Source organism: Rhinatrema bivittatum, chromosome 8 (genome assembly GCF_901001135.1).
Source record: "Rhinatrema bivittatum chromosome 8, aRhiBiv1.1, whole genome shotgun sequence".
Lineage (NCBI taxonomy): Eukaryota > Metazoa > Chordata > Amphibia > Gymnophiona > Rhinatrematidae > Rhinatrema > Rhinatrema bivittatum.
The window spans coordinates 124,288,293-124,360,381 of record NC_042622.1 but is presented as its reverse complement, the minus strand read 5'-3'; the positions used below and the strand labels follow the sequence as shown (position 1 = coordinate 124,360,381).

Genomic DNA, 72,089 nt, shown 5'->3' with positions numbered 1-72,089 from the left:
GGGGGGAAGTGAGAGGGAGGGAGAATAGAGGGAGGGAGGGAGTAGGAAGGAAATGGACCGAAATTTTTTTTTTTAAATGTAGCCCGTTGTTACGGGCTTAACGGCTAGTTGCTTATAAAATAGCAACTTATGGACGTAAATGTTGGCCTGCCACTTGTTTACATGTGTAAATTTACTGACTGACCCTTCTGCATGAATTTTGAGGTTTATAAAAGTGCATATATGTGAGTGTATGCTATCTACACGCGTATATGCTGATTTTTATGCGCACAACCTTTTGAAAATTTGCACAGGCCTTGGGATATTTGGTGGGAGAGGGCTTGGACCCTGACCAGTAGCTCTGTGGGCTGCAGATGTCCTTCGATTCTCAGATAGAAGGCAGAGGCCTGGAGCTTGCTGTGAGACATGGACGTCCTGGCTGCCTTACCCCGAGGACGCTGGCAGCTCCTGGAACGCTGCTTTCTCCTGCAGCTCTTCTTCGCAGCGGTCTCTTTCCTTCATTGTTTTCTGTGCAACCGTAAACGATTGTTGCCCCCTTTCTTCCTGTTTCTGCACCTCCTCCTGGCGATTTGGCAATGTTTGGTTCTGGGATCTGCAGATCAAGCATTGCTACTTAAAAGCAAATTATCTTTCACGTCTTTCTCACCCCTTTACTTTGGAAAGTTTTTTTGCCTGGTTATGTGCAAAAATGAGCATTTTGGTAAATTATTTTGTTTTTCAAGTGCTGGCACTTCACTGTGGTTTTTTTCTCCTTCCCTGTTGTAAAGACAAATGTTTTAATAAAGATGATAATTATAAAGTTTCCCTTCCAATTGCTTTCTCTGTCTTCTTCTGTGTATCAATGTCTCTCTGTTTTCCAGCATCTCTCTGTCCACAGGTCTCTCATGGGCTGATGCAGTAATTTGAGCGTTAAAAAACTATGTGCTGGTTTCCAGCCCACCTTTTTGACCCTCCGTTTAATTTTTTTTTAACTCCAGATGCAGGAAGCCAATGATATGCTAAAACATTGGGAATTAAAAACGCACAAAAACTGTAAAATGTGTGTTTGGCACAGGCCTTATGCACATTTTAACACAAGGAAGGGGGACCCTTCTCTGGCAACAAGGTGGCGGCAATCGTTGCCACCACCTAGTCAGATAAATACCAATTTATCCGGCTATCTGGCAGCGGGAAGCAGCGGGAAGCAGCTGCCAGAAAGCCGGATAAATTGGTACTTAATACACTTTCTGGCACAGGTCACCACTACTTAGTTGCCTAGCAATGACAGAAGTGATCCCAGAAGCACCGGGCCCGGATGGCGGTAACAGGCTACCATGATCCTGCCCATCAACTTTAAATAAAGGGAGGGTGGGTGGGCGGGAGAAGGGAAACGTTTGGGGTAGGCATTGGGAGGGTGATTCAAAAAGCCACTAAATTTAAAATCTGCGCATTTAAGGGGAAGTTGGAACAGTGGGTTATCCATCCAAAAGGCTTTTAAATAGGGATGTGCTAGTATAGAAAGGAAAACTGCTTCAGTTCTGATGCAGAGTGTTGAATGTCCCAAAACTGTACAAAAAAAAGTGCCCCCCGGTCCTACACAGTAATTTCCAGGATGCCTGATGAGTACCCTGAAGCAGACAACTGTGGCTTGAATCAGTTTCTTCTTACACTATACTTTCTTCAGCCTAAGACACTCTTGCTCCTCCTCTTAACCATCCTGTAAGACGCAATAAACCCCAGGCTTGGCTCACCCCCAGAATTCGCTCTTTTCCTGCACCCGCTCTGGAGAACGTCTCTGGCTAAACTCCCGTGCCCATGTAGATTCATACACTTCAAATTCATGCTGATAACTTTCCAGTATGTATTGCACTACTATGTCCATCTCACAAACTCTCTTATATCCAGTCCTCTCCATCTCTTTGCCACGCTCAATTCCCTCCTGAAACTTCCATTGCTTCCCTCTTCCCCTTCTCTCTCTGCCCAGACTATGGCTGACTACTACTTCCATACAAGATTCACAAAATTAGTCTTGAGTTCTCAACTATTTCACCTTTACCTGCCTCTCCCCCACTTCTTTCTCTACCCTTCCCCCAGCCTCCACCACTCTCTCCTCTCTTCCTGAAGTCTCAGTAGAGAAAACTGCTCATCTTCTCTCTTCCTTCAAACTCACTACTTGTTCCTCTGACCCTGTCCCCACCCGATTTCTCAGCTCCATCTCCACTGCAATCATTCCTTCTGTCACATCCTCAGTCTATCTCTCTCCACTGCTACTGAACCTGCAGCCTTCAAATGTGCTGTAATCATACCACTCCTTAAAAAACCCTCACTGGATCCTACCTGTCCTGCCAAATATCATCCCATCTCCCTTCTCCCTTCTCCCTTCTCCCATTTGCTTACAACCTACTTGAATGTGCTGTTCACTACCGCTGTCTTGACTTTCTTACATCTCAAGCCATTCTTGATCCACTTCTGTCTGGTTTTCGCCTTCTACATTCAACTGAAACAGCCCTTTCCAAACTTGCCAATGTCCTGTTTATGGCTAAACCAAAGGTCTTTACTCTGTCCTTATCCTCTTTAACCTGACTGCTGATTTTGATACTGTTGATCACCACCTACTCCTTGATACTCTTTCCTCATTTGGATTTCGAGACTCTGTCCTGTCTAGGTTCTCTTCTTACCTCTCACATCGCACTTTTAGCATTTCCTCTGGTGTTTCCTCCTCTATTGCCATTCTGCTATCAGTTTGTATGCCTCAGGGTTCTGTCCTGGGCCCTCTTCTCTTCTCACTTTATACTAATTCCCTTGGTGCTCTGATTTCTTCTCATGGCTTTCAATACCATTTGTATGCTGATGACTCCCAGATCTACCTTTTTACACCAGAAATTTCACCAGAAATCCAGTCCCGGATCTCGGCCTGCTTATCTGACATTCCTGCCTGGATGTCCCACCGTTACCTTAAACTCAACATGGCCAAAACAGAGCTCTATCTTTTCCCCCAAGCCCAACTCCCCTCTTCTTCCTTTCTCTGTTTCTATAGATAGCATGATCATCATCCTGGTCCCATCAGCCCATAACCTTGGAGTCCTCTTTGACACCTCGCTCCTTCTCTACACATATCCAAAACACTAACATGTCGTTTCTTTCTTTATAACATTGCCAAAATCCATCCTTTCCTTTCTCAACACACTATCAGAACCCTTATCCAATCTGTCATCTCCTCCCACTTAGTCTATTGCAACCTGCTCCTCACAGGTCTCCTGACAAGCCACATTTCTCCACTGCAATCTGTCCTAAATTCAGCTGCATGACTTATCTTTCACCAAAGTCATTATGCTCACATAACCCCTCTTCTGAAGTCACTGCATTGGCTCCTTATCCGCTTCTGCATACAGTTAAAGCTCCTCTTTCTCACCTACATATGCCTTCAGTCTACAGCACCTTACTTCCTCTCCTCACTTATCTCTCTCTACACCCCACCTTGTATACTCTGCTCATCAGAAAAGACACTCCTATCCGTGCCCTTCTCTTCTAATGCTAATTCCCAACTCCGTGCTTTCCACCTGGCTGCGCTGAATGCTTGGAATAGTCTTCCTGAACTGGTGCGTCATGTTCCCTCTCTTGCCATGTTTAAATCCCATCTAAAGACCCACCTTTTTGGAAACCACTTTTAAATCATTTGCCTGATTATCTGTCTTTATTCTTGTTAACTAAATGGTTAAAAAGAAAAGAAAGTTATGAAAGTCTCTTGTGTGTTTGTCTTATGAGATTGTAAGCTCTATTGATGTTATGAGCGTGTCCTCCACGCTGCTAACAAACCGAGGGCTTGAAGGCCTTCCGGATTCTGTTGCGGGCGCAAGGAGTGCGGTCGCCTCTAGAGCAGTTGTAGTGAGCCCTTGGGCCACGGCGAGACTCAGGGAGGAGCCCCAAGCCACACTGTGGGAGGTGAGCCGATGCAAGCATGGAGAGTTAGATGAGGCATAGCTAGAACAAGGACGAGAGAACAAGGTCTGACCCTCAGCCGGACCTGCACGCCCATGGCAACCAACAACGCAATGTTGATTGATTAACGGTCCTCCGACTGTTCCAAGCCCTTTCAGACCTGCCGCTGGGTAACGGCATTGGGCAGCAGGCCGGACAGAGGACGAGGGCAGACAGAGTCCTTTGAACACTGAAGACATCACAGACGAGGGCTGAAGTGAAGACATCACAGACGAGGGCTGAAGCGAAGACATGGGCACTGTCCCTCAGGGCGCCCTACTCAGCCCACCGACATGGGCGGACCCAATGGGCTGGTCGCGGACCACCCTGTTCTACAGCCGCAGGAGTGGGATGAGCACAGGGAAGAGGAAGCGAAGACATCATAGACAAGGGCTGAAGCAAGGACATTATAGACGAGGGCTGAAGCAAAGACATCATGGTCGAGGGCTAGGAAGGAAGACAGTGGCGCTGTCCCTCAGGGCGCCCTACTCAGCCCACCGACACGGGCGGACCCAATGGGCTGGTCGCAGACCACCCTATCCTACAGCCGCAGGAGCAGGACGAGCACACGGAAGGGGTGGGTAGCTGCACTCCTGGCAGTCTAAGGCAGGTTGCTGCACTCCTGGCAGCCTAAAGCAGGTTGAAATATTAGGAACTGGATCAGGAACAAACATCTAGGAACATCTGGAACCAACATCAAGGGAACAAGCAGAGACACAGGACAGGGAGCCGTCAAGACAAGCGAGACCACGGAGGACCTGGACTGGTCTGAAGACACAGACAACTGTGGAACCCAATCTGAAGGCAAACAGGAACTGGAGAGAAAGTCCTTTTATACTGCTGTATGCAGGCAACTCCCTGGGAGGAGTTTACCTGGACCGCCCCTCACTGGCCCTATAACTGAGGTGGAGAGCTGCGGGCCAGCCCCTAGGGAGAAGGGCGTGGCCGAACCGGGAAGTCCAAACAGAGCCAAGCAAGCACCCCCCCTTCCCTCCCTCTGTCCCAATTGTTACTTGTCTCCAGCGCCTTCGCTAGGGGGCGCTGGAGTAATGCGAATACTCCTTCCCTTTCTTTAGTTGTCCTTTTTCTCCCCTTTTTCTTTAAGGGGGTGGGGCGGCCTTTGGCCACCCCTGCCTCCTCCCTGCCCACAATAGTAGAGCCAAGCAAGCCACAGGCAGGTCCCAAGAACAGCGAGGCCTCCCAGGCCCTGGAGCAAGTCCTGGATAGAGTGCAGGCGAGGCCCTGGCCTCGGAGCGGCCTCCGGAAGAGAAGGTAAGATGCCTCCTGTGGCGCAGCACAGGAGGGATTGCAACAATTGAGCAGGGACTGTCTTTTTGTATGTTTGTACAGCATTGCAAATGTCGTGCTATAGAAATGTTAAGTAGTAGTAGCTGTCGAAACACTAACATTGGGTATTGTTTTACAACAGTTAGAGTCACTTTTTGGGAAGGTGTCATTTAGAACTGAGCAAGTTAATAAAGAACATTTGGATATGCAAATACAGCTTCCCTTGAATACTTGAAGATCATCTGATTTCCTGCTGGCTGTTAAATAAGTCTTGCTAACTTTGAATTTATCTAGAGAAAGTAACACAAGCTTTTTTTGCATATAAAATTTTCTAAAAAACTATTTGAGGTGAATGATTACATTCATACTGCCAAAACACCAAATACATGGCATATTGCGCACAGTATATGACACTTGCTTTAGCAATTACTGAATACATTTTGCACATCCCATTTTTTTTGTTAGCATCCATAGAAACATAGACCATTATGGCAGATAAATCCATAAGGCCCAGCTTTATAGCTCCTTCCTATATCTCAGATAGCCTATGTGCTTTTTCCATTTTTTCTTGAATTCTGATACAGTCCTCATCTTTACCTCCTCTATAGAGAGGCTGTTCCATGTGTCTACCACCCTTTCTGTAAAGAAATATTTCCTTAGATTACTCCTGAGTCTACCCCCTTTCACCCTCATCCAATGATCCCTCATTCCAGAGTCTCCTTTCCATTACATAGTAATATAGTAACAACACAGTGAATAACGGCAGATAAAGTTCAAAATGGTCCATCCTATCCACCCAGCAAGTTTTTTAGGTAGTAGCAACTGCCGCTTATATACAGCAACACTGGTATATTTGAAGCATCAGTTCAGCAAGGTAATAATAATTAGATGTATGGTGAAACACACTTTATGTTGAGAGCACAGTCAACACTTACATGCAACCAATTTGTTAGGATTTGTGGGTTTGAGGGCCCTGGGCCGAGGTGAGAGATGGTACCACCCATGGGGAGGAGCCCCATGAGCCTCACCGTTGGGAGGCAAGGTCTCAGCTGCTCGGTGTGCAGGATAGCAGGTACTGGAGAGAGAGCAGAGAGAGAGAAGCACTGCCCACGGAGTGGGGAGTGTAGCAATAAAGTCACACAGACACAGAGGTGCCACAGGGTCTGCGGAGTGGGGTATACCCAAGAGAGAGGATTCCTCTGTAGAGATGATACGGTAATGGTCCGCAGAGCGGGGTACACCGATGAGGGTTCCTCAGTAGAGATGATACAGTAGTGGTCCGCAGAGCGGGGTACACCGATGAGGGTTCCTCAGTAGAGATGATACAGTAGTGGTCCGCAGAGCGGGGTACACCAATGAGGGTTCCTCAGTAGATAGAATATGGTAATGGTCCACAAGCGAAGTACTCACAGTGGTAGTAGTAATGGTTCCAGAAGAAGTCCCGGGGAACAGGACAGGCAGCGGTCCTAGGTGCAAGGCGCTCCAAGGAGCGGATAGTCAAAGACGAGGAGAGAGCCCCCGAGGAGCGGCTACCCAGGACATCTCATGCCGAGGAAGCAGGAGCTGGAACTGAATGTCCTGTAGTGAGTGAAGCAGATTCAGCAATGAGGGAACTCGTTGCCAAGTCATAGGCAGACAGGGCCAGCCGGCTTAAGAGTCCATGGAGAATGACGTCATCTGGGGGGGGATGCCCCCAAGGTTCCAGCCATGACGTGCATAAGACTGGCCTGGAAGCGTGCACACGTGCCTAAGGATCTCCAAGGGCAAGATGGCGGTCGGCAGCATCCACGCTGTCCAGGGAGGCCCGGCAACAGGGCAGAGAGGCCGGTGAAAGTTGGTGGAGGCCGCAAGTCTTCCCAATGGAGTCAGTGCAGTGAGGCAAGAGGTGAGCAACAGTGGTCGCAGTCGTCTGCGACCGACGGGCGTAAGACAATTCTTGGGTGGATGATGAGACTTGGCAGCCCATTGCTGGCTCCACAGTCATGAGGAGATGAGGAACAGTTGTATTACTGTCTCAAAGGGGTGAGGTGAGGTACAGGAGGATATTGCAAATGTTGAGGTCACAGAGGTCCAGAGATGAAAACATGCACCAGGATTTCTGTTCATTAAACCTCCCATACCTTCAATATCTGGAACCAGGCACTGTCTCAGAGCGAAGCAGCTCAGTCCTGCAGGAACAGCTGAACAGAAGACCTTTCAGCAGCAGGTGCAGTAGCAGTGCTCTCCTCATTCCGGTTGCAGCTCTTGGAGGGGATTCCCATGTGGGGCAAGCCTTCTCTGCAGATTTTATATCCATCAGCCTTCCTGACACAGAGCCGGCCTTCTGCAAGATCTGCCTTGAGCAGGCTTTGCAAGGGGCAGATCTTTCAGGCCCAGATGTGCTGCTTTCCAGAAGTGAGATTAAGGGCAGGTGAAATACCCATGTAACATTATTACTGCAGTAATTTCATAAGTGGTGCTGTTCTCCAGCAAGAAGAGAGCAGGTGCTTTACCTTTCCAAAAGAATTTACACTTTATTATTCTTGGATGTGATGGAAAGTCGTTGATCTGCTGCTTCTAACAATAATAAAGTATAAATTGTTCTGGGAAGGCTGTGAGAGCCGAGATATTTCCCGACTGTAGCAACCATTCTGAAATTACTAGGTCCCCAGTTCAGTAAATCTCTCCCTCCCTCTTGCTTGAAGGTAGACGTCAGAGTGTAATATCAGGGCTCGGCTTTGCGGATGTCCTCGTTACACACGCTTCAGTCAAACAGGGCTCAGAGGAGCCCAACAGAGATATTAGGCAGTCACTCTGACGCACACGTATATGCACGCTCACAGACACAGTCACCCATACACTGTCCTTCAGGCACACACATAAAAATATGTCCAGTAATTCATGCACACATGTGCGGCCACATATACACCTATGCAGTCCTTCACATATGCATGCATAGACTAAGGCTCTCATTCACTTACGCCCGTTTTCTAACGTGTACGTTCACACAAATCACGTACACACATTGGCACAGGTATCCAATGACACACCTATGGTCACACACACATGCAGTTACACACCCAGTCCACATACATGCAAACCTGCACAAACACACACACACACTCACAAAGCAACTCACCGATATCTACACATTTGTGTGCACACCCAGTGATGCACTGAGGATTATCATTGCATCCCTTCCCCGCTCCCAGATCCCCTCTTGTTTCCTGCCTCTTAATCATCATGACCTGTAAACCCTGCCTATGGCTCAGGACCTGAATATAAGTCCTCAACCTCTGTCGCACTGCACTGAGAAGATTGTTCCAAGCCCTCCTTGTAAATTACTGAGAGGGAATGAGCCCACGATCTGAAGTGAGAAATATCCTTTGTGGATAATTTGATGACACGTGGTATTTCATGGGCACAAAAACCTTCAGCACAGAGAAGCCTCTCCTTCCCTAGAGACCTTAAACAACCCCTGCTAACCTGATATTCTTCTTTTAATAAATGAAATGGCCTTTCCCTCTTTTTTTTTTTTGGCTACAAAAGGATCTGGAATTTTCCCTTCCAGAAACTCAGACTTCAGATGGGAGGCAGAAGCTTGGGGGGGTTTTGGTTGGGAGGGAGCAGCTCAGGGTTTTGAATGGGAGGGAGCAGCTTGGGTTCTTTTAGTTTAGTTTATTTACTTGATTAATCGCTATTTCTTACTAAAGTAAACCAAATCAATGTACAAATAAAACATAACAATATAATAATAATAAAGTAAATTAATATGTTGGGAGGGAACAGCTCAGAGTCTTTGAATAGGAGGGAGCAGCTCAGGGTCTTTGAATGGAATGGAACAGCTTCGGGTCTTTATTAGGAGGAAGCAGGTCGGGATCTTTGACTGGGAAGATCATGGGACTGTGCACACATGCCTGTGTAAGAAGGCTCAAAGATGAATTTCATGTATATTTTATCAGTTGTGTTCATTTATTACTGTAACTGTATCAATCCCATTCTCTTGACTGATATTTGTATGTATATCTTCTCTTATGGGTAGGTGCAGTATTGAGTATGGGTAACAGAGATATAGACACATTGAGTAAGATCTGTTCATCAAACACTGGATGACCCAAGAGCTTTTTTTCTTATTGTTTAGTTTCCTTAGAAGATACAAATATCTAACTACATTCATGGGCACACTGATGGCAGTGCTTCCATTTTTGCTGTATTAACTTTGGCATAGCACCCCTCTGGGCCTCATGCTGGCAGGATTTTGCTGCCCTCAAAACTTTGTTAATCTAGGTGACCACCTAATTTGCCTAATGAAAGCACCGTCCCTTGCTGGGACATATATATTAGCACCTACAGAAGAGGGGAGTGGGCAAAGAAGTTTTGCCGAGGAAGCACTAAGCCTCTAGTCTTGCTAGTTGGTGGATTGTCAGTCATTTTTCTCTGTCTTTTCTGTTTATTTTGAACCTCTCCACCCTTCAGCAAAAACATGCCCTTTTGTGGGTGGGTGCCAATTTTCTTCAGCCCCCACACTGGATCAAAGTGGCTAGGACCACATAAGCTGTCTTTTACATAATCCTCACAGGCAAAAGGGAGAGAGGCTGTGCTTTCAGCATGATGCGGTTTCCTGCTTTGTCCTGCTCAGACAGCTTGGCATTCACCCATGTGTGAGGACTACCATCCTGCTTGTCCTCAGAGAAAGCAGAGTAGCTTACCTGTAACAGGTGTTCTCTGAGGACAACAGGATGTTAGACCTCTCAAAACCCACCTGCCTGTCCTGGTTTATCGGTTTCTCCATGTATTAACTATATTAGGGACTGATGGATTCTGCCTAAGGGGCAGGGTGATGACTACAGCTGCACATGCTCAGTAGGGCATGTTTGAAAGTTCTAGAATCTTTGAGATCAAAGTTCCGTGCTGGGCTCCATCCGATGATAGCAACCTTGTGTGAGGACAAACATCCTGCTGTCCTCGGAGAACACCTAGGTAAGCAACTCTGCTTTATCAACGTTTGGGAGGGCAATTTCAATAGTTCATATAATCATAAGATACACACACACACTTGTTTGCACTGCATATGTTGTAGCTAGTTTTCAAAAGGAAACAACCCAGGTAATTTCTTTTAAAAAATGAGTGTAAAGTACATGCATTTCAATAATGTGCATGCTTTGTACCTGTTAGTCGTATGGGTGGTCGATCGGTGGCAAAGCAAGGCACGTCCATTTGAAAATATCAGTGTTCGTGTGCTATCTCCCCCGACCTAAGCACCCCTCTCCCCCCTCGGAATGTGAAAACTGACATGTACTTTTAGCCGATTTGAAGCCAGCAGCTTTCAGTCAGGCCAGTTCACCTGGAGAAATAGCCTTGAAAATTGTCCTCTTGATGTCACAGGAAGTCCACTGACTGCATCTTAGGCTGCTCAGCACAGTGAGTCATTGTTTCCCTGTGTGTTCTTGTCCTTATTTTGCAGACAAACAGAGCATGACAACCCACCATGCACTGCTGATACAAGAGGTGAATGCTGGTTTGGGTAGGAGGGGATCTACAAAGCATTATGGGAAAAGGCCGCTTTATGCTGATACTGCCTGGGGTCCCCCAAGACAAATGTTTGTGGCAGACCTAGGACAATGGTACCTTTGAGAGCTGTTTGCTGCTGTCATTACTCTTGACTGATACCGTCCAGAAATGGGACAATTTTCAAAGCCATTTAGTCGCGTAAATAACTTTGGAGAATGCGGGCAATAAGTAATTTAAAACAAATAAATAATCTCTGAAAATTGCCCTCCCCAAATGTGGCTAAACATACATGTGTTGTTTGCATGCATGTAAGGCACTGTCCTGTCTTCACTGTTGTCCTGCTTTCACAGTTTCCTCCTTCCACAGCAGCTTTTCTGTTTCTGCTGCTAATGCTTGAGGTGTGCATGCTTTACTTTATCTAGATTCTGTTTGCTTCTATTCTGCCACCTGGTGGTCAGCCAGCAGACTCAGGGGTGCCTGAGAGCCTTGTCTTGCCTTGTGGGTTTTTTCAGCCATCGCTGGTCAGTAGACAGTGTTGCCAATTTAGAGATGTTGTAGCTAGATCTGGCAACTTTTTGAACCAAATGGAGATTTTAGAACTGTGAATGAGACAGGGAGCTAATTTAGCTATTGTGAGACAATTTGGGGTAGATTTTATAAATCTGCGCCCGCGCATATGTTTGTTCGCGCACCAGGCAAAAACAAGAGTATGCGGGATTTTAATAGATACACGCGTGGCTCCATTAAAATTCGGGGTCGGCGCGCGCAAGACTGCCCAAAATTGGCAGCCTGCGTGCGCTGAGCCACGCAGCCTGCCTCCGTTCCCTCCGAGGCCATTCCGAAATCAGAGCGGCCTCGGAGGGAACTTTCCTTCCACCCCCACACACCTTCCCCTCCCTTCCCCTCCCTAACCCACCCCCCCAGCCCTATCTAAACCCCCCCTACCTTTGTTGCACTGGTTACGCCTGCTCGAGGCAGGCATAATTTGCGTGTGCCGGGCCGTCCGCCGGCGCGCCATGGTCCAGTCCGGGGGCTGGTCCGGAGGCCGTGGCCACGCCCCCGGAACGCCCCCGATGACGCGCCAGCTGCGACACGCCCCCCCTGACACTCCCCTCGGAAAGCCTCCGTTGATGCGACAGTAGTGACACGCCCCCAACATGCCCCCCCAGGAAAGCCCCGGGACTTACGCGTGTCCCTTGGGCTTGTGCGCGCCGCCGAGCCTACTCAACATAGGCTCGGCGTGCGGAGGGGGAGTTTGGGCCAGGTTTTCCGGGGGTACGCGCATATCTTACGTGCATACCCCTTTGAAAATCTGGCCCTTTAGCTACAAATCTAGCAATTTTCTTGCAGCTCTAAACTTTCCATTGGGCTCCCTACTTATGGAGCATATCTGGAAGTAGAAAAGTGCAAGAGAGTGAGACTTCCTCTGGCTACAGTGTCCCAGGAATGGATGGGCAGGCAGGTTTTGTACCTGCTTGCCCGTAGTAATATGGGGGCTAGGCTCATTTTGTGAGCAGGCCGAGGGGGGCCTATGGGGGATGTGGACTGAAATCTTCCAGTCGGTTAGTGCAGGGTGCGTTTGTGATTTATATTCAAACCACGGAGGGGTGGGAGCTGATTGGCTCCCAGGGTGCAGAGCTTACAGGGAAGGGGAGGATTTGGGTGGGGGGGGGGTCTTTGGGTCTCCGGGGTGCTTGGTCTGGCTGCTTCTTTTTCTTCATAGGCTCAGACTGCTGCAGAAGCTGCAGATGGTCCAGGTCCCTCCAGTGCTGAAGGATGGAGGAATGATCCTGTGTCAGCGGTGGTCAATGTCACCTGTCATTCGATCCAGTCCACGAGAAAGGACATCCCAAGCATGGCGCGACAGGGTGTCATATGGGTCGTATGACATAGTGAGGGCAAAGGTAGCGCCGGCGCCATTTTGAATATTGGCAATACGGCGCAAGTGCAGGAGGTCGCTCCCGGACCCCCGCTGGACTTTTGGCAAGTCTTGTGGGGGTCAGGAGGCCCCCCCCCAAGTTGGCCAAAAGTCCCTGGGGGTCCAGCAGGGGTCCGGGAGCGATCTCCTGCACTCATGACGTCGGGTGACAGGAACCAAAATGGCGCCGGCACTACCTTTGCCCTGTCATATGGTAAGGGCAAAGGGTCACCGGCGCCATTTCTATTAACGCAGCCGTGGCCCGAGAGCGGGAGATCGCGCCAGGACCCCCCCCCCACTGGACCTCAGGTAATTTAAAACATTTGGGGGGGGGGTTCGGGAGGGTGGGGGATTTGTTTTAAAGGGTCGGGGTGGGTTTTAGGGTTGTTTTGGTGTGCCAGTTTTCCCCCCCTCCCCCCCTCCCCCGATTTATGATTTTTTGACGATAAATCGGGGGAATTGTTATTGTATCGCGGTTCTAACGATTTTTGACGGTTTAAAATATATCTGGCGATTGTTTTAAATCGTCAAAAAATGATTCACATCCCTACTGTGAAATGCTTACTGGTCTCTGATTTGTTACGTGAGTTTGTACTCCGTTGCATGGAGTTGAATGTGACTTCTTGGGCGCATTTTGTTCCAGGGGAAAGTAATGTTTTGGCTGATTCTCTTTCTCATTGCAAGTGGGACCTGTTCCGTAAGTTTGCTCCGGAGGCTGACCATTTCGGAGCATCGGTACCTCCTTTCCTAGGGAAATTTGGTTCCCAGAAGCATGGAAGCTGCTCACAGCATCTTTAGCCCCATCTATGTGGATGGATTACATGAAAGGAGCTAACAAGGTGGTGTCTTTCCTTGTAACTTTGGGTTGGAGGTGAGGTCCTGTTCCTGATATTTTTTTGTTGCATTTCATCGAGAAAGCAAAGGCTGAGGAGACTTTGTGGACTTCAGTTTCTTAACAGCTTTTAGGGTTTTCCTTCTTTATACGTGTGCACGGCTGGGGATTCCCGATGGGACATTTTTTGGTATGTCGCCTTTTTCTGGGTTGGCCTAGAGGGGTGGCATGGGAGCCCGAAGGACGACTGCCCATTACTCATGACATTCTGCTGTGGGTATGAGATGTGTTGTTGGGTATTTGCGTGTCACAGTATGAATTTGCCTATTCAGGTTAGCTTTTGTGCTGGTGTTTTTTGGAGCATTTAGGATTTCTGAGCTCATGGCTAGGGCTACTAATGGGGCAGAGTCTTCGGGCTTGTTAACTCAGCATGTGGCCTTGAGTGGAGAATCTCTTATACTTTATGTCCCTAGGTCTAAAACGGACCAATGGGGTAAAGGTGCGTTGGTGATTTTGCGTGCAGTGATGGGATTACGTACTTGTCCAGTTGCTAATGCCATTTCTTTCAGTAGGATACGGCCGGTGGGTGGCTCGAGATTTCTAGTCCACTCTGATCTTTGGCCTTTGACCAAATATTAATTTGAGATGGTGTTGCGTTTGGGGTATCTGCTATCAGTTTGGATGTGAGTTGCTTCGGAACTCATTTATTCAGAATTGGAGCTACTATGTCGGCAGCCCATGTGGGTTTATCTGCTGGCATGATCCAGTGGATTGGACAGTGGAAGTCCTATGCCTTTGAAGGGTATGTGTTCCAATGCCCCTTTTGATGTGTCTATTATCACTAATTGTGTTCTTTTTACAGGTTTTGCGTGCTGGGGGTGGCGTGTAAGGATCGTTGGACATTCTTACATTGTCTGGGTGTATTTGCATGCTCGAAAGCATTCTTATGGGGCCCAGCTAAATTTGTCTCAGCATGATGCAACTGTACATTGGTTAGTGCATAGAGGGATGCATTGGGACAAACTGATCCCTTGCCTGCGTCATAGGCTGGAGTGTCTTGGACAACCGCATGTGCTGATAATGCACTTGGGTGGGAATGATTGGGGGAAATGTTGGCGTGCAAATTCATCAGCATGGTTCAGAAGGATTTATTGTCCATTTCTGTGTTATTACCTGCTGCTGTAATTTGCAGGTCTGACATAATTCCAAGGCCTATTGAGATGGACAAGAGGATCTGGCAGCGTAATCGAGCCAAGGCCAATCAGCAAATTGGTCCTTGGCTGGCTGTACTGGGCGATCAGCATATTAGGCATGAATGGTCCTGGGATTTAGATAGGGGTTTGTTCTGGGATGATGGGGTTCACTTGTCTTTCATTGGCTTAAATTTGTTCTTCAATGCATTTCAGGAGGCCTTGGAAGTTTTGTTTTGTAGGGATCTTGGCCACATCTTTGGGGGTCACAGGATAGTCCCTACCTGTGCCCGTGGAGGGTTGCCTGAGCCAGTCATGGTTCAGCCTTGTACTGATTGGTTGCTTGACCTGACGGGGGTCAGGTCTGGATCTTCGGTGGGCACAACTGGGTGCAGTTGTCTCACGTACGGCTCCTTTCTGGGAGGTGGCGGGGGTCGAAGAAAACGGCTTATATAATGCTGATAAATTGCCAGGTCGTGTGACCTGGCGGTGTTCATCTTGCTGGTTGGTGGCGGATGTTTGCTGGGTGTCTTTGATTTACTGGTGTCAGGCTCGGGCACCTGTTTGTTAAGTGATTAACGCTGTGGCCTTTTTATTACAGTTGCTTATTGTAAAATGTTGGATGCTGGGAGAAGGGTTTGTCCTGGCTCCCGATATTATGTGAAAGAGAATGAGACCTCCTCTGGCTAGAATGGGGCAGAAAAGTACAAGAATGTGAGATCTCCTTTGCCTAGAGTGCCATGTTGGATGGCTCTGCTTTCTCTTCCCTCATCACAACCTCTCACTCCTCAAAACAGGCTCTGCTGGTTTAGCCTCTCCCTATCCCTCCCACAAACCACCAAAGATTATGATGCCATCACAGGCAAACTCTTTCTAGAGGAAGGAAAAAGAACAAATCACAGCCATCAAAATAAAAAACAAAAACAGGAGCTACATCATTATTACCTTATGACAGACAGACAGCAGCAGAAGAATAGAAGTCAAGGAGAGGGCTATGCCATCTGCAGTAAATTTCTTTTTTTGCTGTGCTGCTGTTAGTCAGGGGAAGATCTCTGCCATTCTAGTCAGGCCTCTGTGTGAGCTGGCTGGACAGATCTCAGAGAAGGGCAGTATAGTGGGCCATGGATACAGTCTGTGCCCTGAAGAGGTAGAAGGACGTGTAAAGCAAGCTGGCTGCTCTAGGCTGGGTAAGGCAGCAACTGCAAAACTTTACATGATGATGCTGTAGTGCCATGGTTAGCCAGCCCAAGGGAAGGGACACTGCTTCATTTTTTGAAGGGGTTAATAAACATGTGGATAAAGGTGAAATGGTAGATGTAGTGTATTTGGATTTTCAGAAGGCATTTGGCAAAGTCCCTCATGAGAGGCTTCTAAAAAAGTAAAAAAGTCATGGGATAGGAGGCGATGTCCTTTCGTTGATTACAAACCGGTTAAAAGACAGGAAACAGAGAGTAGGATTAAATGGTCAATTTTCTCAGAGGAAAAGGGTAAACAGTGGAGTACCTCAGGGATCTGTACTTGGACCGGTGCTTTTCAATATATTTATAAATGATCTAGAAAGGAATCCAATGAGTGAGGTAATCAAATTTGCAGATGATACAAAATTATTCAGAGTAGTTAAATTACAAGCAGATTGTGATAAATTACAGGAGAACCTTGTGAGACTGGAAGATTGTGTATCCAAATGGCAAATGGAATTTAATGTGGACAAGTGCAATATGATGCATATAGGAAAAAAATAACCTTTTCTGTAGTTACAAGATGTTAAGTTTCATATTAGGAGCTACCACCCAGAAAAAAAGATCTAAACATCATAGTGGATAATATATTGAAATCGTCAGCTCAGTGTGTTGCAGCAGTCCAAGCAAACAGAATGTTAGGAATTATTAGGAAGGGAATGGTGAATAAAGCAAAAAAATGACATAACTCCTCTATATCGCTCCATGGTGAGGCCGCACCTTGAATACTGTGTACAATTCTGGTCGCCGCATCTCAAAAAAGATATAGTTGCGATGGAGAAGGTACAGAGAAGGGCGACAAAATGATAAAGGGGATGTATCAGCTCCCCTATGAGGAAAGGCTGAAAAGGTTAAGGCTGTTCAGCTTGGAGAAGATTCAACTGAGGGGGGATATGATAGAACTCTTTAAAATCATGAGAGGTCTAGAACGGGTAAATAATATGAATCAGTTATTTACTCTTTCAGATAATAGGACTAGGGGGCACTCCATGAAGTTAGCAAGTAGCACAATTAAAACTAATCGGAGAAAATTATTTTTCATTCAATGCACAATTAACCTCTGGAATTTGTTGCCAGAGGATGTGGTTAGTGCAGTTAGTGTAGCTATGTTCAAAAAAGGTATGGATAAGTTCTTGTAGAAGTCCATTAACTGCTATTAATCAAGTTGACTTAGGGAATAGCCACTACTATTACTGGCATCAGTAGGATAGGATAGACTTAGTTTTGGGGTATTTGCCTAGTTCTTGTAGCCTGGTTTGGTCACTGTTGGAAACAGGATGCTGGGCTTGATGGACACTTGGTCTGTCCCAGTATGGCATGTTCTTATGTTCTTAACTTTCAAACCAGTGCACAGGCACATACATGTGCAAGTTCGTTAGGCAGCGCCCAGGTACACTTGGCCGTGTTACACGTGAAAATTTTAAGTGGGAGCACACATGGACATGCAAATCCTGCTTCTACCGTGTAAATTGTGGGATTTTAAAAGGGATGTGCGTCGATGCCATTCCCAGTTTTACCAGTTCATCCGCAGTTCACCCAGTTAACAGATAGGTCCTCCAACACCCCCCCCCCCCCCCGGTTTGATAGCCTTCACTCACCCCCCAGTTTACCCCCGGCCTTAAAACTCCATAGATCTGCCTAGTTTTCTTTAAATTTTAATTTACACATCTTCTATAGCAGAAGTAAAAGTTACGCAGCAGGGCCCTTGGTGCGCACCGGGTCACGTCAGTGTTTACGTACATATCTTCGATTCGTGCCCTGAAACACCCATACCCTACCCTGACACCCCACCCCTTTATAAAAACTTTCGAGATGTGCAAGCTGCAGGAGATAAGTATGTATCTCGGGGACTTTTATACTCCACTTGGCTCGAGCAAGCCCAACTTCGCACAACCCATAATTAATGTGCGTGTCAGGCTTTTAAAATTCACCTCAAGGTGAGCATGTAAGCAGTAATAGAAATGTGTGTGTGTGTCTGACTGTCAGAAAGTGTGTGTGCCTGTGTTTCAGAGAGTGCGTTAGTGTCTGAGTATGTCTTAAAAAGGGTGTGTGACTGAGAGAATGCGGATGTGTGTGTGTGTGAGCAAGAGAATGTGTGCGAGTGTGATCAACCCCTCTCCCCACCAATCTTAGGCTCACCAGCTATGCTGATGCCACTGTACAACAACATTCTTTTATCTATTATTTCCCAATCTAGAGACTTTTCACAGTGGATCTAGTGACTTTTTTCACATAAGGGTTGGCAACTCTGGTCAGTACTGGTCAGGCCTATATGAATCAGCATATAACGTGGCCAACCCTGCATAATTATTTGCAATTTACCTTATCTTATTTCTGTGGCCCAGACTACGCTGACAGCTGTTATCTTCAGTTTATGCACAGTAAGAGTCTGTTATTTCTTTTACATGTTAATAAAGTTTAGAATTGAGGATGCGGCCTCCTCTATTTGTGAGGAAGGGCCAAGTTAAGCTATCTGTTAAAGCTATGCATAGGAAACGCATAGCAGGGACAGAATAGACATTTTTGGGAGTACATATGTCAAGAGAGGAAAAATATGTGGATAGATGTATTTTCAAACTCTATGCACATACTTTTCCTGCAAAATTCTACCCACACAAAAAAGCAGGTGCAAATGTCCACAAATACTTTGTGCTAGATAGGGATGTACATGGGAAAAAAAATTAGTTTTGTTTTGTTTTTAAATTTCAGTGGGGGAGGGGGATTAGGTTCCCTGCCTCCCCCCCCCCCCTCAAACAATGCTTACCCCTTCTGCAAGGGTATCTGATGTAGGAAGGAGCAGAGGCAATTCCCAGTCATGCCTGTCCTGTTTGCTCCTGGTTTGAAAATGACACCATCCGGCCCTGAAGCTGGCACCTTTTTGTGATGCAGCCATATAGTGTACAGCTGTGCCACAAAATGGTGCTGGCCCATGGCTGGCTGATAGGTGGGGCAGGAGTGATTGGGGAACGCTTCTCTCCTTTTCTATATCGGAGACACCCATGGAAGAGATGTGTTGTCGGGGTGGGGGGGGGGGGGGGGAGAGAGGATGGGCAGACTTAGGGGAAGGTGGGAAGACAGGTGTGGGGGGAAATGTCACATTTATTAAATTATTTTTTTAATGAACTTTATAAAATTAAAATCAATGAAACAAAATGAACTTCAGGAGGGGAGGGGGCACAAAATGCAGGTTGTTTTGTCATTTTTTAAAATTTAGTTTAAAAATGAATGCAAATCAAAAGAATACAAGAAAACGTATCTGCAGACTGTGTCCCAGTGTGAACTGAGTGGAAATTGCTGCATTACTGTATTAGCAAGGTTAAGAATATTTAGCAAGATTCACTGTGTGTCAAGAGAGGCTGAGACAGAGCATCTTGAGGGATCAATTCCTTCCAGGGCAAGCAGTCTTCATACACAGACAGATTTACCAAGAGGCAGAGTGGGCGGCCACCCCTGGGGGTGACAAGCTCCAGTGGTTACATCATGGCAGGGTGCCTCACTGAAGGGAACCCCGGGAGGGAGAGACAATCAGCGGTCCAGAAGTAATTCTATAAGCAGCATTTGCTGTTAGATTTATCTGTGAAGGAGGTAGCTAGCATGCTGTCATTAGTAATACCCTGTTTCACAAAATCCTAGAATTCTTCAGAATTAAAACAACAAAGGTTGCCTGTCAAGACAAAGTGAAAGTTAGCAAGGGAAGGAACTGCGTTTGTGAAAGACACAGTGTTTTCAACTGACATTTGCATGGTTCCTCATCTGAAATGCTTTTAGCTGTACATGAGAAGAGTTCCTGGCAAAATAAAATTTCATCTACATTTTCTAAAAGGCTGTGCACTCCGTCACATTTTAAGGCATGCTATGTGATAAGGCTTGTGTGTAAAGTGAGCAGTGTGTGCAAGCTCATTTATGACAGTTTATATGAAAGGGTTAGTAAGCATTCCTCACTCCAAGTTCTCCTCCCTGGTTTGTGGAGGGCTTTTGGATGTGTTTTCCATTTCACAAAACGGTTAAGAAATGGTGTTATTTTTGTAAACCTTGCATATACAGGGCTTTCACCGCCATTGAGAGAGGGGAAACCCCTGTGACTCTACTGAGTGTATGCCTGTTTCAGGTGAATATATCCATGCCACCAGACAGCTGCCTTTCAGAGCTTCTATTTTCAGTTTTACTTCTGCTTTTATTGTCTTTGCTGTCTTACTAAGCTTTGGCACTAGCCTTGGCTACACATTAGTGAGTAACTTCACTCTAGCTGGGCAGCACTTCCGGGACAGACACAAACACAGGATTCATGCGTCTCTCTGCTCACAGGATGGCCCAGTCAGACACTCTCGTCTTTCTCCTAACTTTGACAGTTGTTTTCTCGTTGTCCTTCCTGGTCACCAGTGATCAGGGATGGTGCTCAGAGGTACGTGTGAACCTTGATTAATGAATTCCTCAAACTTTCTGTGACTCTTCTATATCTCTGCTTCTCAACCAGTGGGCTAGGAGTGAAAATGGGGTTTTGGAAGAAAGAACACAGGTTTCTCTCACAGACAGTGAATGCTGTGGTGTCTCACACACAGGCAGTAAAGGTTGAATATTTTTGTGAATGGGTGATATTGTAGTAATTGGGGATGGTATTGAGATTTATAGACTGTTTTATTGCATTGTTAGAATATAGGTCTGCCACTTCCTAGTGAGAGTGAGAACGGGGATTTAGACTGCATATTAGAAAGTTATATTGATTATTGGATTTTATATTGGATTTTTCACTTTGATTATAAACTGCTCTGAGTTCATATTTTATGAAGGAAGATGGTATATAAGTGTAAATGTTATGTAATGTCTCATTCACAAGGAGTAAAAATTGAAGGTCAAATACACAGGCAGCGAAGGTTAGGGATGTGAATTCATTTAAAAGGACATTTAAACAAAATTTCCTTTTTCATTTTCAGTTGTTATTAAAACAAAATGATTGAAAATTGAGTGAAATTTCATTCATTTTCATTTGTTTCATTTAAAAAATTCTGAACTGCTGCTGCTGTTGCCACCAAAATGCCAACCCCTCTTTCCAAAGTTTCCTTTCTTCATGGGACATGAGTGATTTCTGGTTGCTCCTGCTCAACCCCTGGAAAGAGGGATCAGCAGTGAAGAGGATTAGGGGGTAGGCCCTAAGAGGGATATTTTTTTTTCTGACAGGCCCAACATTTGTTTTGAGGAAAAAAAAAGGCAAACAAAATGATAAAATACTGATGCACAGCACATCCCTAGTGAACAGGGCCGGTGCAAGTGTATTTGGTTCCCCTAGATGAACGTTCAAGTCTTGCAGCCCCCAGCCCTTCCCCTAACTAACCTATCATTAACAGGTCCAGCGTAGCACTCGTTTCATGGGTGGTATTAGCTCTGCCACAGCACTCATCTGGCTGGATTTTGCTGCCCCCGAAATTTTGGCACACAAGGTGGCTGCCTGGTTTGCCTAATGGAAGCACCGGCCCTGCTAGTGAAGGCTGAGGGGATCTAACCCAGTAGCAGAGAGAATGGAGTGTGAGGATTTCTCACACACAAAACAGTGAGGGCTGAGCATTTCACACAGAGCTGCCAAGTGCTGGGGGGGGCTCTCATTCACTGGGAGTGAGTGCTGATATGGGTCCATGTGCAGACTGCAGGTGCTGGGGTTTATTAAGCTGACCGGAAATGTTCAGATTTATTGTTCTATGATCTGAGGCCTCAAGGAATCCTAATTTATTAAAAAAGAGAAGTCTGTCCACCAATCAGTGGCCAGATTCAGAAGGCATTTGCTGACAGTGGAAACTCACAGAATTTTCTGCTGATGCAGAGTCTGAAAGCAGACCTTCCCATTTCTGAACTGATGACCCGACAGCCAGCTGGGTTTTCACCATGAATGTACATGAGATAAGTTTGCCTACAATGGTGACCCCCCCATATACAAATTTGTCTCATACATATTTAGGGTGGCTATCCTTGCTTTGGAATCTCCAGAACAGGTTTGGGAAGTCCTGGCTTAAAAAAGAAATGTAAAGAAAAACCCTTCGAACTAATGGTATTATTTCCATTTACCTTTTAATGCTCATTTCCATTTTCTAATAGTGAACCTTCTGAGCAGCAGCCGTAATCAGCTGTTGTCCTTACTGAAACTTTAAATACCCTGTCCTCAGCTCTGAACATCCAACTTTCCATATGGGTGGTTATCTGTAGATACAGCCCTGATGCCAAGGGGGCATTATCGCTTAGGTAACAATGAAAGAAGGTAAAGGGTAGTGTCAGCTGAGTCTGCGGCGAGGGCTTCATGGCTTTCTCTTATCCTTGATAGAATTTAAACCTTCCTGGGACTGACACAGAGTGCTTAAGAGCAGGGGAGGGGTAGCAGGTAGAATAAATGAGGGACAGAAACTTGAGTGTATTCTCAGTCATATGAACCTTTATAGAGCCAGAGAGGGGATATACAAGCCCATAGAATCAGGCTTCCAGGAAGGCTTCCTCCACAGAGCGGCCAATGGCAACAGCCTGACATCAGCAGTGTGGCTGCATCAGGCTGGCAGTTGTGTGGACTCTTACAAAGCTTGGACAAAAAAGTGATGCCTGGCTGTTGGATTCAGTATGGGTCATGTAAGAGCCAAAGAGGAAGATGACAAGACCTGAAATAGCCGACATGTGTAGGTCAGAACAATAACAAAATTTAAACAGGCTGTATCTACAGATAACCAGTGACCACCCATATGGAAAGTTGGTGTTTTGTGTTACCTTGCCGCATTCCTGGCAATACAATGTTTGTGTCCTGCTTCTGAGATAAATGAATTTTAAATGTTTTTCTATGGTGAGTAGTAAGAGGAAACATTCCAGTTCAGCCATCCAGCCTACTATTTCAATCAGAGATTACTTTCAGCCAATACAGTATGGATTTCTTTTAATTTATAAATTTCATCTATTTCTTGATTTTTTTTTTTGCTGTCTACTCCCAAAAATCAACGATGAAACATTCATCAGACATATTGACATGATTTCGGACACATATTTGTATTATGCATCTTTACACAAAACAGTATAGGGCAGTTTTTTAAAACTGTAGGGTCCATATTCAGTTGCTGAGTGGCTAGATAAGTTATGCAGATAGACTTATCCGGTTAACTTAACCAGGATATTCAGTGGCACTAAGGGTGTGCATTCGGTCCCTATGTATTGGCAATCCGCAACGGATGTGGCCATATTCGTTGTATTCGTGGGGAAGCGAAACGTATCGTGATTCCCCACAAATTATTCTTCGCCGAATTATTCAGCCGCCTAAAGAAGCCTATTTAAACAAACCCTCCACCCCCAAGACTTACCAAAACTCCCTGGTGGTCCAGCGGGGGGGTCCAGGAGCAGGGGCGGATTGTGGGAAAATAGTGGCCCGGGGGATTTTTCTCCATACTGGCCCATGGGTAACCAATTACATATACAATATAATTTACATATATATGTGCACACCCCTATATTTCGGTATGGTCCTCCCATATCAACACAGTACTATTTGCCAACACTCAAAGAATAACAACCCCACCTATGAAAAAGAATACCACAAATATTAAACCAGAATCTAAAATATCAATAAACCTCCTATCAGGAAAACAGAACAGGCCAAGCTACAGATCCCTACAGAGAAACCACATGCTAAAAGAATGCTTCATCTCAGTCTTTGCATGCAGAACACAAACTCTCACCAAATACAGAATACAAAATGAAGGAGCACAAATGACAAAAACTGAAATGGAAACTCCAAGAAGCCAGACTCCATGTATTAACAATAGAAAAATAGAACCACCATTCCTCATAAAACAAAATCAAGAAACATAAAGCATCAGTTATATTAGTAAAACCATAATAAAAGAATATTTTAAAACTACTGATAAATAGAATTTCTATTAATTAAAATCATATACATGTTTTACAATGTGCCAAACACTAATAAAATATTTCAAAACAGCACATATATCAAATAACATTCAATAATTAAAACTAATAAGGATTTTAAAAAGACCCTGCTGTCCCCTTCTGTGGGAGCTCTTTATTTCCAGTCACCCTGATATTGTCGAGGATTAGGAGGCTATCCTCTCTCTCTCACACATACTCACATGTCCATTCTCTCTCACACTTACACTGTCACATACATACACATTCATGCTCTTATACCCACCATAACCTCTCGCTCTCACTGACACTGACACACTCTCAGGCTCTAAGACACTCTCCCTCTACACACACACACCCACACACACACAAACTCTTACTCCCTTGGATTTTCTCATACACACTCATGCTCTCACACTCACACACACACACACACACTGACCCCCAGGCAGGCTCCCATTCATTTCACACCACTCCCTCCCCATCCCCCAGGCATGCACACATTCATTCTCACACACACAGACCCCCAGGCAGGCACCTATGCATTCACACACATACACCCCCAGGCAGAGTCCCATTCATACACATGCACACACTAAAGACAGACTCCCCTCTCTTTCTTTTGCCAACAACCTTGGAACCTCTCTCATTCCTCTGCTGCCACTGTCACTGCTGCCGCATGGCTATTGGGAAGACGCCGATTGCTGCTACTGACACTGAAGCCCATTCTGCTGCCTCCTCTGTGCAGGCCCCGTGGGCTTCCACTTTCTCCATGCTGATCTCGTACATTATGAGATCCGCATAGAGAAAGTGCTATTCTTGCACATTCCCAAAGATTACATGTGCCAATCACTAAAAAGTAATTTATTTATTTATTTACCTTTGCTGGCTGATCTTAGTTTTCTAATCGGTTGGTCACAGGCTTTTTTTTTCCACCTTCCCTTTCTTATTTTTTTGCCAATTCCTTTTATATTGTCTTTTTTTCTATTTATTTTCTCTCCATCTTCTTCCCTCAAACCCACACTCAGGTACTCATTCTCACATGCTTTCTCTCTCTTCTCACACACAGACACACACAGCCTCTCACTGTCACATGCTTTCTCTCATATAATCATTCATACACACAGGCTCTCACTGTCACAAAGTCTCTCTCATACAATCATTCATACACACAGGCTCTCACTGTCACATGCTCTCTCTCATACAATCATTCATACACACAGGCTCTCACTGTCACATGCTCTCTCTCATACAATCATTCATACACACAGTCTTTCACTGGCACATGCTATCTGACTCTCACACGCACAGGCTCTCTCTCACTCCCACATGCTGTCTTACTCAAGCACAGGTTCTCACTGTCACATGCTCTCTCTCATACAATCATTCATATACACACACACACACACACACAGGCTCTCACTCTCACATGCTGTCTCTCTCACATACACAGAAGCTCTCACATGCTGTCTCTGCAAACATTCAGATCCTCACTCCCACACACAATTTCTCAACTCATCTCATAACCGCACACACACGCGCTACAGACCCTCAGCCTCTCTCTCACCTCTGGGCCTCCTCTTCGCGGGTCGCCGCAGGATGGGCTCTGCAGCGGCCCTGATCTTCTCGGGCCGCGGCGGCCCTGCTACCGGGCTTCTTCCTCTTCTCGGGCTGCTGCGATGATTCGTGGCGGCCCGTAAGCGCTGCTCCTCTTCTGCACACGCTGATGCCCCTCCTCCTTCCTGCCCACGCGGCTCTGGCAACGTTTACTTCCGGGGCCGCACAGGCAGGAAGGAGGAAGGGCATCATCGCGTTTAAACGCGATCTTTTTCTTTGGGCTGTGGTGACGTGAGCCTCACCACGGCCCTGCCGATCTGCCTGCTATATACCTGTTGCTGCTCAGCGGCCATATGACCTCCTTGCGCCTGGGGGCATTGGCTCCCCTCGGGATACCACTGCTCGCTATCGGCGCCATTTTGAATAATGGCAGCCGATTTCCCGAGTGCAGGAGGTCACTTCCAGACCCCAGCTGGACTTTTGGCAAGTCTTGTGGGAGTCAGCAGGATCCCCCAAGACTTGCCAAAAGTCCCTGGGGTCCAGCGGGGGTCCGGGAGCGATCTCTTGCACTCGGGCCGTCGGCTGCCAGTAATCAAAATGGCGCCAATAGCCTTTGCCCTTACTATGTCACAGGGGCTACCGGTGCCATTGGTCAGCCCCTGTCACATGGTAGGAGCACAAGATGGTGCCGATGGCCATGTGACAGGGGCTGACCAATGGCACCGGTAGCCCCTGTGACATAGTAGGTCAAAGGCTATCGGCGCCATTTTGAAACCGGCAGCCGAGGATGTGAGTGCAGGGGATGGCTCCCGGCCCCCCCCGCTGGACCACCAGGGAGTTTTGGTAAGTCTTGGGGGGGTCAGGAGGGTGGGGGATTGTAGTTAATTTAATTTTAGTGGGGAAACAAATAGAAATCGATGTATTAATGTATTGGGGTGCCATACGGCCGAATGCACCGTATCTGCCCCCCGACGAATCCGAATCCCGAATGCAAAATATGGCGTCCCTCTGCACATCCCTAAGTGGCACAGCCATACCACTGATTCTACCTGGCTATATTAAAAGTTGGCTGGATAGATTTATCTGGCTAACTTTAGACTTGCCTGCAGCACACCCAGAGTTAGCTAGCTAACTCCGTTCCTTCCCGAAATGCCTACGGTCCACCCCAGGAAAACCCCTGACATATCCAGCTAAACTGCAGCTGGTTAATGAGTTATCTGGCTAGAATTTAGCCAGATAAGTTGCCAAATATTGTGGCAAAGCCATTTAGGTGGATAACTTTTGAATATCTACTCTTGATTGTTTTAGGGCAAAATTCATAGGTACTTTTATCCGCAGGCTTCACACCAATTTTCAGAGGGAAACTATGAATATTTTTGCCCTTTGAATTGTGCTCACTTTAGGTGCTTTTAGAGTGACCCGTTTTCAAAAAGCCCTTTTACCTGGGCAAATCAGTATTTACCTGTATAAACAGCTTTTGAAATTTGTCTTCCCTGTGACATATTATGTGTTTTTATGGGATTGTCCTGTCTGTGCAGAACCAGTATCCACACCAAATAGTCAAGTCTTGTCTGAGAGGGACAGGAAGATTATGACAGGAGTATTTTTTTAATCCACATATTCCACGAATATGCATGTGCAATTTTCATTGTCTGCCAAGTTTTTGGATTGTGCATGTGTTTTGCTTCTTAACCACACTACAGTTTTATGGCCTGTTAGGGATCCACGAGGAGCATGAAGGGGGGATTTTTGAGGGGAGCCACATATTTCATGTATATATAAGTGCAGTTATGCCACCTAATAACTTTTTTTTTTTGCACTTTCAAATGAATTATAAAAGGCCGTTGTGTGCCAAAACCGGGAGATATGCGAATATGTCGGGCTGGCACGCCCCAAGTGGATTTTAAAAGCCGCCCGAGTAAGCGCTTATTTCCTGCTGTGCGCACAAATGAAAAGTTACAAAAAAGGGGCGGAGCATGGGTGTGGTTTGGGCGGAGCATGGGCGTTCCTGGATTTCAACTTCAGATTCGCTCGCTGGGGTCCCCTGCCGCATAACTTTACTACTGCTATGGAGGACGTGTATGGAGTAAAATAAGGATAAATAGATAGATCGGCATAATTTTAAGGGTTGGGGCTAACAGGGGAGAAGGGAGGCTATTAAACTAGGGGGGTTTGGAAGTCTTATTGTCACCCCCTAATATTTTATTTTTGCATCAGTTTCACGCCTAATTTTCAGAACATGTCAAGGGTCCATGAGCATCATGACAAGGGAATGTTTCATGGATCCATGTATTGCACACACTCAAAACAAAATCCTCTTCCAAAAACAGTGGCGTAGCCAAAACTGTTTTTTTTTTTTTTGGGAGGGCCCAAGATTTACATGGGTGGGCACTAAACGTATAGGTCTGAAACATACTTGTTCCCTCATCAATAAATATAATGCCTTGAGAGTGCACCTCACAACAGACTTTTAAGTAGTTTCATAACAGGTAATACTTTAAATTCAATGATTTTCAAGCATGTACCAAACACACACCCACTTACAGAAATATTTCTAATATATTTAAGGATGTTGCAAGAGGTAGTATCCCAAATGTTGGTGTCACTTTAAGAATAGCAACCCAATTTCATTCCACTACCAGGCACTCTGCTACAGCACAAAAACCTGCAAAAAATGACAATCTGAACCTATGTAGCATGCCTGCCATTCCAAAATTTCCAGCACTCAAACACAAAAACCCTGACTACACAAAAAGGCAGCACTGAAAATATTATATGAGACCCTAGAACATCAATGCACCCTCTCTATTGGAAGGTGCAGATTGGAAAAGAGAATACATTGGATTGATACAGATCCCTACCGAAAATACCCCACCTCAGTCACACATGAAAAACGCAAACAGACCCTCAATAAATACAGAATAAAGGGGCCACAAATTAGAAATATATGCAGACAAAAACTGAACTGGAAGCTCAAAGAAGCCAGACTATGCAAAGCAATACTAGAGAAGTAAAAACAGAAATGCATTTCATATTGTGCTATACAAAATACAGATATTGACAATGCCCATTTCCCAAAGTTGAGAGAGAAAATCAAAGACTTTCCACAAAAGAACGAGCAAGAAAAACTCTATCTAATCCTGGAAGAAATGGGGGAAACAGCAGCTAGAGCAGCAAGATAATTTTTTATCCTGCCACTAGGCCGGAAATGTAATCTCATCAGGAAGAATATGGACCAGCACCAGAACCTGGGAGTTGTCTTTGTTGTTTTGTTTTCTGTACCCTGTAATTTCATTTTACTTCCATCACTACTCTGTAATAAAGAGATTCTTGAATCTCTCTCATCTTCTCTTCCCCCCTCCCCCAGCAACACCATCACCTCCCATCCCCAGCAGGCTCTATCCATGCCCCACTTCCGCCATGATGAGAGAAAAAAAAAAAACTGGTGAGGAGGAAAAGCATTGAGAGAGATTCCTGAGGACAGGGTAGGGTGTTGGGGATAAGAGTCTCATCCTCTATGCCTCCATCCCTAGTAGTGTCCTTTGCATTTCAACCTCGTCTTCCCCCATCCCAAGCAGCCTTTCTCAGTCTCCATCCCCACCCCCTCCCCCTCAATCTCTGTTCTTTCTCTCAACCTTTCATACCCCACCTGGCCTGTCCCCAGCAATTTCCTCCAAATCCTTCCCATTTCTCTCAACCCCAATGCTCCACCCCCAACCTCAGCAGTCTAGTCTCAGACTCAAACACTCTTCAGTCTCCTTCCCCCCAGCAGCCTCTTTCTACTCTCACCAAAGGCTTGCTAGATATTTACAAGATCTGGGGCCTAGGCCCATTCCCTCAACAGCAGCTCCCCTTCCCCTCAGAGAACAGTCCTGCAAAACATTAGAGCACATCTGGCATACCATAACATGCTAACTACCAGACTCAAACAGTAACACCTCTACACCTGAAAAGGCAACACGCGATTCTTACCACGGGCCCTAAAACAGCCATGCACCTCATACTGGAAAAAGAATACAAGCTGGACTGCTACAGATTCCTACGCAGACTACACACTAGCAGAATACCCCCACCTGTGTCACAGACCCTCACCAAACAGACGCATGCGGATAAAAACTGAAATGGAAACCTCCCCCCAAATCCTGACTAGACATGCAGCATAACAGCAAACAGAATGCCTGACCTCAGTCACACATGCAGGACATACAGATCACTCATCAAATACAGAATAGAGCAACCATAAAGTAGAAATACAAATGTGCAGACAAAAACTGAACTGGAAACCACAAGAAGCCGGACACTCTATGCAGTGCAAAAATGAAAAAAAACAAAAAACCATCACCATTCCTCAAACATCAAACAATAAAATCAAGAAATAAAATAAATACATAATCATAATACTAAAAAGATACTAATATTTCAAAAAAAGCTGATGAATAATAGATCAAATAATTGAAAACATGTACAAGTTTTTTTAAATGTCCCAAACACCAATAAAATATTTCAAACAGCAGACACATTAAATAACACTTGAACAATTAAACTAAAATGGTTTTTAAAAATTCACGCTCTCCATACCTGGGAATTTTGATTTCCAGTCACCCTGAGGTTGCCATGGATAAGTGGGAGAGGGAAAATTGGGGAGGTGCTGATTGCTGCTACTGGCACCAAAGCCTGTTCTGCTGCCTCCTCTGTGCAGGCCCCACAGTATTAAAAATTTGCAGGCTTCCAGTTCCTCCATACTAATCTTATACATTGCGAGATCAGCATAGAGATAGTGCTATGCTTGCACATTCCCAAAGATATCATATGCCAATCACTAAAAATTCAATAATGATTTATTTTACCTTTGCTGTCTGATCTTAGTTTTCTAATCGGTTGGTCACAGACTTTTTTCCACCTTCCCTTTCTTGGTCTTTTGCCAGTTTTTTTTACAGGGTCTCTTTTTTTTCTGTTTCTTCTCTATCCACCTGTTTTCTTTCCTTCTCTCTTCCTTCTCTCAAACACACACTCAGGTTCTCAATTTCACATGCTATCTCACTCTCACACACACACAGGCTCTCACTTTCTCATGCTGTCTCACACAAACACACAGGCTCTATCACTCTCACATGCTGTCTCACACACACACAGGCCCTATCACTTCACATGCTGTCTCACTTTCACACACACACACACACACACAGGCTGTCACATGCTGTCTCTCCGATCATACAGGCTCTCACTCCCACACACAGTCTCTCAACTCACTCTCTCTAACACACAATCAGTGTCTTAACTTACTCTCATACACACACACACACACACATACACACTCTCTACAAGGCTTCAGCCTCTCTCTCATCTCTGGGCCTCCAACTTGCAGGTCGCCATGGGGTGTGATCCATGACAGCCCTGTTGCCAGTCTCTCCTCTTCTCAGGCCGCTGTGAGATGGGATCCGCGGTGGCCCTGTTGCCGGGGCTCCTCTTCTTGGGCCGCAGTGAGGTGGGATCCAATCTTGCGGTGGCCCTGACACAAATGCTGCTCCTCTTCAGTATGCGGCCGATGCTCCTCCTCCTTCCTGCCTGCGCAGTTCCGGTAACATTTTTCTTCTGGGCCATGCAGGCAGGAAAGAGGAGGAGCGTCTGGACGTGATTTTTTTCTTCTGCTGCTGGTGGACCCGATCCCACTGGCGAGTGGCGACACCACAGGCCTTCACTTCTTCCGCCACCGGTGGGATCAGGTCCACTGGTAGCGACATGGGCCACTCCCTTCTCTCGACACCGCCTACTACCCACCTCCCGAAGGGAGAGATACAACCCGAACCGATGAGAGGAGGTGCCTACACTGTTTAAGGCCTCTGCAGTGCAAGTGGGGGGTGGGCCTAGCCAGCACAGCAGCTGATACCTCTTCAGGCCTTGCAGCCCCACTGACACAGCTGCAGCCCTGCCTCCTCAGGCCTCTCAACTTCTTCCTCAACCTTGGGCTGTGCAGCCCCGCCGACTCGGCAGCATTGCACCTCCTCCTTAGCAAGAGCTAATGCTGAGACTCAGGGCACTGATGGGGCTAATGATGCGCCTGATGGAAACTCTCATAAAAGAAATGCAACTGGGGGCCCAGTGTTAGCAAGCATGGGGGCCACTGCGACCAACAGTGACCACGCGATTCACTGGATCAGCCCACCGGGGCATGCCCGAAGCCCCTATAGGCCAATTCACTCCTGGCCTCAAGCAATCACCATGCTTAGGTCACTTCCTGCTTCCTTGTCATTGGTCACGTAGGCCTGCAACATAGGCTGCTTGTCAGTGACCAAATGCTGCTAAAATGCTGATGCTGCCTCTTTTCCCATTGGCCCTGCATGTCTCAACTTCACAAAAGGGCAGAATTGGTTGGGCCTGAGTATATAGTGAGTGGTCCATGGCCCACCCAGGCCCACCAGTGGCTATGCCACTGTTCAAAATACTGGCATACAGAAAATATAAGGTCTCAATCTGTAAACAGTTCCCAAAGGTTTCTCTCTCTCAGGGTGAAGAAGCCAGATGGGGGTCCTCAAATGTAGCAAAAATATTTTACTCACAGTTCTTTTCTTCAAATAACAAAATAGATCTTTTTAGGAAAGATCTAGGTAGGAGGGAACACAGCAGCTCTCTCAGATGTCCCCTCTTCAAGGTAGGAAGGATGGAAACAAACTTCCCGTCAGTAACTCAAAGCAAAATTCTTCACAAAAATGGAAAAATCTGGAATCTTCCTGCAGTAAGTCGCTCTTGATCCAGCACACTCTATCTATATGGGATGGAAAACAGAGGTATCTTCCCTACCTTCAGATCTAACCTAGCTATTGGATTCTACGAAATCCCCCAGCCAGTGGTATCAGGGTTCTCACAGGAGAGAAACCTCAAAAGGAAAAATCCACAAGTAAACTTCTGGAACCAGCAACCAGAGGGTACTGGTCTCCTTCCTACTCCTGGAGGTACTCTGGGCTTGAGGCCCAGTACCAAGAGCAGGAGAACCGACTCTAACCCAAGATATACTCCTACTTCCTCAAAACTCTAACTCAAAAGCCCCATTCTGCAAGGATGCAAGCTGCTCTTATATCCTAAGGCAGGGGTGGTGAACTCCAGTCCTCGAGGGCCACAAACAGGCCAGGTTTTCAGGATAACCGCAATGAATATGCATGAGATAGATTTGCATACATTGGAGGCAGAGCCTGCAGTTCTATCTCATGTATATTCATTGTGGATATCCTGAAAACCTGGTCTGTTTGTGGCCCTCGAGGACCGGAGTTTGCCACCTGTGTCCTAAGGGGAGTGGCCATTCCAGCAACATCAGCAGAGCAGCTGTTCCAAAATGGTGCACCCCTCCCTTTGCTACCTAAGCGCTACTCTCCTAACTCTAAAGGACAAAGAACTAGTGCCATATTCATAATGTATCCAAAAGGGTCCTTCCATAAGCTCAATGAGCTCTGTGTACATCTTTCAGCTCTACATAAAGCCAAGAGAACAATTGTGACAGGAAATAGCAGAACAATTGTCCAAAGAAACAAATACAAATTTAAATTTAACAACACAATAAGAGGAAAAAAATAGACAACGACGTTCCTAATCAAGCCCATGAAAAAAGGAAGAGGAGAATGAGTTAACCAGGAAACAAAGAGAACATTTTTTAATTTTTTTTTTTTTTAGCTCCATTGCTTTCTTTGGTAGCATAAAAAGATATGCAAAATACTGCCATTTTACTTCACGGTCGCAGAACATAGACATGTACACTGTTTAATTTTGCTGTAAATATTTTGGGATCTGACAAAGAGTAATTACAGTTGGAGCATGAAAAAAACATCTTTAATACTTCACCTAGCAACTAGAAGAAAGGAAATTATGAAATAACTTTTTCTTTCTGTGCTCGTTTAATTCCTATGCAGCAGCCTGAAGCATGTGAAGAGCAGAAAATAATTTCCTACAGCGCCTCGCCAGTTCCCGCTGCTGTAGTCAGGGTGCTGCTTGTTGCCAGACATCTTTTCTGCTGCTATGCTCTGCTGAAGCTTAAGTTGGAAGAGAACCTAAAGAGCTGAGGAGTAACCCCCAGGGGACGAGATGTCCCCCCCAAAGAGAGTACATGATCAGAGTACAAAGTGCACACCCTTTCTGATTAATCCAATGTAAAATTCTATGTGGAAATCAAACAGAAAAACAAGATAAAAATACAAAGGTGGCATAACCAAGAAACAGATAACTAAACCTAAAGTAGATAGGACGATGCTAGCACTGAAGCCCTGACCTCTGTTCTGCTGCCCACTGTCTGACATTACTTCCTGTTGCTCAAAGTGCTGGCATTTGTAATGGCTCATGCAGCGGAGACAGCAGCAGCAGCAGCAGGCCAGGATATAGTAGCAGATGGTTGAGGTAGGGATCACTCCCTTGCTCTTCAAATCTCCAGGGGGCAGTTGGTTGCCCACTCCATGACCTACCAGCAAGCTCTACAGCTATCAGAATCAGTGAGGCTGTTGCCAAAACCTCCAGTCTGTTAAGACCCCATGGCATTGCCGGACAGCACCCAGGCGCCACCAGTTTTGCAAGCACCATCTGGATGGTTTCTGAGGAGTTTTAGACTGGCGATACTCACCTGGCTTCCTAATGGCCTGCAGTTTCACCAGGTCATGCTACATTTATCCATCCTTTTTGTTTTATCTTTATCTCCCCTCTCCCCTACCCTCTTCTGTGGAGGGAGTGACGGGTGTGTTGTTTCTGCAACTCTCCTCTGCTCGGGGTCACCTTCAGCAGCTGTAGGCTTGGAAAAAGTCTGTTCTGCATCCCCCAGGATGAGGAATCAGTCCGGGGGGGGGGGGGGGGGGGGAGACGGACGGACAGCAAATCTGTAAGGCCTAGGGAGAGGCTTGCACCAAACCAGAAGAAAGGATTTATTTACTACATTCCAAAAAAATAAACAGTTTGGGCAAGTAACAAGAAAATGCAGAAAAGTCCAGGAAAACACAAAGAAGATCCTTTAGTAGCCTCTCAATGAAATCCAAGTTACTTCACAGATTACTCACACTTCTTTCACTTGTGTAATGACCCCTTGGGCTCATTACCATTCCGGGCCTAGTTAACTCCTTGCACTAGGAAAGGCAGGTTAGTAAACTAGGGAAGGCACCTTTCGGTACAGCTCCTCCTCTTGAGGGGTTTGGTTTGGGATGACCATTCCCCATGTGGTATAAAAGCAGCTTGCAGCAGTGCAAGGGTGGGGAAGTGCAGCTTGATATTTGGAGGCAGAGGAAATGAGGAGCTTTTGGGCCTCCCGCTGGACCCGGGCACACCAGCCTGCAGCTCCTGGAGAAAAGGCCAGGAAGCCGCCTTTCCAATCCACTCTTTGGCTGGTTGGGTCTCTCTTCCGGGTTGCTTTTGGGCTTTTCAATTTTGGTCACCTGACCTCGGGGCCCAATGAGAGAGTGGAACTTGTTAGGGCCACAGCAGGGGAAAAGAGAAATGCTGACTGATTTTGAATCCCCGGGAGTAGCTGAGAGCAGGGAAAGGCAGAGGGAGGATGAGTTATGCTGGGAGAGACCAGCAGAGCTTTTCCCTGCTGGGGTGGCCATTGAGAGAGCTGCTCACCAGCTGTTCCAGGAGCCCAGAGACTGGAGGGAGGGTCAGCATCTACCCATGTGTTTGGAAAGGGACTCTGCCTGCTGCATCCTGCCAAGGGTAAAACACAACAGCTTAAGCCATCAAAGTTTTCTTTGGCGGGGGTGCATGTTACAGGGACGTCTTGTATCCTTTCCTGTCTGTGTAAGTAGAGGGATGGCTTGGGAAGAGATGACAAACAACCCCCACTAGCTCTGCCTGGGCTCCCCGGACATTCTGACTTCACTCTACGTGCTAAGGTAGGATTGTGCTGTCCAAGGAACTGCTTTGAAGAGCTGCGAGCAAGTTGGGAATAGATAGAACCCACCGAGATTCCACGCCAGAGAAAAATGAGCTGTGTGAGGCAAGTGCATTAAAGACAAGGAAAAAAAGAACCCCAGTTGCCCTTGAGCACTGGGTCCCAACTGAGTTTCTTGCGTACTTCTTTTGGTTTTTTTTTTCTTTTTGGGTACCAAACCTTGCCTTATTTACTCATATAGTTACTATTATAAATGTTTGATCAAATTGCTATATAGCACATATTTGTGACTTAAATAATTGCTGAGCTGTTTTAGCAGGTTATGATTCAGTGTATTTCTGTCCTGAATTTATAATTTCATATTACATGCTGTTTCCTTTTACAAGTGTTTTTCCTCAGTTGTACTATTTGAGTGTTTACTAGTAAACGTTTGCAAACTCTTGACCTAAGTGTCCCTGTATTTAAATCTGTGGAAAGGAAGTATTACTGCCCTCTGGAAAGTTGTAGGGAGATCAGGGTATGGTGTTGGGGGCTTCTGGGACACTGTCTGACCTCTTCAAGGCGAACGAACTGGCAAGAATTAATGATATTGGTTCTTCGACGGTAGCTCATCCCCCTTGGTTCTGGGAAATCTAAACTACCTCAGGGGGGGGGGCTACACTATCTTCCCCTGAAGGCCTTCTCTTCTCCTTCAAACCCACAGAAGAACAAAAATTTCACATTTCTCTTCTTCTTCCTCCTCTGACTGTGTCGACCTCCCCAGGCAGGATGGTATCCCTTTGATCTGAGGGTCTTCATTGTCCTGGCTGGCACTCAGCCAGTACCTGGGAAAAGCTCTCTTTGCCCCTCCAGCAAAGAGCAGCCTTCCGCATACCAGCCCTGCTCTTTTCACAGCATGAAATGCAGAACCCTTCACGTGCCTAGGAATGCTTCAGCACAACTCCCCTGTGCCAACTCTGAGCTCAGACTCCCGGGAACCCTGGCTCAGGATTCCCCTTCAGTCTCCTTCACACTCTACCCTATGCTTCATGCGAAGCACTTTCTATACCACACCAGAAACCCATCTCTACAGATAAACCTTGACATCTCCTGAATAATACTGCTGGAAAATGTTTAGAGCTGTACATTCTATAGTGGCCTGCAAGGGGCCACATTCATAATACTACAACCTTCCAACCCTGTTTCTACCACTGTGATAGATTATGACCTCAGACTAGGACCGTAAAGTCCATCTAGTCTGCCCAAATTCACTCCTGGTGTAATACAGCAACAGTAGGGAGTGAAAGCGTTCACCCAAATATATGTGAAGGTAAAGTCTGAGGGGTGGAGCTACAATAGTTAAAAGAATCCACTGGTGGAGTCGGATTCAGAAAGATTAATTTCTTCAAAATGCAGAAGGAGTGTCAACAATATAGCAGAAGTCTGAATGAAAATAAAGGTTACCAAATTGCATAACACGAGCTGTGTTTCACCACAGTGCTTTCTCACGGGGGGGGGGAGGGGTGTCCATATATTTAATCACATCAAGGAAATCAAACTTGAATTTGGCTTAAAACTCCTGGTGTAATGCCATAGATCCCAACTAGTTTCTGTGTTATCCCTCAGTTCTTTGCCCTTAGAGATCATCTGTGGTTATCCTATGCTTTCTTGAAATCTGTTACTATTTTTGTCTCCCTAATCTCCACTGGCAGCCCATTTCATGCAGCTTCCACCTTTTCCATGAAGAAATATTTTCTGAAGTTGCTCCTGAATTTAGCTCCTGTAATACTTTAGTAGGCAGGGGGTCTTACTCTGAGTTCGTTGTATATGATTGGGTCTATGTACGCTGTGATGGTATCAGATGGTAATTGTTAGTTAATGTTGAGAGAGCTCAAGGTTTACAGGGACCTTAAGGTTTGAACTTGAAATGCTCTGGATCCAAGCCCACGCCTCTTCTATCAAACCAATCAAAGGTTCAAATCTTCTGCTGACTGAGCATGTGATCCATATATCCCTTAACTTAATTATTTAGACATTTCTTCCTTGATGCGTAATTCAGCCACAACAGGTTATTTTTCTATGCAGTGAAAAGGTAACAGAGGTCAAGTAAGAGGCAGTGGAAAAGTGAAGTTTGAAGCCTACAGAATTGTGACCTGGGGTGGGGCAGGTTGGTTTCTGGGTGTAGTCTGTCTCTAGCAGGTCAAACCTTGTGGCTGCTGAGAATGGGAGCAGTTGAGGAGAGTTACACATTTCCTGGTACACTCAGGTTGCTGTTTTAAGTGCTCTAGTTTTAGTTTGTTATGATGTCATTGTTCTTTTGTTTTAGTACATTTTTAAAATCCTACTGCTTCCTGGGTCCCTGCTGAAAATAAGTCTTTTGCTCTTGAATTTTATCTATTTTGACATTTTCCAAGGGTTCCATAATTGCTCCAGTATTGCTGTGTGAATCTATCACATTTTCATCTTCCTTTAGAAATGTGCCTTTTTTTCTTTTAATATAAAATATCTTTCTTATTTTAACTCCTCTCTCTCCATGTTCATATCTGACTCTCACACATACACACACACACACACACACACACACACATATGTACACTCACTCACTCTTTCTCTCTCTTTCTTCCTCACCTCCAGGAATAACTCCAGCATTCTCCCCTCTAGACCTCATGTCTGACGCCAGCATGCACCCCTTTCAGTGCCTTCAGCATGCTCTCCTTCTCTAAGATAATTGCTCTCCCTCTTCTTAACCCCAGTTTTCTTGCCCCCTCTAAGCATGAGCACACCAGGCTTTTGCAAGGAATCTCACTCAGCAGAGAATAATAGGGATGTGAATCATTTTTTAACGATTTAAATTATTGTCCGATATTTTTAATATCATCATTAATCGTTAAAGAGTGCGACGTCGGCCCGTATGACATAGTGAGGGCAAAGGTAGCGCCGGCACCATTTTGAATATTGGCAATACGGCGCGAGTGCAGGAGGTCACTCCCGGACCCCCGCTGGACTTTTGGCAAGTCTTGTGGGGGTCAGGAGGCCCCCCCAAGCTGGCCAAAAGTCCCTGGGGGTCCAGCGGGGGTCCGGGAGCGATCTCCTGCACTCGTGACGTCGGGTGTCAGGAACCAAAATGGCGCCGGCGCTATCTTTGCCCTGTCATATGGTAAGGGCAAAGGGCCACCGGCGCCATTTCTATTAACGCAGCCGTGGCCCGAGAGCGGGAGATCACGCCGGGACCCCCCCACTGGACCCCAGGTAATTTAAAACATTTGGGGGGGGTTCGGGAGGGTGGGGGATTTGTTTTAAAGGGTCGGGGTGGGTTTTAGGGTTGTTTTGGTGTGCCGGTTTTCCCGCCCTCCCCCGATTTACGATTTTTAACGATTTTTTTAAAAAAACCAAACATGACGATCAGATTTCCCTCCCCCCCCAGCCAAAATCGATCGTTAAGACGATCGATCACATGATTCACATCCCTAATCACTAGTGCCATGGGATCGTTATATAACAATCTGATGCCCTGTAAAAAGAGACTGGCCAGCTTCATATGATCCAATAATGCAAATAAATATTGTTATTCTACTCTGTCAAATGTTTTTTCAGCATCAAAACTCATCACCATAAAGGTGGTAGCTAAAGAAATGGTTGCAAGTAGTTTATGCACATTCACTGTGTCATATCTATCTCTAACAAAGACTACTTGTCCTATCCAAATGAATTCCGGAAAAACCAGTGCCAACTGATCTGCAAGCATCTTAGCTAATAGTTTTTGGTCAAAATTCAATAGGGATATCGGACGGTAGGAAAATACAGATACTGGGTCTTTGTTGGCATCATAGGGGTAACTTCCTTTGTAAATCAATGCTGCAAACACTTTGCTAAGTAAGGGAGCAATTTGCTCTGCTAATATTTTATAGACTTCAGAGTTGAACCCATCAGGCCCCAGGGCCTTTAACAGTTTAGCCTTCTGGATTCCTAACATTATTTCTACAGGACTGATAGGCTTATTCAGCCTTTAGAGATGATTCCTTTCAAAAGTTTTCAGTCTTAAATTGTGTAGAAAGTCTTGACATTTAACCTTGTCAAAGCCGCCAGCAGTATATAGGCATGCATAAAATTCTGCAAATGCTTTCAAACTATCAGAATTAGAATTCAGTACTCTCCTTCCCTGTATTTTCAGATGGGATATAGACCTTGGGCCTAATTCTGATCTTATCAGTTGGGTCAAATATTTACCTGCTTAATTGCTATGTTGGTAAAGTTTGAATTTATAATATTGTCTACTCTTTTCAGCTCTTTGATGTATTCAGTGCCACTTGTACCAAAATATAAGCTTCTCTGTTGGCCACTGTGTTAGCTACAGCTACGATTCTTTTCCTTTTATGCAACGTGGATTCCAGGACTAACAACTGTTTATCCATAACCTTCTATTTCTGTATTAGAAATGTTATACCTCCTCTCAAGATGGTTTTAGCCGCATACCATGAAACGATTGGTGCCTTTTCAAAATGTACACCATTATCAGCCTTATAGTCTGACCATCTTTGTCTTAAGTATTCTTAAAAGGATTTGTCTGTAGCCAGGTAATAAGGAAATTTCCAACGGATATTAGGAAGCTGGCCCCACAAACCATTCAATGTGAACCAGTTAGGAACATGATCAGAAATCTTGATTTCTCCTATACCCCTTTTTTATCTGTTATGGGATGGGAGTTATCCAGGTCTGGATCAGCCACTATATTAAAATCCCCTCCCAAAAGGACCAGATTCCGTATGTTATTTTCCTCTCCAGAACAGTCAGACAAGGAGATGGACTATTGAAACCTGACCTGAATTTGGCATGAAAGTTTTTTCCTTTATTGGGTTGTTTCTGTTCCTGCTCTCTCTCTGCCTTAGGCTATGATTGTTGCTGTTCTCTTCTCAATGGATGGATGCATGTGTATAATGTATTAGTGAGCAGGTATGATGGAATCTATGGTTTCCTCTCTCCATTGTCTTTTGGTTTCCTCTTAATTTCTTCTTCTTCCCTCTTTTTAGCCATAATGGAACTAGAGGGCTTTGATCTTTATAATGGGGTATGCAATTTGTTAGGGGTGTGCATTCGGATTGACCGCATTAGTAAAACACAACTCATATTTTTTTTTTACTTAAAAAATTGATTCGACATAAACGATCGGATTTCCCACATATCGAACATAGATATGTTCGATATGTGGGAAATCGCGATTGTTGAGCCAAAATAAAAATATAAACCCCCTCACCCTCCTTAATCCCCCCCCCCGACTTACCACAACTCCCTGGTGATGGAGCGAGGAGTGAGGACGCCATTTCTGCAATCCTTGGCGAGAAGCATGTGACATCGGCGGCACGTCGAGTGACGCCGGCGTCACGTGATTCCCGGCTCGTTCGCGCCGGACGGCTCGTTCGGCCCAAAAAGAACTTTTGGCCAGCTTGGGGGGGCCTCCTGACCCCCTCAAGCTGGCCAAAAGTTCTTTTTGGGCCGAACGAGCCGTCCGGCGCGAACTTGCCGGGAATCACGTGACGTCGCGTCTGAGTGACGCGGCGCCACGTGATTCATGGCCACGCGGCCATAAGGTGAAGGACGAGCCGGGAATCACGTGGCGCCGCGTCACTCAGACGCGACGTCACATGATTCCCGGCAAGTTCGCGCCGGACGGCTCGTTCGGCCCAAAAAGAACTTTTGGCCAGATTGAGGGGGTCAGGAGGCCCCCCCAAGCTGGCCAAAAGTTCTTTTTGGGCCGAACGAACCGTCCGGCGCGAACTTGCCGGGAATCACGTGACGTCGGCGTCACGTGATTCCCGGCTCGTTCGCGCCGGACGGCTCGTTCGGCCCAAAAAGAACTTTTGGCCAGCTTGGGGGGGTCAGGAGGCCCCCCCAAGCTGGCCAAAAGTTCTTTTTGGGCCGAACGAGCCGTCCGGCGCGAACGAGCCGGGAATCACGTGACGCCGCATCACTCGACGTGCCACCGACGTCACATGCTTCTCGCCAAGGATTGCAGAAATGACGTCCTCACTCCTCGCTCGATCACCAGGGAGTTGTGGTAAGTCTGGGGGGGGGATTAAGGAGGGTGAGGGGGTTTAAATTTTTTTTTTGCACATATGTACATATACCCAACTCATTGGATTTTTTTTATGTCCATATTGGCCGCAAGTGGGACCCCCTTTCGGACATAAAAAATATGAACATAAAATTTTGCTCTGCACATCCCTACAATTTGTTGCGTTTCCCTGCGGCAGGCCCGCGGCCGGCTTCACTACCTCTGATGCCTGGGTCCCAGACCTGGCTCATCTTTTCTGGCAGCGGCAGGCAGCCGCCTACACGTTCATGCTCTGCCTGTGCTCCCAGTCCCCTCTGGTATTGCTGCGGTTTCCTCCAGTAGTGGCTGGGTCTCCCCACGTGCGTTGTGGGGAGACGCCACCACCTCTTAGTTTTCGGCATGTCCGACTTCCCTGACTTTAAAGGGACCACGGTGGGAAAGCCTCCCACAGTCCCAAATGATGACATCATTCAGCCTCCATATATAAGGCAGTCCCTGCCACTCAGACTTCACCTTGGCAACAGGTCTCCATGCCTCCGGTCGTGTGCTTTGATGCAGTTTGTTCTAGTTCCTGTTCCAGTACCTGTTCCAGTACCTGTTCCTGCTCCAGTAGCTGTTCCAGCTTCCTGTGCCTTCTACCCTTTGAATGGATCTCCCTGGCTTTGATCCTTGCTCAGATCTGACCTTGTCTCCATCCGCCTGCTCTGACTTTTGCTTGAACCTGACCTTGCCTCCAGCTGCCTGCCCTGACTTCTGCTTGAACCTGACCTTGTCTTCAGCCACCTGCCCTGACCCTTGCTTGGACTTGGCCTTGTCTTAGGCTTCTGCCTGATTTGCAGTCCGGACTTAACTTTGTTCCTAACCATGCTGCCTGCTTTAGTCTGTCCGGACTTTGGAACCCAGCCTCGTCTTCAGCTCAGCCGGACTTGGAGTCAGACCTGATCTCGTCTCCAACCGCATTGCCTCTGCTCCAGTTGGTCTGGACTTTGGATCCAGCTTCTCCTTTGACTCCTGCATCTCCACTGCTTCCTGGAACCATGCCCTGGGCAGTCTCTCTGGGATCAACCACGCAGAGGCCCACCTAAGTCCAGCCGGCCCGGGTACCCAAGGGTTCAACCTGTGGGGAACGAGGGCTGGTATTGGCGAAGCACCAGTTGGCCTCAGCTTCCCATTTGGCCTCGCCTCCCGAAGGTGGGGACCCATGGGGGTTTCCCCCACACGTGGCACCAACACCACCTTGGACCAAGGGTCCACCTCTGCAACAGAATTATGGATCTAACTTCTTTATTTACAGAGGGGATTCCTCAGGAGTAGAAGTAGAATCTAGTTTCCTTGTTTTGCTTTCCTGCTCTTATCTTGGAGTGTCTCTATTGCTCTCTTTTTTTACGCTTTCTCTTTTTCTTTGTTGGAATTTGTTCATGGGTTGGATTTTTTTTTTTTCTTACTGAGAGAGGGCTGCATTAGGGAGGGTTGTATTTCCCTCTCAACCTTGGGTATAAGACTGGTAGCCATTAACTGGTCCCCTGTGCTGATTCTGTTTCCTCGGGTTCTAGGGTTTGTTGGGGGTTGGGGGGGGGGTAGTTCTTGTTAGGGGTTCTCATTATGTGTTTTTCTTAGTTCTTTTATATTGTAGCCTGTTATACAATTTAATGTATATATTTGTGGGGTATATATGGCCCTGATGTTGATATTATTCTCAATGCAGTATCATGTCCCATCCTTTTGAATTTTCTTGCTTTTTAAATGTGAAAGGGCTTAATTCCCCTACTAAAAGTGGTTTGCTCCATAGGGAAACTGCTAGGAAAAAGCCCAGATTTATTTTGTTCAAGAAACACATTTAAAAAAAAGATCAGGAATTTTGCCTAAGAAGTAAAGATATTGCTTCTTCTCACTTTGCCTCTGATGTTGTCAAGAAGTGGGGAGTAGGCATACTTTTGCCAGGCACTTTCCTTTTACTTTAATTAAAGTTCATAAGGATCTGAGAAGGACATTATATGTTTGTCAAAGGAAGGGTGGCAGAATACCCTATAACTCTGGCTGTTGCGATGCTGCTTGAGGGCCTAGCCACGAGCAGCCTTTTACCTCCGCTGTCAGGCCACCCCGCCGCCGTCTTTTGCAGCCCAAGCGCCGCCACCTGTTTTCCATGGTGGGCAGAGCCTCCGCCATTGTCCTGCCTTCGAGGCCTGGAGGCCGCCGACCCCAGTCTCTCTGTGCAGCAGGCAGGGCTGCTGCCGCCGTGCTCCCATGTGGCCCGGAGGCCGCCATCAACGCTGGCACCTTTGCGGCACGGAGATGCTGATGCCTGCATCTTGTTTCATGGCTTAGTGCCACCTCCAGCCTTCATCTTCACGGCATGGACACTGCCAATGCTGTCCCTGGTCCTGCCCTCTCTCCTAGCCATGCGGCCGCATCTCTCTTCGTCTCTTAAAGGGCCCGCAGTGGGAAAAGCCCCGCGGCCCCACCTGATGATGTCATCCGGGCGTCTCCTCTTCAGTCCTATAAAAGGGTCCTTCACCAGTCCTTCAGTGCCTTCGCAAGGAGCCAGTCCACTCCTGAATTCCTCATCGATTCCAGCTTCTTCAAGTTATTCTGTTCTTCATGGGAATTCCCTTGTGTTTGTCCATGGTTCCTGGTCTCTTGTTGGATCCTCGTCCTCGTCCATCCTGTCTTCTGATGTTCCTGATGTTCCTGTCTTCAGATGTTCCTTCTCCAGAAGCCCTAGTTCCCTCCGGCTCTGCTCTTTGGATGTTCCTGGTTCCGGGTCCAGCCCTACCCCACCCCCCCAGTGGACTCCGCTTCCAGATGACCAACCTGGGCATAATCCCACACCTAGTCTGGTGTCGATGCTGGGTCACTGAAGCCTCCACTCAGGCCGGATCCTGCTATGAGTGCCGTCCAGATCCTCTCTTCATCCTGAGCCTCAGCCCTGCCTTTGCCTTGTCCTTGCCTCATCTAAGTGTCCAAGTGTCTTCGCCTCATCCAAGTCTCCAAGTGTCTACATCTTGTCCTTGTTCCATCGCCTGTCCTTGACCTCTGTCCATCCTGTTGCACCTGCTGTTTCCAGGCAGCAGGTCCGAAAGGGCTATCGAGTGGCTGGAGGGCTACCCCAGAGACCAGCATTGCATTGTTGGGTCTCTTCTGGTGCATTTGGGTTTGGCAGAGGTCAGGGCTCTTGGTCTTCCACCTGTCCGCCCGTGCTCGGACACGTCGTGCCTGCCTAGGTGCTCCCCCGGAGTCCCCCTCTGGAGTCATGCCATGGTCTAAGGGCACACCAACCTCTCCTGAATTGGGACTTCTCCCTAGCGCTCCTGCAACACTGGCTTGTTTACTCCCCAAATGTTCATCACATTTCTTTTATCTCAGCATGTTTTGCCGAACTTTCTGCTTTAACTTTATCCTTTCTCCTGGGTTATATAACACTGGTCCAATAATTTATTTATTTAAAAGTATTTGTTACCCGCTCCTCCAAAAACAAGACCAGGGTGGGTAACAAATAACAAAACATACATAATTCAATAACATGACAAACATACAAAATAATATAATATTATGGTCTGCAAAGATACATGCCAGAGTTGTCAGCAAAAAAAAAGACCAACAAGCAGAAGCAAAAGCTTTATTAAACAAATAAGTTTTAAGGAGCTTCTTAAATGTTTTAGTCCTATGTGAGGCATAAACTAGTTGGTAGTGAGTTCCATAAATTAGGACCAAAGATGGAAAAAGAATGCTTGCATGTTACTGACAGATGGACTGTCTTAGGGGAAGGAACGTGAACAATTAGATGACCGGAGTGAGTATGGATCCATTGTGTTGTGCTGATCTACGGAGAGGAGACATGGTTATTAAGCATCTGCGGCATAAGGCCCAGTTGTTTCAGCGGATGTTTTCAGAACATGAATTAATGGATCCCTGGAAATATTTATATCCCAATAAAAGGGAATATTCTTCCTTTTCTACACTTCATAATTTGTATTTGAGGATTGACTGTTTTTATTGATAAGAGGGAATTGGGTGTGCTTAGTTCTGTAGAAGTGATCCAATCAGTCTAGATTTTGGGGATTATTCTTCATTTAGGTGGATGTAGGATGACTGTTGAAGATTCTGGTGAGAGAGGTCCTTTGAACTAAATGATAACAGTGAGGTATTTGGAGCTACTTTGTGGAAGGCGACTACGACTACTATTCGAGGCAAACTGATTGCTCTGAATGATTTTAGAATGCGTTTGTTTCAATTTTTGGAAGAAAAGGCTATGGCAGAGTTAAAAAGGGCTGAGGTCTCAAATCAGAGATACTACTCCACTGCTCCTCATGATGTGGTTTTAAACAAAAAGGCTATTTGAAATTCTGTTCTCATTCAGAAAGTTGGCAAATCTCTTTGTAGAGTCAAGCAGATGTTCTATGTTTAAGGAAATAAGGTTGATTATTGACTGACAAGCTGAAGGCTGCAATATGTTCTTATTTGATTAAGGAAATTGGGACCCTTTCTGGTGTATTTTCATGTGATGTTAGAAAAATATATGAATATATTAATATATTAATGGCAGCTATAGAAGCTGTCAGCTAATGAGGGTGAGATTTCTTTTTTTGGGTAGTTTGTCTCTTCCTGTGCTAACAGATGTGATGGCTGGAAAATATGAGGCTTTAATTACTGTTCAGGAGGTCAAGAATGTGATTGGAGCTTTGAAAGGAGCAAAGAGCCCTGGTGATATTGAGTTTTCACTTTCATTCTATAAGATTTTTTTGGACTCTCTTACTCTTAGATTTACGGCCCTTTAACATAGGGTTCTGCAGGGGGAACGTTTGGCACAATCTCTTGTAGCCTCTATCTCTGTGATACATAATGTAGATAAGGACTCAGCAGAGTGCAGTTCTTACAGACCAATCTCACTTTAAATTATAGCAAGATCTTTGCTAAGACTTTGACAAGTAGGGTGGAGCTGGTGCTCCCCTTGTTAGTTGGTAGAGCTCGATCTGGATTTATAAAGGGGCGGAACAGATATCATTAGAAGAAATTTGTTTTTGATGTACTGTAGCAGGAGAAGGAAGGAGAAATATTTATTGGTTTACGTAGATGCTGAATAAGCATTCAATAGGATGGAGTGGCCCTAATTTTATGTGCCTGTTATTAAGTTTGGTTTTAGGGGGAATGCTCTCAAGTGGGTCCAGTACCTTTATGTGAAACATATGGCTCAGTTCAAGGTGAATAGTATGTTTTCTAGTATGTTTTCATAGTGTTTCACTCTTTTTAGGGGCACTAGGCAAGGATGTCCCCTCTCATCCCTGTTTGCCTTAGCCACAGAACCACTTGCAACATCCTAGTTTCTCAGGGATAGTTGGGGCTGATGGTAGTGACAATCGTATTGCGCTGTTTGTTGATTATGTGCTTATATATGTTTTGAACCCTACCCAGTCTTTGGGGTTGAGCTAGAGGTGTTTAATAAATTCAGCAGGGTGAATGAAGCCAAGACAGATTCTAAAAATTTGGACCTGCTCTAGGACAAGGAAAGGACTGAAGGATTAATTCCTTTCAAGTGGAGCAATGATTCCATTAAATATCTTGAGGTACTGATCCCATATGTTGGATAAGCTGCATGAACTGAACTACTTGCCTCTGTAGAGAAAGGTGAGGAATGACTTGACTTTACGGGTGCCTCTCCAGATTTTGTGGTTTGGTAGAATAGCTTCCATTAAAATGAAAGTTCTTCCCTGGTTTTTATTTTTATTTGATAGGCTACATGTTCAGATCCCTGCCAGTTTTTTCAAGAACTTCCAAAAATTAATTTCTTTTTTTTTATTTATCAATTATATAATTATTACAAGCATCCACTTGTGTTAGAATATCCTACAGCACAAATTATAGAAATATCAATTTCAGAATATTTAACAATAAGAACATAATTCAATTCTGTGCTTGTAGTCAAATATAAGAAATAAGGGGGAGCTTAAACAATTGAGCGTCAAAAAAGAAAACTCAAATCATACTTAACAAGAAAATAAAGGTGACCTGAACGGTTCTCCGCAATTATTCAATACACTCAGACAGCCTGCTTATATGGGGCTAGGGTGTGAATCCAGGAATGACCTCAACTGTACTGGGTCAAAGAAAACGTAACATTGAGCCTGATACATTAAACAACATTTGCATGGGAATTGAAGTTTAAATGTTATTCCTTTCTGCACTGCTTCTCCTCTCATTCCCAAGAAGATTTTTCGCCTCATTTGAGTCTGTTTTACTAAATCTTGATAGCACCAAACTTTTTGGCCAAAAAATAACATCTATTTCTAAAATAGTGCTTAAAGATATTATTTTTATCCATTAGAAATGTAAATGTCACTAATAAAGGTCTACGACATGTAACTATCAAGTCCTGAGACGAATTCAGCAGATTTGACAATTCTGGTGGATCTTGTTGTTCATTATCTTCTCTCTCATTTGAGTAAAGGTAATATGCTTTTGATATCATGGGTTTCAGTTCATCTGGTATCTTTAGTATTTGTGAGACATACAACTTAAATAGTTCTATTGGTGAAATGTTCTTGAGAACTGGAAAATTCAAAAATCTTAAGTTGTGAGCTCTCAAAACATTTTCAATTTTCTCTAATCTTTTATCAACTTCCATATCTTTTTGCATTATAGATGTATTCACTTTTTCAACTGCTTTAACTTTTTCTTCCAACTTGTCAATTTTATTTTTCTGTATTTTTATCTCAGTAGCATTTTCCTTGACTTGTTGTTTAACTTCTATAACTTCTTTTGTCAGCCCAAAATCACTTTTTCTAAGGACTGGAGAGCTTTTCAAATTGTGTTTAATGAAATCTCAGGTTCCGTTAATGATATTATCTGCGCTGGGGCAGCCTGAGTTCCAGCTTCGCCCCCACAAGCTGCTAGGCTGGCACCACTCCCAGGATCTATCGATCTTAACCCTGCATCGAGATCAAGTCCCATACTTCCCTCTGCTTCTCCGGGTAATACCTTGTCTCCGTGCTCCTGTGTGATAAGTCCTTCTCCTTCTTGAGTCTGTCGGGATGCCTCAGCCTCTCCTCGGAACGTCTCCATGGTGCTCTTTTCACCCCGCAGGCTGCTTTCTTCCTCATGGCCTGGTGGTGCTGGTCTTTTCGGTGAGCCGGGGCTTAGGGATATTTCGGTCGGGGACGTTGGCTCACGCTCCTGAGCTCGATCCCCTGCGACCTTCTCATCCGGAATTTGTGGAGACACAGCGGCGAAAAAACTCCCAATCCTGGGTTGCGATGACTCCAGAGGGGTGGAGGAGCTCTCTCCAACCTTCACCCGGGCCTTATGCTTTGTGTGGGGCATCGTGGCAATATTTCAGTAAGCAATTCGTCGGTAGCTCTTAACGCCGTGGCAGTTCAGGGTGCCATCTTGGAAAGCTCCCCTCCAAAAATTAATTTCTGATTTCATCTGGCAAGGTAGGAAGCCTAGAGTGTGGTTTCAAGTCCTCACAAGTCTTAAGAATAGGGATGGAGTGGGGTGCCCTGATTTTAGGATCTATTATTGGGCAACCCTGCTGAAGAGTGTTTTGCTTTGGATGAATAACCTTCCAAATAAGCATTGGATTCCAATGGAAAGAGAGTTTATCAAGGACAAAAATGATGCTGTTCATTTGTGCGCCTTCAGACCTCTGAGAAAAGCATGCTAGTCTCTCATCTCCTCGTTTCCTCAGATTTGACAATGTAGTAGTTCTTGATCTCCTCTAGGAAGCTCTCTTCTTTTCCCTCTCCTCTTTTTCCCCTTTGGAATAACCCAGACCTCCCAGCTCTCTTTACCAGGGCAAAATGTCCATTGTGGCATGCCAATGACCAGCCTTTTAATGGTAATTCCTTTATCTCGATGGACGGTCTTAAGGAGAGGTTTCATATTGCTAATTTTCTCTGTTTTTCAGTACCTGCAACTTAAGGGCTGGACCCTCCATCAGTCATTGAAAACATTTGGTAGCAGAAGGTTATGGAGTTTGAATACTCTTGTTAATAAAAGCTTAATAAGTATTATTTATAGGATGATAATGGATAGGGATTCTCATTCATTGGGTACTATTATGAGCAATTGGGAACAGGACCAGCGCTAGCTTTTTTGCTGCACTGTGTGAACAATTACTGTGCTGTTCCCCCACCCCCTTCCCCCCAGCCCGATTCATTCGGTCTCTGTTCCAGGCCTGTCAAAAAAAAAAAAAGCCCAACTCCATCAGCAATCTGCCACCCCTCCATCCCATCAAGGAACCCATGGTCAGTGGAAGGGCATTAGGTACCCTAGGCAAACTTTGCAGCCTTGCACCCCTCCCCCCCCCATACCCTCTATACACACACACACACACAAATTAAGTATAACAGATTTTACATAAAAAAGAACATGCAGAGCCATAGCCAAGCAAATTGACACCTATGGCCAAGTAAAAAACTGTGCCCTCACTCTATACACAACATCATGAGCTTTGAGTCTCTTGAATATATATATATATATATATATTTTTTTAAATATACAACAGTATTTTTATTTATAATCTATAGTAGACAAGTGTGATCATGACCCCAAAAGTGTAACCCTTATGTCTGCAAATATAATAAAGGCTCATAGAACTCCAATATACCTCTTGCTATGAAAGAGGAAGAAGATGAACTACAGATCCCTTCACAGAAAGTAAACACTAGCAAAATCATTTCCCTCTTTTACACACAAATCACGGACAAATCCTCACCAAATACAGAATAGAAATGTGCAGCCAAAAATTGAACTGAAAATCCCAAGAAGCATAGCTGAGAACTTTTGAAATCTGGTCACCCTGAGGGTCCTCAGGATAGACCCCAGCATTTTCTCCCTTCCTACCCCATATTCCTAAGGCTGAGCCCTCAGCTTCCTCTTCTACCCTTCATCTGCCCCCCAAGGCAGGACCCCAGCAGCAATATCCAGCCAGCACTCTCCCCCTTCCCACCCCACTCTCCTTAGGCTGGATCCAGCAGTCTTCTCCTTCTCCCTTCTCTTCCTCAGCACTCCCCCCCCCTCAAAAAAAAAATAAATCCCATCAGCACTCACCCTCTTCTTCTCTTCTTAGGTCTGCCTCCAACCAGCACTCGCCCCTTTCTCGCCCAGGCTGGATTCCAGCAACAGTACACGTCTCCTCAATACTTACCCCAGGCTACCTGCTCCCCAGCACTGTTCCCATCCCTGCCACAGATCATATCCTTCCACATTTCTTATTCTTTGCCTCAACCAACCCTCCATTTCTTTCCTTCTTTCCCATCTGTTCCCTGCCTCTTTCCCCAGCATCTGCCCCCACAACCCCCTTCCCCACAACCGCTTCCTCAGCATCGGCCCCACCTTTCCTCTTCTTCAACATCTGCTCCCTGCTTCTCTCCCTTGGCAGTGCCTATCCTCAACTTACTCACATCTCTAGGAATTGCCCTCCTTCTCCTGTCTCTCCCCACTTACATTCCTTCACTTACTTATGTGGCAGGTCCCTGACTGCACTGCAGACCGGGGACGCATGCTGCACCTGCAAAGAGTTGAGCAACTTTCATTCAGCAAGAGTCACAAACCAGAATGCACTGTAGCAGAGTCTCACCTTTGAGTAGTGAGAGGGTGAGAACTCTTAGCCTTCGTCTTCCACCCCCAAAAAAGGATTAACTCTTTCAACCTCAACTACATCAGTCTCTCTCTCTCTTACTACCTCTCCATCCACACTCTGGTCGTACCAGACTGTCTCTCTTTCAATCCCCCTACCTTGACCACACCAGTTTCTGTCTACCTCCCCCCAACCTATCTCCTCTGTTTTCGCTATCTTGGCTCATCTCTTATGCTACTTTGTCCCCCTCTAAACACCAATGTCCTCCCTGCTGAACTCCCTTAGTTTTTCTTCTATTTGTGTGTGTGTGTGTGTGTGTGTGAAGGGGGAGAGAGGAGGCAGAAAAGGGTGTTAGAGGAGAGACAGAATAATACTGGGCAGAGATTGAACTTAGAAAATATCTTGAAAATTAAACAAAACACTACCAGCAGGTCTCTGTATTCAGGCAGAGGCTCCTTCAGTCCCTCATTTCAGGCAGATGAGCACTAGCAATGGGGACTGTCAGATCTGGATCTGGAGTAGCAGCAGGTAGTCTGGACCCCAGACTACCTGCTCCTACTGCTTCCAGGTCTTGCAGCAGGCAAGCAAACAGCAGCTTGGCTCACAGTTTCTGCACATGGTGAATCTCCCTGTTCCCAGCAGCCAGCAGATGAGCAGATGCATCAATTCTATAACTTCCTCGTGTGGGCTGGCTGCAGCTTGCTGAGATGGGGAGGGGAAGATCGCCCCATGCAAGAGCTGTGAGCTCCTGCCTGCACCTTGCCTAAGGAGGATTTTGTTCCCTCTCAACTTGCTGCAGCCCATAAGCATTTTCCTGATCTAAAGAGCACATACACCTCACCAGACCTAGCACTAGCAGGTTCAAATCTCGGGTGGGGAGGGTGGGCACTTCCTGGTGCCGATGTTGCTGGAGATCAGCACCAGGAAGTGTCCCCCAGTTTTGACTCTGCTAGTAGTGGCTGTGCAGGCACAGAACAGCTGTGGCAGAAGGGCTCCTGCTCCTCAGTAGTTCTGTCACTGGGAAGAGCCAATAAAATAAGTGGCCATTCCTCCTGCATCACCAGCCTGCTAAATGTGCAGAGCTATGGCACCTTTCTACTAGTGACGTCTATGGCTGAGGCCATATTAACCATAGGAACACTACAACTCTGTTTACATGCAATGCTGTGGTGCCAACCAGAAAACTACAAAAAAGACACTTTGAACTCATATGGAATTAAATCTTTTGCAATGCATCTTGGGTGTGGGCTTGGCTCTCAGAAAGCCATGAATAAATGGAATTACCATTACAATATAGTAAACCTCCCATACCAAAACAATCCTAACTCCCAGCACTAAAACAATAACAATCTTATCTATAAAAAGGCAACACTGCACATTTTACACCAGGTCCTAGACACCAATATAAGGAAACCAGAACAAATCAGACTGCCAGCAAAATACTTCACTGTGGTCACACACACAGAACACAGACAGACCCTGACCAAATACCAAATAAAGAGACCAGAAACATGCAAAGAACTATTGAACTGGAACCCACAATAAGCCAATCTCTATATGCAGAGCCACTAGGGGTGTGTATTCGTTTTTGACGTATTGGCAATCCGCAACGTATATGTCCCTAATCATTGTATTTGTGGGGGTCACAAAACGTATGACAAACCCCCACGAATACAACATATCTAACGAATAAACCCCCTACCCTCCTGACCCCTCCCAAGACTTACCAAAAGTCCCTGGTGGTCCAGCGGGGGTCCTGGCGCGATCTCCTGCACTCGGGCTGTCGGCTGCTGGTATTCAAAATGGCGCCGATAGTCTTTGCCCTCACTATGTCACAGGGGCTACCGGTGCCATTGGTCGGCCCCTGTCACATGGTAGGAGCAATGGACGGCTGGCTCAGGAGTCCCCCCCAGACTTGCCAAAAGTCCCTGGTGGTTCAGCGGGGTCCCGGAGCAAACTCCTGCATTCGGGCCATCGGCTGCCAGTTTTCAGAATGGCGCCAATAGCCTTTGCCCTTACTATGTCACAGGGGCTACCTGTGCCATTGGTTGGCCCCTGTCACATGGTAGGATCACAAGATGGCGCCTGCCTTCCATTGATCGTACACACACATACAACCCAGACAGGCTCCCATTCACACATCCATACCCACACATCAGGCAGGCTATTATTCACACATACACACACACACACACACACACACACACACACACACACATATATAAACAGGCTTTCTCTCTCTGCCATAGACACCGACGCAGGCTGGTTTCCTCTCTTTCTCTCTCACTCACACACACACACACACACACACACACATTCAGAAAGGCTTTCTTTTTCACACAAAAACACAAGCAAGCAGGCTTCCCTGTTACCCAAACACACACACACACACACACTCACATGCAAGTTGTTCCATGGCAACTGTCGGTGCAGTGGCCTCTCCTCTTTTTCAGCCGTTAGGAGGTTGGGCTCTGCCAGCGGCCGCAGGGCCTCTCCTCCTCTTCAGCTGCCAGCAGGTTGGGCTCCACGTGGCCATGCTGCTTCTTCAGCTATTGGGGGGTTGAGCATCACTGATGATGCCAGCCACGGCCTTTCCTCTACTTTAGCCACCAGCGGGTTGGGTTTTATTGGCAGCACAACAGCCTCTCCTCTTCTTCGTCTGCCAGCAGCTTGGGCCCTGTGGCCTCTACTGCTGCTGCTGTTCCCCCATGTGTGCTGTCCCATGCAAATATGCACACCAGGCCATGCTGGGCCTGCTTGGCAAAGGGATCTCAGTTTCAATATTAGCAAAGAAGTTTGGGCAGATATTTTTTCAGGATGAATAAAGGAAACTCAATTTTTGCATCTACTCAGGAGAATGGGTTTAAGTTTTTGTTTTTGTTGGTACTTTACACTGGTGAGGCTGTTTAAAATTGGGTTTAAGAATGATCACTTCTGCTGGAGAGGATTTGATGAGCAGGGTATTTTTGTCTATGTTTGGTGGACATGTCCCTTTATCTCCTTATTTTTGTCTGAATTTCTTTCCTGGATATGTTGAATTACTAAGATGAATCTCCCCTAGGATATAATTTTAGTATTTACAATGTTAATTCTGTTGAACACCTTTCTTTGATGGTTCATGTTAGTAGCTTCTAGGCACCTTATTGCACTACAGTGGAGCTCTCTTAAACCATCCTTACCCATGTGGTTCCAAAATCTGGCATATTTACACCACAGAGCATCTGACACAGCAAGTCAGAGATTCTTAACCAGATGTGCTGAAAATGTGTCTAACACTTTTTCCATGGATAAGCTTTATCCTAAAGATCCATAAAAGTATTTATATCTTGGTGCTAACTATCTTTTCCCATCTTCTTGTCCCAAGGAGCGGGTTCTTTCTGTTGGGGGGAAGGATAACTTTCAAGACCCAGGGCAGGTGTGATTTCCCTTGTGTGTGTGTGTGTTATCATGGCTCTTTGGGGAAGGTACATTAACAAAAAAGGTTGTATTCTTTGTATTCAAGTACAAATTTTTGGTTTGTAAAGGTTGTTGAAAATGCAGAAATAAAAAATTTAAAAAAAAAAAGGTTGGACTTGCTGGATGGGTTTTCAAAATAAATTTTACTGTGATTAGTCTCAAAAGAATTAACAGGACCAAAAAATAAAGGGCCATATTTTAAAAGGGTTACGGGCTTAAGTTAAGCACGTAAACATTAACCCCCCCCCCGTGCGCGCCGAGCCTATTTTGCATAGGCTCGGCAGCGTGCGCAAGCCCCGGGACACGCGTAAGTCCCGGGGCTTTGCTAGGGGGCGTGTTGGGGGGGTGGTGCGACTTTCGGGGCGCTCCGGGGGGTGTTCCGTGGGGTGTGGTGCCGGCCCGGGGGCGTTCCGGAGGGCATGACCGAGGCCTCTGGACCAGCACCCGGGTCGGGTGATGGCGCAGCAGCGGGCCATCGGCGCGCGCGAGTTACGCCTGCTTTGAGCAGGTGTAATTTGTGCGATAAAGGTAGGGGGGGTTTAGATAGGGCTGGGGGGGGGGGGTGGGTTAGGTAGGAGAAGAGATGGGAAGGTGCGGGGGCGTGGAAGGAAAGTTCCCTCCGAGGCCGCTCCGATTTCGGAGCGGCCTCGAAGGGAACGGGCAGCGCATGCTCAGCTCGGCGCGCGCAAGTTGCACAAATGTGCACCCCCTTGCATGCGCCGACGCCGGATTTTATAAGATACACGCGCGTGCTGTTTTTTAAAATGTACCCCAAAGTGTCCAGTTACATCCAGATCATTCAACTTTACAGGAGTACCGATGTTTAGTGTCTCTACCTCTGTGGATGATTCCCTAAGGGCAGGGGCTTGGAACGTGCTTATCCTCCCTGGGGTAGGAGTGATAAAGGTCCCAAAGTGGCCAGGTTATCCTAGATGTGGAAATCCCTGTTCTTCCCCACAGTACCTGAGGTCCACACCTACCCCCGATCTTCAACCTGTCAGTGTCCTGTGTCCCAGTGATGGAAACACTGTTGAAGCGCAGCTGCCCGCCCTCTTTTTTCCTTGAATTCCTCTCCACTTGAATAGCTGCAGTCCTCCAGGAGGAAAGGCCAGATACTGAAAGCAGTCTTCAGAACTTCCAGTTCTGGGTAGGAAGGGGACAGAAAATGACTTCCTTCCAACTTAGATGGAAAAAACACAAGCTTGACAAAAATAATACTGGCTCATCAACTGCTGGTCTCTGCATCCTCCTCTTGACAGGGCGAAGGGGTGTACAGAACCCTCCTGCACTTCTGGAGAGGCGAATTCTGCCTTCCAGAAAGCCCAGGTGTTTGAATATAAAAATCTTACCAATTTAGCAAAAATGTCAAAATTCCCACTCTGTCTCTCTCTCTCTTCCCATTCTTTATTCCAAAGACCTGGCAGGGCAGTTCTCTCCCTTCCTTATCTAGGCAGTGGGCCTAAATTTGGAGAGCACTTCTGTCCCCTCTGAAAGCAAATCTACACTACGAGATGCTAACCTAGGCTAGCGCCCCCCCTGTGCATCAGGGACTCTCCATTCCAGACATCCTCTGGGGGAGGTGCTGTTGTCTATCCAAGGGCTGGGAACTAAGGCCATCTAGTGGAGACCCCAAGATGTCTCGATATGTGGAAACCTTTTTGGATCTGATGGATAAGGAGGAGGAGCAAGCCTTGGGGGTAGTGGGGGCGGGGGGGGGGGGGGATATAGCTCCTAGCTATATGGTTGTCTGTTTCCATTTTTATTTTCTGTTAAATATTTGTAGGCTCTGTGTATGTTCTTTCTCATATTTGGAGATTGAGGTTTTGTGACTGTTATAGCAGGCCATGTTATTCCTGTCTTGTTTGTTCATGTTTTTCTTTACATAATTTCTTTATGGTTATCATGGGGGATGGACATTTTTAGGGGTATAGTTCTTGGCTGGTTGGGACTATCTTTGTGGTCATTTGATACTGTAATTTCTGCATAGCTATGTATTTTTTCCATTTGCTCCTTGTACTGATTTTAATGTTTCAATAAAAAAATGATTAAAAAATAGAAATAAATAAGATCCATTTTACTCCACCCACCTATCCAGGACATGGCAAACTGACAAAGTACTCCCTATAAAATATATCAAGTAAGCAAGATTAACATTTTTTCGTCTCAGTCCAGCATTGAACAGTTTATGTCATGGGCTTGGATTTTTCCTCACTGAGGTGGGGGCGGCATGGGATTGTGTTTTCCGTGCTATTGAATCTTCATGATGTTACAGGGATTCTAAGTAAAAAAAATACTTGTCTGTTTAAATCTCATTTTAGGTAATCAACAATATAAAGTACCAGTGCATGGATCGAAATCTCTCAAGTATTCCTCCTGAGATCCCCTCCTCCACTCAACAGCTGGACTTCAGCTTCAATCCACTGCTTATGTTGACTCCGAAGTACTTTGCTAGATTTCCTTCTCTAATGGTTTTGGACCTTACAAGGTAAGCATTATTCTTTGTGCCATGCAAGGAGGGCTTATTGCTCTGTCCAACCAATACCGAAAGATGAGACAGTGGAGGATTAGTTATCCCTAGTGGTGAACCTAGACAGTCCTTTTTAGTATAGTATATGATGATGTCACCGGCTTAGAAGTCCTCCTTGTGATGCCACTGGCTTAGGTTTCTCTATGTAATGTCAGCAGCATATAAATTTCTCTTGTATTACTACCACTATGAAAATCTATTCTAGGGAATTATTGTAAAAAAACAACAACAACAAAAAAACCCCCACCACCCCTTATATTCTTCTCTCTGAATAAAAATCTGAGCTATCCGATTTGTCACTCAGATGTCAGTTGTAGTAGTACCTTGTTATGGGCCGCATTTCTGTTGTAACCTAATGAGAACAAGTTTCTCAGATTGGCAGACTAAAATTCTTTTTACATAAAATGAAATAAATGAATCAATTGTTACATTTTCTGCATAATCTGGAGGAGGTGGGAACCTTTCAAAAGTAAGTACTAGAGTTGACCATTGGATAAGACATATAGGAGGCAATTTTCAAAGCAATATATGTGCATAAAACCTGATTCTAGGTATGTAAATGGCTGTTACAAAATCAGCCAGGGCTCTGTGCACAAAAAAGTACAGATGTAAGTCGGTGTTGCAGTTACTTTTACATGAACTAAACAGATGCTTCTGGGGGTCAGAGGTGGGGTGCAGTAGGCATTTATTGCACATACTTTTTTGATTGTAAAAAGTGTAAGTGTACATGCAAAGGTTATACCCCTCATAGAATAGGTGCAACTTTATATGAGTAAATCTCTACCGCTAGGCAGGCTGTTTGAAAATAACCCTCCCTGAGAGTTGCAGTATGTAGTTTATGCAATGACATGCTGGGGAGAGGTTTATACAATAACATGCTGGGGGTGGGGGAGAGAGATGGGGTTTACCCTATAGCTATCTCTCAGTACGGAAAGGCTGAGCCAGTCCTGGTCCTTAATGAAATGAAAATTCAGATCTATTAGTTAAAATTTGTAACCTATTATTAAAATCATCCACTGTACTTGAAGATTGGAGGGTGGCCAATGTAATCCTAATATTTAAAAAGGGCTCAGGTGGTGATCCAGGAAACTATAGACCAGTGAGCCTGACTTCAGTGCCAGTAAAAATAGTGAAAACTATTCTAAAGATCAAAATCACTTAGCATATAGAAAGACATGTTTAATGGAATAGTGGGCATGGATTTACCCAAGCCAGTAGATGTAGTGTATTTGGATTTTCAGAAGACATTTGACAAAGTCCCTGATGAGAGGCTTCTAAGGAAACTAAAAAGTCATGGTATAGGGGCAGTGTCCTTTCGTGGATTACAAACTGATTTAAAGACAGGAAACAGAGAGAAGGATTAAATTGTCAATTTTCTTAGTGGATCCTCAGGGATCTATACTTGGACCAGTGCTTTTCAATATATTTATAAATGATCTGGAAAGGAATACAACGAGTGAGATAATCAAATTTGCAGATGATACAAAATTATTCAGACTAGTTAAATCACAAGCGGATTGTGATAAATTGCAGGAGGATCTTGTGAGACTGGAAGATTGGGCATCCAAATGGCAGATGAAATTTAATGTGGACAAGTGCAAGATGCATTTAGGAAAAAATAATGCATGCTGTAGTTACACAATGTTAGGTTCCATATTAGGAGCTACCACCCAGGAAAAAGATCTAGGCGTCATAGTGGATAATAGAGATGTGAATCGGAACCAGAATCTGATTGGTTCAGGTTCCGATTCAAAATCTTAAAATTTTTATCGTCCGGCTCGATTTTTTTTTTTGTTATCGGCTGCGCCCGATCCGATAAAAAAACCAAAAACCCTCCCCCACCCTCCCGAACCCCCAAAAACCATTTTAAAATTACCTGGTGGTCCAGTGGGGGCGCGGGGAGCAATCTCCCGCTCTCGGGCCATCGGCTGTGTTAATTAAAATGGCGCCAATGGCCCTTTGCCCTTACCATGTGACAGGGAATCCGTGCCATTGGACGGCCCCTGTCACATGGTAGAAGCACTGGATGGCCGGCGCCATCTTTTGGCACCGGCCATCTTTTGTCTCCTGAGAGCGGGAGATCACGCCGGGACCCCCCCACTGGACCAACAGGTAATTTAAAACATTTTGGGGGGGTTCAGGAGGGTGGGGGATTCGTTTTAAAGGGTCAGGAGGGGTTGTTTTGGTGTGCCGGTTTTCCCGCCCTCCCCCTCCCCCGATTTACGATTTTTCACGATAAATCGGGGGAATTTCTATTGTATCACGACTCTAATGATTTTTGATGATTTAAAAAATATCTGACGAATTTTTTAAATCATCAAAAAACGATTCACATCCCTAGTGGATAATACATTGAAATCGTCGGCTCGGTGTGCTGCAGCAGTCAAAAAACCAATCAGAATGTTAGGAACTATTAGGAAGGGAATGGTGAATAAAACGGAAAATATCATAATGCCTCTGTATCACGCCACGGTGAGACCGCACCTTGAATACTGTGTACAATTCTGGTCGCCGCATCTCAAAAAAGATATAGTTGCGATGGAGAAGGTACAGAGAAGGGCAACCAAAATGATAAAAGGGATGGAACAGCTCCCCTATGAGATATATCTTCTAATACAGATAAACAAAATAGCAGATGTAATGAAGATCATGAGTGCCTTTATTGGAATGGCAAGAAATATATAGGAATAGATCATTGATTCAACAGCATATATAGTCCCCTGAAGAAGCCGGAAGGTGAAGCGAGGGCCCGGTTGGGATAGATAAGAATTTGAAATTCGCTCATATTAATTTGTACAAAACTATACAATTGTTTATCATCGTGACTATTAAAGCAAATGTAATGTAATTTCTATTTTGCAAATATTGCACAAAGTGAGAATGGTGTGGTTGAGTATGAATGGATGGTGATTTTAGTGAGGTAGAGATGAGATGTGTTATTTTATAATAATTTGAATTTGTGACTATTGTTGATATGAGAAATAAAATTAAGTAAATATCACTGTAAACAGAATTGTGCTTTTATTCCACTCTGTAATGAGTGTTTGTGGTTGTTATTATTAAATAGGCACAAGAAGAGATAGTAGTAATGCCTAATATTAGGATTGATATATATATATATATATATATATATATATATATATATATAATGTATTTATTTATTTATTTATTTTGATTTTTTTTTTTTTTCCTGCCTTTCCAAATAATGGTCAAAGTGGTTTACAGCATTATGAACATTCAGTTACATTTACATTCTAAAGAGTAGGCAATACCTTCATAGTTTAGGCGTGTCTGTAGGCCTATATGGTACCTGGTTTTCTGTTAACTGCCTGCCGAGTCTGTCAGAGTTATAGGGGAAATGTACAATAGGTGCAGTATGCTGTTATGACTTTGCAAAAGGAGCAAAGAGCATTTTCAGCTTGCATCAAGCCCTGAGTGATAGAAATTAGCTTTCTGTTGAAAGGTTAATTTTTCCATTTGAAGCAATCTAGTGCATTTTCTTTAGCCATATGGACACCAATGAGGAAGGGAAGTTCATCAAGTTAAAATGTCTCTTTAAAATACTGTCATCTCTAAGGATCATTTGTATGTAAAGCTGAAGGGGTGAGACAGGGAGTCCTGGCCTCAGTTCTCAGACCTGAGTCTTTGGGATGGGGACATGGCCAGAATTTCTAGGCCTCAGGAAATGATCAATAAAAACTCTTTAAAGTAGTTAAATTTTCAAATTGTTGCATACCAAGAGAGTGCAGTAAGCAGAAGGAAACAGAGCTGGAAAGAAGATAGAGGACAGAGGCAGCTGGTTTTAGTTTTCTTGTTACTTTCCTGGAACCTGAAATGTTTTCTTTTCTTCCTTCCTGCATTAGGTGCAGCATAGAAGTGATGGAAGACAATTCATTTGAGGGACTGAAGAACTTGACTATCCTGATCCTGACTGGAAACCCTCTCAGATATCTGGGTGCCAGAGCCTTTTATGATTTGCTATCATTACAGAAGCTCTCAGCTGTAGAGATGAACTTATCTTCTCTGGGCGACCTCCCCATTGGACACTTGTTATCTCTGCAGGAGCTGAACCTTTGTAATAACCACATCAAAACACTGAAAATTCCTGAATCGTTCTGCAACCTAACATCTCTCCGAGTAGTAGATCTGCATAGCAACAAGGTTTCAGACATTGTCATTGGAGACTTGAACATCCTCAAGGAGATGAACATGTCTAATCTCACTATAATTCTCTCTAATAATATAATAAATCACATTCAGCCAGGAGCATTTAAAGGTATTCACATCCATAAGCTGTCTTTGAGAAATTGTTTTCAGAATAACAGCATCATGAGAACATGCCTTCAAGGATTGGTAGGCCTACAGGTCAACAAGCTGGAGATTGGAAGCTACAAAACTACTGGATCCAAAATTGGATTTGAAGAAGGACTTTTAGTTGGCTTATGTAAAGTGGAGCTCCAAGAGTTAATTCTGATTTGCTTCAAGGATCCTCCCGGTGTAAAAAATACCTTGTTGGACTGTCTAATCAATGCTTCCTCTATTCGATTAGTGAACTCTGATCTTCACATGTTAACAACACTTTCCAAATTTGCCAGGCTTAGCTATTTGGAACTTAGGAATTGTCATTCTTTGAACATACACCTGATAAATCTAGCCACCTCAAGTACTCTGAAGGTACTGAAGATAACCAAATGTTTTCATGTTACCATATCAAAGTTCTATGGACTGCTTAAACTTGTTTCATTGGATCTCACTCATAACCAGATTATCTTCAATGAATGTTGTAGCAGTGATGACATTGGGACACCATACCTTAGATATCTGAATTTGAGCTTTAACTCACTCATCACTATGACCTCTGACTTTGAGGGCTTGGGGGAGCTGCTGTCCTTGGATTTTCAGAATACTAAGCTATCAAAAATTGGTACTATACCCACATTTCTTAATCTTGGCAAACTCCTCTATCTTGACATTTCCTACACCAGCACTCACTTCTTTATACATTGTGCTTTCTGTGGCCTTGAAAGCTTACAGGTTCTTAAGATAGCTGGAAATTTATTTGAGGGAAACATCCTGTCTCAGACATTTGGAAACTCAATACATCTCAGAATCCTAGATATTTCGAATTGCAAACTTGAAGGAATATCCCTACATACATTCTCTGGCCTTAACAAGTTGCAGGAACTTAGACTCAGCCAAAACAAGCTCCTAGTGTTTGATTCAATGGTCTACACACCTCTTTTGTCACTTATAGTCTTGAATCTGAGTAGTAACCAGTTGTCTTTTCTTTCTGAGAATGATGTGGAATCTCTGCCAAGGCTCTTGGTTCATTTTGATCTTTCACAGAATCCATTTGACTGTTCTTGTACCCATTTAAGTTTTCTGCAGTGGGTTCAAAACCAGACAAAGCTGTTGCAGAACACCCAGTTCATGACCTGCAAAAACCCTGCTTATCTCAATAATGTCAAGGTGATGAATGTGACTACTTCATCTTGCAATACCAACCTGACTCCTTTGGCTGTCTCACTAGGTATGTTACTTCCAGTAGCTCTGACAGTGTTTTTAGCTTATAAATGCTATATCCAACACTACTATAGACTGGTCCTCAGCCGATGCTACATGGACTCCACAGAAGAAGAGGACAAGTATGATGCTTTTGTCATTTTTTCCAGCAAAGATGAGGAATGGGTGATGGCTGAGTTGGTGGAAAATCTGGAAGGAAGCTTGCCTCCTTTCCGTCTTTGCTTGCACTTCAGAGACTTTACTCCAGGGGTCCCCATTGCATCTAACATCATTCAGGAGGGATTTCTAAAGAGTCGAAAGGCCATTGTAGTTATCTCTGAAAATTTCATGGAAAGCAGGTGGTGTGGTTTTGAGTTTGAACTTGCCCAGTCCTGGCAGTTCCTGGAGGGCAATGCTGGTATCATTGTGATTGTTTTACAGCAAGTAAACAAGTCTCAACTGCGACAAATGCTGGGGCTGCATAAGTACTTGCGCAGAAACACATATCTGGAGTGGAAGGAGAATAAGCTGGACCAGCATCTCTTCTGGACACGACTCAGAAATGCTTTAATGGAAGGCAAGTCATGGAAAGCCAGAAAAAGAGAATCTTCTTAGCACTTTTTGAAAGACTAAAAAGTGAGAATACTGGTGCTAAGGAGGTGAAAGGGAGCTGGGCTTCCTTCCAACAAGGCATTTCATGTGCATCTATCTGAAAGATGTTTCCATGTGCATTGGAACACTGCACACATGAGAGATTTTATCTCATCTCCTAACTTCCCTAAAATGTATCTTGTGTCAGGATCCCACAAGACGTCAAGGGATACCGATCTGAGCCTTTGCTGCCACAAAACTGTACCCAATCAATCTTGGTTGTACGTATTTCAAATGAATACAGGGCTTCCGGAAGAAGGAAGGCAAAATGAGTCCTCTTCTTTTTTTGTGAAGAGAAGGGCTGGGACTGTGTAACTACTGACAACAAAGTACATCACTTTGTTAGAACAAAACGGGTGCCTGGAAAATTGTCTCCCAGTAAAGATGACCTCACATCATGAAACCTGAAGACCATTCAATTAATTCACATAACCTCCCTGGGTTCAAACTCAGATTATACTACTTAAGGGCCAAGAGCCTTATTGCACAGCTCTGTGTATGCTAATAGTATAGTGTCACAATGTGTAGAGGGCATAAAGCTTATCCATTAGCAATAACTATATTTCGTTCAGAGTGATTGTAAGTGAAGATAGGCACTTCCATGCAGCTCACTGATAGAATGAAACCCAAGTTTAATGGGCAACAACTACCACTACTACTACTACTAATTATTTCCAAAGTGCTACTAGATTTACACAGTGCTTTACAGATACACATACAAGTCAGCCTCTTCTCAGTAAAGCTTACAATCTAGTCAAGACACATAGACAAGACAAATAAGAGGCTTCAGAGAATGGATTTATTATACTAAATGTGGTTAAAACTGTCTTGTATTTTATATCATACCATTTTGTTTAAACAGATGTTAAATTATACTAATGGGACTTTTTCTAGCTGTCTTAGCCTAATGGAAACTTGGAGTTACATACAAAGTTTAAACACAGAATATGACAGCAGAAAAAGACCTCTAGTGTAAATTGCTCTTAAGCTTCTCTTTGTCTTTTGAACTACTGGAATGCGGTTCAAAGTTGGTTGGCCAGAGATGGGCGATGACAGGGGTTGGCAAATTCGCTACCCCTGCCAGACTGTGGCAAGTGAAAATATTCGGCTTCACACCTTGCTACTCAGAGCCAACAGTCACCATCTTTGGGAGGTATTGGCCCTGCACATACTGCGGTCTGCAAGGCCACCCACACATCCAGCAGCTGGGATATTACAGGGAAGGAGGCATGCTCTGGAGCCAACCAGGGAAGGAGGTGCATTTCCAGAACTTGTACACAGTCCTATTTCCTTAAAAAGCAGGGCCATTTACCCAGCCTGAATGAGAAAGAGACCACCAGTAGACCCTCTTGCAACCTGAGAGAGAGGGAGAGAACTATGAAAGACAGAAACAGGGATAGATCGGGAGCTGAGAGAGAAACAAGTAGTGAGAGATGTACAGTAGGGAGAGAACAAAAGACTCTAACCCACTCACACAATTTGGTGATTGGTTGCCCCATCTTACATGTAGATATTGCACACTTTTTGCATTCTGTCCAAAAATGTTTCCAACTCCTGGCTTATGGCATAATGACTTTCCAACTTTCCGGTAGCTCTTAAATTTTTTTTTGTGGTCTGACAGTTTGCTCCTCCTCCTTTGGGCTTCCAGCTGAGTCAGAGCCAAGGCTGCGATCTGGCACTGTGAGCCTTTATCGGTAGCTACCTGCAAATTTTCCCCCATTTTATATTCCTGCCCAGCTTAGTCCAGCCACAAAAGTAACGGGCCACTGCCAGTCTCTGCAGCTTCCCCAGCCCTAAGTAACTCAAAGAGGGAAAGACCTGAGCCAGGAATTGAATCTGGGTCTCTTCCATGGCAGCATACAGAATTGTGACTGAGCCACTGGGTCAACCCATTCCTTAGAGTTCTAAAAACAAATTGTTTTTCTTTTATCTCATGGGTAACCAGTACACAGTATATTCCATCTTTAGCTCACTGCCCTTGAGCCTCAGGTTTGAAACACTCAGGATTGATTTTCAAAAGGATTAACACACACAAAATGTGTTTATGCATGTAAATCACCTTTTGCAAATCAGGGGCCAGTGCATGTAACTCAATTATGCATGTACTTTTATGCAAACCCCCAAGAGGCATACTGGGGGAGAGGGCAGAGACAGGGTGGGGAAAGGGTTCACCTGAATCTAGGCACACAAAGTTATCCCTGCCAGGGAGAATGTGTAACTGCACACGTATATGTCAGCGCTCATACTGGGGACACCCCTGAATTGTCAAAGCGGACTAATGCACATACATATGTATTTATGTATTTATTTATTTTATTTATTTAGACATTTTATATACTGTTGTTCCATATATAGATCACAATGGTTTACAAAGTGACATTCAAAATTATAATACTGTATATACTTTGAAAATTGACGTTAAAGTCTTCCAGTCTGTTTGAAAATGACCCTCCCTACGTCAGTATCGGATTTGTGTTATGGAGGCAATCATTAGCTTACCTTGAATATTCCAGAGGGTTGATTAACTGCCTCTGAGCAACTGCAACATCATTGACTTATCTCACAAAGAATGCATCATTTCATTAGAGTTGTCCAGGGCCATTGATACAAGTAGGCAAGCCGGGCTTTCTTCCGGCACCAAGCCGGGAGGGGGAAGGGAGATGGTGGAGGATAGAAGCGAGAGGGGCGAGTCACGTATCATTTGGCCCCTTCTGTTTCTTCCTCTGCCAACAAATTGCCTGGAAGCCAGGCATGATGGAGCGTACAAAGCCTTTCAGAAAGCTGTTGAAGACATAACTTATTTAATCTGGCATATAGAGAGTAAGAGGATGTTATGTCCTTAACTTTTTACTTGTGGTTGAGCTTTTTTGGCAGATGTTTTTATATTGGTTTTGTTTGTTTGTCTTTATTTTTTATGTATGTACTTTTATTGTGAGCCTCTTAAGGCTGTGTATAAGTAACATAAACAAATAAGCAAATATGCCCATGTGTTCCCTGAGCTGGTCAATGGCAGGCCACAAGAGTTATGTAGCTAGCCAGGGGTGGACAGGGGAGAGATTGCTGCCAGGAGGAAGGGGGAAAGGGACCCACAGCAATAATTGGGGCCAATGCAATAAAGGCGCGTAGAAAGCGGGCGCTGAATATTTAAATTAGGGGGTCGCGCTACCAAGGATGCGCTCGTTTTCGTGACTGCCGTATGCCGGTCACGAAAACCGACGCTGATAAACCTGGCATCGGTTTTCGTGACCGCCATACGGCAGTAAGGGAAACCGATGCCGATAAACTCAGCATTGGTTTTAGTCCAATGCCGAGTTTATCAGCGTCGGTTTCCCTTACTGCCATACAGCGGTCATGAAAACCGATACCGGCAAGTGTCCCGCACAGACGGCCGGACGGGTTGGGGTGTGCGCGGGGAGCCGAAGCAGCACCTGATCACCCCCTCCCCCACTCAGGAAGAAGAGGCGGAGGGAGGGACTGAACTCTCCTCCTGCAGTGCCCCAGGAGGAAGTTTGTCCACAGCTCGGACTGCCAGGGAAGGCCCGGCCCGGCTTGGGATGACTTCCAGCTGCGGCTGGAGGAAGAAGCCCACTACTTTCCCAAACAACAGGTAAGGCGCAGCCGCTTGCTCGGGTTCATTCCTTCCCTGCTCCCGCTTGACTGCTGCAAGAGTTATCGTAGTTTATTTATTAGTGGCGGACAGCCACAAAAACCGACGCTGATAAACTCGGCGTTGGTTGTCAACGACCTAGTCACGAAAACCAACGCCGGGTTTATCAGCGTCAGTTTTCGTGGCTGTCCGCCAATAAGGAAAACCAAAACCGTTGAACTCAGCGTCGGTTTTTGTGATGGGTCCGACTGTCAAATTTTTTTTTCTTTTCTTTCTTTTCTTTTTCTTCTTTTTTTGATGCGCACATTTATTAACGTCTGATCCTGGCAGGCGTTAATAAATGACAGTTAAATGTGCGTCCGAGATGCACATTTTTTTTTTTTTGCATCGGGAGTGAATGCCTAATAGCCTCATTCACATACATGTGCATGTGAAGAGCGCTATTGCATTCATTCCGCGTTAGACGCGTGTTAAATAGGTGCTAATCCCTTTATTGCTTTAGGGGATCGATTAGCGCCTAGTTTACCCGTGTCCAACTGCACGTTAACAGTGCGCTCCGCTCAGCGCACCATATTGCATCGGCCTCCATTGCCCAGGATCCTGTGTTCCTCAGCCACAGTCCTGAAGAGTGTTAGAAGCAAACCTTATAAGATTTAACAGATCCTCTTGAATAAGGCAAAATCCTTTTCTCACGGTGAAGTTTCTTAAATCTTGTCACTTAGTTCACAGATAGGCACCAAGGTGGCTAGACTGCTTTGAAAATCTACCCTTCATGAATATCCAGTGCACATAACCAGGAAGCTACGTCCGTTCGAGGATCCAGGATGCAAGTTGGGAAACACTGGATTTGTGGAAGTACTACCACTTCACCCTCTATCAGAAAGATCAGCCCCTTGTCCCCTCCATTTCCTTTGTACTACTGTCTATTCCAGCTGTCAGATAGGAGCGTTTTGAAACCCCTGCCCCAAGTCCTCTGCACCTCGTGGTCTGGCAGATATAGAATAACACAGAACATCTCAGTCTTTCCACTAGTACTCCCACAGCACCTCCTGCTGGAAAAGATAGTATTACAGGAGGTTGTGTTGACACTTTCTTCTTCTTGTCTCTTGCTATGGTCCTGGGGTTCCCAGAAAATTTGCCAGTGAGTCACAAAGTAAATGCCTGGAGTGGCAGCCCAAGCATGAAAACATAAATGCCAAAATGGGCCCGCGCCTTGCTAAAGATCACAGGCACACAGCAGGTGCAGTAGGAACTCTGCACAGGACAGCAGGATGGGATTTGAACTTTACTAATTCTAATTGTACCCTGAAAGTAGGTTCCAAATGAAAAAGTTTGGGAATCACTATCAAAGTCTCTCTCATTCACTCTCTCTCCCCATCATATTTCCTTCTATCCTCTCTTTTTCCTTCCATCCATCCTCCATTTACAACTCTTCTCTCTCTCTCTCTTTTTCGCTGAATGTGGCTTTCTCTCTCGCTCTCCGAACATTTCTAGAGAACAGCAGCATGCAGCCAGGGCTATTTTTCATTATCTCAATTAGTCAGCTGCTACTTCCACCTGGCAAAGGAAGAAAGGGAGAGAGAAGGATTGAACCACATTTTAAATCTATTTAAATGCAAATGAGACTGCCTGGGCCATTTTCTGACTGAACTTTCCCTTCCTCTATTCATTACATAGGGATGGAATGGATTCAGGATTCCTCTGGCATCACCAGGGGTGAGACTTCTATGATCTCATTTCTCTTTGCTGACTAGTGGCAAAGTGTGCTAGTGTGACTACCACAGGTGTTTGCACAGCCCCCTGGCCCCTCCTCAAGTCACTACTGTCACAGTAGCTGCTGGTGTCAGACCAGAATATAAAGCACCAATTCTAAAATTTTTTCCATTGCATAACTATACCAAGTTTGCTGTCAGACTCTTCCTGTTTGCACATGAGTTCTCTGGGATCGCAAGATATGTCAAAGAATAACCATAAAACAAAGATTAATGCCATGCCAGGGGAACACAAAACCTAAAACAAGTGAACTGAGCTAGCATAACCCTTCCTAAAGCACATAAATGACTTCTGTCCTAGTAAGTAATACACACTGGACTGAGCTCTGTTCCAGTCCTGTCTGACACACACTGCGGTGTGCTTAGCTCCAGTCTCTGACACACATGGAAGTGAGCTCCGCCCCTGTGTCTGACGCACCCTGCAAAGAACTCTGCTCCAGTGGCGTCTTGACACACATGGCACTAAGCTCTGCTCTTGTATCTGACACACACTATAGTAACTTCTGCTTCAAAATCTATCTTATGCTGCAATGAGCTTAGCTCCAGTGTCTAACACATACATGGGCCGATTCAGTAAAATGCGCGGGAGAGCCGGCGCTTCGAGGCGAGCGCCCGCTCTCCCGACACATGCCCAGGCCACTCTCCTGGGCACGTGATTCTGAATGCAAATGAGGGCCTGCAGTAAAAAGAGACGCTAGGCCCAAAGATAACAGAAGTCCATGTGTGTATGTGTGTGAGTGACTGAGAGCATGTATGTGTGAGAGTCTGTGTGTTTGTGGATGTATATGTGTGTGTCTGAGAGCCTTTGTGTGTGTGTGTATGTGTGTGTCTGTATGAGAACCTATGTTTGTGTGTCTGTGTGAGAGCCTGTGTGTATGTTTGTGTGCCTGTGAGAGGCCATGTGTCACATATAGGCTCTCACAGGTTCACACATACATACACACACACACACACACACACACACACATAATGAACCTGTGAGGGAGAGGGAGCCTATGTATGTTAGAGAGAAGGAGTGTGTGAGAGAATTAATGTGTTATTGTGCGTGCATATGAGAAAGAAGATAAAATTTGGGTGTCCCTACTTCCCCTAATCCATGACAATCTCAGGGTAACTAGAAATCAGAAAATCACAGATATGAAGAGCAGGAGATTTTTTTAAATCCTTACTAGTTTTAATTATTGGGTGTAATGTGATAATTCTGCTCTTTTGAAATATTTACATTTTTTGGGGGGGAGGGAATAGAACATTTTTTAATTATTGGATTTTTTATTCATCAGTTGTTTTGACATTTTTATTGGTGTTCTAATCATTAACTGTTTGAAATATTTATTCTTTTTATGAATATGTTACTATTATGATTGTTTTATATTTCTTGAATTTTTTTTTCTAAACTGAAACCTCAGTATTCAGGTTAAATTGCCTTGTTGGCACTTTGCGATAAATAAGTGAGTTTTGGGTTGCAGTTTGGGCACTCGGTCTCTAAAAGGTTCACCATCACTGGTCTAGGTGATGATCAAGAATATAATCATAAAAATAAAATCACCATAACAATACAATAAGATAAAATAGAGTAAACATAAAATAGTCATTAAAAGAGAAAGAAAAGCAACATAATTATAATACAAATAAAATAAATATAAACAGACATAAAAATGAAATGATGTTTAAAATAAAAGTAGAATGCTTAAAAATAAGCTAAGTTGAAAAGAAAAGTCTTAACCTGCTTTCTGAAGTTCTTAACTGAGTCACATTGTCTGTATCTATCGGAGAAGAATTCCAGAGGGTGGGCCCAGCAATGGAAAAGGCACATTCATGGGTCATGTGTAGTCGTGCGACTTTGGGTGATGGAATCTCAAACAGGCTACATTGAGAAGAGTGCAAGGCTCTCGTAGGTTGATAAAATTTCAATATTGCGTTGGCCCAGTGGCAAGTCTGGTCATTGAACAGTTTGAAAATTAACATTCCAACCTTATATTTAACTCTCTCATTAATTGGGAGCCAATGTAGTTCAATTAAAGTGGATGTGATATGGTCTCTATGCTTTAAACCTGATAGCATATGTCCAGCAGAGTTCAGTAGCAACTGCAACGGTCGTAATGAAGTGTGAGAAATGCCTATATAAGTATATATAGACTATTACAGTAATCAACAATGGGGAAAATGGATTCTTATAGAACTGAGTCCAATTAGAAAGATATGATTGGAACCAGTTGAGAACATTACTAGAGAGGCCACATTCCTGGAGATAAAAAAGAAGAATGTTATGATCGATGCTGTCAAAAGCAAAAGAAATGTTTAGTGAGATAAGAAATTGTTGGCCCGAGTCAATACCTCTCCTTAAGGTGTCTGTGAGGGAAAGTAATAGGAGCTCAGTACTGAGAGAGCACCAGAAACTGTATTGGTGGGGATCTAGTAAATCAAATTTCTCAAGATGATCACTTAATTGGCATAAAACAGATGATTCAAGAACGTTTGTGAAAAATGGCAAGGCAGATATAGATCTGTAGTTGCTGGGATCAGTGTGGTCCAGATTGCTTTATTTAAGCAGCGGGCAAACAACATCCCTTTTTAAGGTAGAGGAGATAACACCTCTGTTTTAGACCTGAAATGAAATAGGAAACTTGATCTATACCATTTTGATCTATGGAGTTAATTAACTCTGGTGTCCCGAAATGGATACCGCCATTTGAAGTACGAAGATCGAAGAAAGAAGCCTTATGAAGAGTACCTCCAAACCATGGGCTCCAGATCTGGGCCTCACCCTAAGTCGAGGCCCAGGTGTTGGACCCGGCCTTGGGCCTGGGTCCGGGCCAAGGCCCTGGCTTCAGGATCCAGCCTCAGGGCCAGGCTCCAATACTGAGACCCAATATCCGGGCTGGGCCCTGTTGTTGAGCTGAGGCCCAGGTATTAGGCCCCAGTGTCGCTCCTAGGTCCAGGCATCGGGACTGGGCCAGGATGCAGTGTCAGATTCAGTATGTGTGGGTGGGGTTGGGAAATTTCACGGGCCTGGGCTTTTGCTTAGGTCTTGGCAGAGGCCCCAGTGTTACGCACAGGATAGACCGCAGCCTTTTCATTGCCTGGAGGAGGCCTAATTTCATTCTGTTTTGAAAACAGCCTGAAAAAAAAAAATAGGACATTTTGTCTCATTTCCTATTCTGTTTCTCCTGAATTTCCATCTCTAATTGTAAATGTCTTAAAAATGAAATACTGATTAGTTGGATGATCTGGGTGAAATGGGATGACTTTAGACTGAAGAACCAGAAGGGTCTCCATGACCTTTAGATGGGCTAGGCAAACTTGTAGGCTAACTAGTAAAACTGGTAATTGTATTGCCACACAAATATTAGAAAATCTCCCAACTTACACGTGAAAAAAACTATTTATGGTGGGTAAATATATCTAATTTATGTGCGTTAAATCTATTCATGTATCACTTTAAAATTACATGGGTATACAAGTTGCACACACTTATTTAGTTAAACTCTGAATTTTCCAGCTAAATAGTGGCACTTATTTGGACAAGTTCTGACTTAGGGGGTCATTTATCAAAATACTATAAGGCGTTTTTGCATGCATTAAGGGCTTATCGCATGTGAAAAGTGCCGTCAACGCATGCGATAACACCATATCATATGGTGTGATGCAAATCTGAAAAAGAGGAGGAGTTAGGCTAACCATTTTGCAAAGTCCTATTGCATGGCTTTAACTATACCTTTTTCAGTAGTGTTAAGCTGTATCACATTTTGTGATGTGTTCTCAAATGCCT

General features: G+C 45.0%; 1 protein-coding gene across 1 annotated transcript; it reads left to right on the top strand.

Annotated features, from left to right (window-relative positions):
• Positions 1-20,187: 20,187 nt before the first annotated feature.
• Positions 20,188-65,825, top strand: TLR4 (toll like receptor 4). Its single transcript, XM_029614113.1, has 3 exons — positions 20,188-20,314; positions 56,580-56,746; positions 60,652-65,825. The coding sequence occupies exons 1-3, from the start codon at positions 20,198-20,200 to the stop codon at positions 62,903-62,905; spliced, it is 2,538 nt and encodes an 845-aa protein (XP_029469973.1). The 5' UTR covers positions 20,188-20,197; the 3' UTR covers positions 62,906-65,825.
• Positions 65,826-72,089: the final 6,264 nt, after the last annotated feature.

Bases quoted from the DNA above. Each gene is read 5' to 3' on its own strand.
- TLR4 (XM_029614113.1), top strand. From the start codon at position 20,198: ATGCGTCTCTCTGCTCACAGGATGGCCCAGTCAGACACTCTCGTCTTT. The intron at 20,315-56,579 runs GTACGTGTGAAC...ATCTCATTTTAG, and splicing joins ATCAGGGATGGTGCTCAGAG to GTAATCAACAATATAAAGTA. The intron at 56,747-60,651 runs GTAAGCATTATT...TTCCTGCATTAG, and splicing joins ATGGTTTTGGACCTTACAAG to GTGCAGCATAGAAGTGATGG.